The 71,818-nt window shown below is 49.2% G+C and overlaps 2 protein-coding genes and 1 long non-coding RNA gene across 3 annotated transcripts; all 3 read left to right on the forward strand.

The window, feature by feature from the left end:
• The first annotated feature begins 21,326 nt into the window (after positions 1-21,326).
• Positions 21,327-45,345, forward strand: LOC140420580 (uncharacterized). The gene is made up of 2 exons (XR_011946456.1): positions 21,327-21,458; positions 44,464-45,345. It is a non-coding gene; the product is annotated as an uncharacterized lncRNA (long non-coding RNA).
• Positions 21,453-25,580, forward strand: LOC140420579 (uncharacterized). Its single transcript, XM_072504576.1, has 2 exons — positions 21,453-21,880; positions 22,755-25,580. Exon 2 carries the CDS (start codon positions 23,109-23,111, stop codon positions 24,261-24,263), a length of 1,155 nt encoding a protein of 384 aa, XP_072360677.1. The 5' UTR covers positions 21,453-21,880; positions 22,755-23,108; the 3' UTR covers positions 24,264-25,580.
• Positions 45,346-63,256: 17,911 nt separating the features above from the next.
• On the forward strand, positions 63,257-68,897 carry LOC140420581 (uncharacterized). Its single transcript, XM_072504577.1, has 2 exons — positions 63,257-63,566; positions 67,275-68,897. The coding sequence occupies exon 2, from the start codon at positions 67,625-67,627 to the stop codon at positions 68,657-68,659; it is 1,035 nt and encodes a 344-aa protein (XP_072360678.1). The 5' UTR covers positions 63,257-63,566; positions 67,275-67,624; the 3' UTR covers positions 68,660-68,897.
• Positions 68,898-71,818: the final 2,921 nt, after the last annotated feature.

Consider the following 71,818-nt stretch of genomic DNA (forward strand, 5'->3'; position numbering starts at 1 on the left):
TATAAGGCATTTGATAAGGTTCCCCATGGGAGGCTTATGCAGAAAGTAAGGAGGCATGGGATAGTGGGAAATTTGGCCAGTTGGATAACAAACTGGTTAACTGATAGAAGTCAGAGAGTGGTGGTGGATGGCAAATATTCAGCCTGGAGCCCAGTTACCAGTGGCGTACCGCAGGGATCAGTTTTGGGTCCTCTGCTGTTTGTGATTTTCATTAATGACTTGGATGAGGGAGTTGAAGGGTGGGTCAGTAAATTTGCAGACGATACGAAGATTGGTGGAGTTGTGGATAGTGAGGAGGGCTGTTGTCGGCTGCAAAGAGACATAGATAAGATGCAGAGCTGGGCTGAGAAGTGGCAGATGGAGTTTAACCCTGAAAAGTGTGAGGTTGTCCATTTTGGAAGGACAAATATGAATGCGGAATACAGGGTTAATGGTAGGGTTCTTGGCAATGTGGAGGAGCAGAGAGATCTTGGGGTCTATGTTCATAGATCTTTGAAAGTTGCCACTCAAGTGGATAGAGCTGTGAAGAAGGCCTATGGTGTGCTAGTGTTCATTAGCAGAGGGATTGAATTCAAAAGCCGTGAGATGATGATGCAGCTGTACAAAACGTTGGTAAGGCCACATTTGGAGTACTGTGTGCAGTTCTGGTCGCCTCATTTTAGGAAGGATGTGGAAGCTTTGGAAAAGGTGCAAAGGAGATTTACCAGGATGTTGCCTGGAATGGAGAGTAGGTGTTATGAGGAAAGGTTGAGGGTGATAGGCCTTTCCGCATTAGAACGGAGAAAGATGAGGGACGACTTGATAGAGGTTTATAAGATGATCAGGGGAATAGACAGAGTCGACAGTCAGAGACTTTTTCCCCAGGTGGAACAAACCATTACAAGGGGACATAAATTTAAGCTGAATGGTGGAAGATATAGGGGGGATGTCAGAGGTAGGTTCTTTACCCAGAGAGTAGTGGGGGCATGGAATGCACTGCCTGTGGAAATAGTTGAGTCGGAAACTTTAGGGACCTTCAAACGGCTACTGGATAGGTACATGGATTACGGTAGAATGAGGGGGTGTAGATTAATTTGTTCTTAATCTAGGACAAAAGTTCGGCACAATATCGTGGGCCGAAGGGCCTGTTCTGTGCTGTATTTTCCTATGTTCTAACCCCAAGGTCCCTCTGCTCCTGCACTCCCCTCAAAGTTGTACCATTGAGCTTATATTGTCTCCCCATGTTTCTTCGACCAAAATGCATTACCTCACATTTTACTGCATTGAAGTTCTACTGCCAGGTGTCTGCCCATTTGGCCAACTTATCAATGTCCCTCTGAAGTCGCTCAGCGTCATCCTCACAATTCACTCTTCTCCTTAGCTTAGTGTGGTAGTATGTATTGGGGGTCATGTGGGACTGGAAGCCCTAATGTCATTGGCTGACAGATCCCGGGTCCTGGTTGGCCGTTGACCTCAAGCTCCGCCCTGAAGGCGGAGTATAAGAAGCCGGTGTCTTCCCCCGCAGGCCAGTTTACTATCGAGCTGCTGGGGAACAGACACGCTTAATAAAGCCTCATCGACTTCACTATATTCGTCTCATGGAGTCTTTGTGCGCTACAATTTATTAAGCGTGTCTGTTCCCCAGCAGCGCGATAGTGAACTGGCCTGCGGGGGAAGACACCGGCTTCTTAGCGGAGCTTGAGGTCAACGGCCAACCAGGACCCGGGATCTGTCAGCCAATGACATTAGGGCTTCCAGTCCCACATGACTTGTGCGCTACACTTAGTATCATCTGCCCAATATAGGCCCAATATACACTCAGACTCGCATCACAAGGACCAATTTACTGACACTTTGCTGGTGAACTAAGTATAATGAGAAAATCCATAAGATTCACACCACCCTCAGTGAATCCAAGTAAAATTCACTTAGACAGCACAGGGTTCACAGTTTTACAAGATCCAAGTATAATGAGAACATCTTTTCCTCCGCAGAGAGTAGGTCTAAAATGCATTGTCTGAGAATGTGGTGATGCAGGTTCAAACGATGCAATCAAAAGGATTGTTATTTGAAAAGCAGCAATTTGCCAAGTTATGGGGAGAAGGCAGGAGAAGGGCATTAATTGAAATGTCCATTCTGAGAGATAGTACTGACATGATGGGTCAAATAGCCGTCTTCTGTGTTGTATCAATGATGTGATTGGATGATTATGGTCTCCAATGCAAATACACACTTTCTTAAATGTGCAATCTAATACTGCACCCAGTACTCCAGATGTGATCTATAAAAGTCCTGCACATCTTTATTCCTTAACTCCAATTCCCTTGCAACAAAGGCCAACATGCCATTTACCTTTCGAATTGTTTGCTGTATTTTCACGCTAACTTTCTGTGTTCCTTGTCCCAGCATTCCCCAGTCCTAATGAACATCAAAACATACAAATTTCTCATCTCTTCACAAATACATTACTGTTCTTTTCTGACAACCAAAATAAATAACTTCACACTTTCCTAAATGATACTCCATCTGCTATCTTGTTGCCCACTCCATTTACCTGTCCATGTCTCTTTGCAGTTTCCATACCCACCCATAGCTTACCTTTCCACTGAGCTTTGTATCATCAGAAAACTTGCTCATTGTAATAATTCCAGGATGAGCGGAGTGAAAGGCCAAACTGGTTTATTTTAAACTGAAAATAAAACCGCTATCGCAGCACAAAACAAACATCCCAGCCCTGGACTATCGGCAACTGTCGGTCTGGTTCTGGGGGCTACATTTAAAGATCTGAACAAACCCCAGTGGGGCCGCCTCCGCCCACTCACCACGGGAACTTGTATTCTACAAATCCCATGGGGAGATCAATCAGCGATCCCCCGTGGTCCTCGTGAGGTTTATCACACATACGTTACTCTGTCTCTTTTTCTAAGTAATAATATAAATGTAAATAGCTGAGACCTTAGCACTGATTCTTGTGGTACGGAACGTTTACTGTCTGCCAACTTGGAAATGCTCTCCATATGCCCAGTTTCTGATTACTATTCTAACCAATCCTCGAACCATTTTGCCCCCAACTCCGTGAGCCCTTATTTTGCCTTTTTACCATTTCTGTGCCACTTTATCAAATGCAGTTTGGAAATCCAGTAGATTACATCTACTGTTCTTTACCTCACCTGTTATTTACATCCTCTAAAGAACTCGAATAACGTTGACTTACAGGGTTTCCTTTGGTAAAACCGTGTTGACTTGTTTTAATCATACAATACAAATTGCACTGTTAAGACTTCCTTAATAATTGATTCCAGAATTGTAACAACAACTGATGACATTTAGCAAGGACAGGAGGTAGGAAACATTGGCTGGGTGGCTCTGTTAATTAATGGTGGTATTAGCACGGTAGAGAGGGAAGACAACGTACAGGAAAAGGGTTTTGTGTAGCGATCAGAAATGATGAATGCCAGAAGTCATTGTGGGAGTGGTGGCCAGGCCGCCTAACAGGACCCAAACCATACACGGAGTATAAAGGAAGAAATACCGGGAGCTTGACAAGAAGGTTACAGACATTGGCGGTATTAAGAGACCGAAGACAGTTACTGGGATGGAGAGGGGTTTATGGCTATTGGGGATTTCAGACAAAGGGGAGCATTTGAAAGCAATTGAGGAGATACAACAATAGTGAATATTTTTAGAGGCTGGGGAAGATTACAGCACTGTGTGCATTGTGGGGAATTAGAGGATTTTACGGGAGGTAGGGAAGGTTGGAGGCGCTGGAGAAGATTACAGAGGTAGGTAGGGTTGTCGGGACTGTAGGGTTATAGGATCTGAAGGAGATTGCTGAGATAGGATGTGCTATCTCAGAGGAGAGCTACAAGAGAATACACAAAGCAGGCAGGAAGAGCTTAAAACAACTGGGGGTGTTCTTACAGTATTGCAGATGTTGTACCGGTTGTAGGAGGTGCAGAATATTACAAAGATAGAGAGCGTTATAGTCTCTGAATGAGATTACAGAAATAGGGACAGTTATAGGGATTGACGGATTTTACAGAGCTAGGAAGGGTTGTAGGAGTTGGAGGATATAGGTTGTAGCCTCTGAATGACAAATGCAGATCAGAAGGGCCGTAGGTTTGGAGAATCTTAAAGAGAAATGGAGGGATCAAGGGGTGAAAATGTTAATTGATTGGGAGGGTTGCAGTGGTTGGAGTTGGGAACAGAGATCGATGGTCTGGAGGTGGTAATAGAGATAGGGGGCGGAGTTCTCTATTCCTGAGGCTAAGTGCCGGTGCCAACGGAGGATCTGCGGATTTTTGACGATGGGAAAATTGGCACGAACCCCTCAACGATTCCGGTCCCGGGGAGAGGCTAGCACCAGCGTCACGTGGAACACCCATGGATCGTGCAGAAACCGGCCGGAGAATGGCCGGGTCCCGGGCCGCGAATGCGCAGGGCCGACAAGCTGCACCGGGCGTGCTGGAAAACATGCCGCCGGCCGTGCTGGACTGCATACCCACCCACCTCAACCTCACAGCCCACCCCCTGGCCACCCCCCACCACTCCCTCCAGCCCTAGCAGACGCCCCCAGCCAGCGGCACGGATCCTGGGCCAATGTTCGCGGCCGGCACACCAGGTTCGCGACCGTTGGGACCACACGTGGCCCGTGCCGTTTGGAACTGGGCCCATCGGAGACGGATCATCGCAGGTGGGCCAGCTGATAATGTGGCAACGGCCTTGCGACTGTGCGTGCCACGCATCCCAATGATGCCAATTTGGAGGGGGCGGAGCATCGTGAACCAGCGTCAAACCGGCGCCTGCCCCGACTCTGGCGTCGCAAGCCATTCTCCACCCTATAGCGAATCCCAATTTTGGTGTCAGCTATGGAGAATTCCGCCCAGGGAGTGTAATAACGGCTGAAGAAGCTGACGCAGTTGTTGAGGATCGTTGGCTCTGTATCAAGTTACAGTTATGGGGAGGGTTGCAAGAGCTGAGGATAGAATCAGGGGTTGGAGAATGTTAGAGAGACATTAAAAAACATCCACTAAAGAGGCAATTGAGCGCGGCCGATCCACCTGCCCTGCACAGCTTTTAGTTGTGGGGATGAGACCCACACTGACACGGGGAGAATGTGCAAACCCCATACAGGTAGTGACCCGGGGCCGGGATCGAACCCGGGTCCTTGGCTCTGTGAGGCAGCAGCAGTGTGTTAGAGAGACTTGGTCATTAGGACAGGAGGCAGCTTGTCCAGATCTGACAGAGGGAGGGGCACAAGTGTTCAGAAGTGGGAGCCACACTGAGAACAGTCACACTGCCACAGGCCATTACTCCATTTTCATCAGCGGACCCGGTTGCACTTCCTCGCAAGTCAAGACTGGGATGTGATTGGATATATTTCAGTGCGGTGTTGAACCATAAAGGTGAGGCTTTGCTCAATCCACTGCAAAGTGGTAATCTAATTGTGAAGGTCATTGGTCTTGATACACTCGGGGTTGGGGGGTGAGGGGGTACCACCCTGGATGGGCCGGTACCGTCAGATGAGGAGCCTGCAGGAGAATGGACATATGTGGTCAGTGGGAGGGATGGGTCAGGCTGTATGGCATTAACAACTCACGTGTGACAGGTCATCTGGGTGAGGGCTGGTGGAACGGCGACCTCTACGTCGATGACAGATCTGTCCACAGCAGCCCCCGCGACCTCCAGGGCCTGTTCCTCGTAGGAGGTGAGGACTCTGATATCCGGCACCCCACCGCCTGTCTGGGAATTCTCCCATCTGTTGTGGGCCAACTTCTCCTGCCTCATACTGTGGGTGACCACCTCCTTCCCACCTCGGAGAACAGCGTGCCCTACCTCTCCTCCATGGCATCCAGTAAAAGCTCGAGCTCTGTATCCGTGAATCTCGGGGCCTGCTTTGGAATTGCACTAGTGCCACGTGGTGTGAGTGCTGCCACATTAGCATGTCCTCAATGGCTCCGGCAGTCACGCCCCCATCAGGACCGGGGAACACCTCCCATTCAGTCCTGGTGTCTACACTTAGCCTCTCGAACAGAGAATTCTGCCCCTTGTTCTTTGCTTCCTGACTTGATTCTCTAAATTGGGGAATTGTGGTCCCTGTGACATCACACTGTCGGGTATGATGCGATTGTGACAGAGTTCTGTGATGTCACGGTACCCACCATGTTTGTTTACGTCATCCCGCATCACCTGTTTCCATAGTTACCCAGTTTAACTCACTGTTGACAGAATCTTTACCATTGAGCCAACTGCTCATACAGAAAACTATTGCTAAGAGTGAACATTTTATCCAAGCACTCAGAACAATGATCGTGACTACGTGGATTATATATTGTTGGGCAAATGGTAAGATACACGGAGCAGTTTGTTCCGTTTCTATCACAAAGATTGATGAAGTGAATACTGTAGAAATTATCCCCGATGGAGATCAGGCATAACATGTAAACAGTCAAAATACCTCAGCTGCTGTTGTGTCTGGACAGGAGATTGAAGTTGGAACCGAACAGCCAGAAGAGGAGCTGAACCTCCAGGCCCTCGTGTCAGAGATCAAAGGTCAGCTGTTGTGGAGGAGGGTGATCCTGGTACCGAGCGGCCAGAATGACCAGCAGGATCTGGGAGTTTCCCTGGAGATCAGCGAAGGTGTGAGAGACTGTAAAATGATCGAGTGGACAAGCAGCGCACCTGAACCAATGGTTGAATCTCTTACTCCAGCTGTTAATCTTGATGACATTGAATGCCACATTGAACTGCAGGAAAATAGCGTCATTGGTAGTAGTGATGTGGAAGACAGATCTGCCGGTGAGGTCTCCTCTGTTGCCATCGATCATCATCCAGAGGACCAAACCTCACTGCTCAGCAACACTGAGGGAGCCACTGTGGAAAATACCCCATCTTCTTCATAGATGATGAAGAAATGGACAGTATCAATCTAGAATCCGCGTCGGACGCTGGGAGCTTCAGGTCCACCGGATTTTTATTTGTGCAATTCCCGAGCAGCGGTGAGAATGACTCACTGCTGAGCAACATTGAGGGAGCCATAATGGACAATACCACAGCGAGAGGAATGGACGACAACATCGACCTGGAATCGCTGTTGGACCCAGAGACCTACAATTTCACCGGACGTTTACGCTTGCAGTTCCCGAGTGACACTGAGAGTGAGCAGTGTACTCGGAGACCATTACTGACACATTCTGTTGAGAGAATGCAGTCTTGGTTGGCTGACAAATCAGCTCAAGTGAAGAAAGGACTGAAAAAAAGTCAAGTCGCTTCAGACACCAGGAACATCGTTGAACGCTCGGCAGTTTGCGTCAGAAGGTGGAAGGTCGAAGTTGAAGAGAGAATCCGAGGGCGGCTGGGAAGAGGACCGAAGAATTAAACTCGTCAGAGGCCCAGACTGGAATGGGGAAATGCCCAACAGGAAAGTGAATTTTAACTTTTAATATTCTTGTTTCAGTGCATTTGTAGAAAAATATTGATCATTGAGAATAGTAATAGGTTGTGTTGTTTTGGCGTTGGCGAGTTTCTCCCCAGTCTTGCTCACATGTCTAATTTGCTGCAGCCGGTGACGATCAGTGCTGGTCCACTCAAATGTGGACCAGGCGGAGTGGCCCCTGAGGGGGGCCACCAGAGAACCCTGGGAGGTCAGGTAAGTACAGATGAATCCCTGGCCCTCCCCTGGAATGTGGGCACATTCGCACTGCCCAGCTGGCACCTTAGCACTGCCACCCTGCAGAAACCGTTCAAGGGTGCCCGAGTGTGAGAGTGGCACTGTCAAGGGTCAGGGGGCGAGGGGCCATGCCCATGAAATGAGGGTGGAGGGCGGGTTGAAGGGTGGAGGCGTGCAGGGCAGGTACATAGGGGCTGATGGGTGGGGGTCACGGAAGGGATGTTGGAAGGGGGCTTGGGGGGACCTGAGCAGGGGAGACCCCCAGCACCCCAGAGTGGGGTGTTTTCACTTGGGGGGGTTTGGGGTACTGTCCATGTGTGTGGGGTTGACATTGCCCATGAGTGGGGGGTGTGAGGAACCCACAGCTCTCTGAGAGATCAGGGCACCCCTTTAAAATGGCAGCCCGATCTCGGAGTTCAGCTCCCCAGTGCTAAAAACATTCTGCACAGGATTCTCCGTTTGCCAGCCAGCCAATGGGGTTTCCCAGTGTGGGCAATCCCACGCCGTCGGGAAATGCCCGGACGCGGGAGCGCTTCCGGCGGAATGGAGAATCCTTGCAACGGAGAATCCCGCCCCCTAAGGGCAGGACTCTCTGGCTATGTCCGGCCAGCGACTGGAGCATCCCGCCTGAGGACAATGGACTTTTCCATTGTACCGGGCCCGCCCGTGGCATTCGTGGCCCTAAGTGTGGGCTAAACCGGTGAGAAACTCCCCGGGGCACGAAAAAGTGGCTAAGTGTCATTGAATAGCAGTGGGGAACTCGCTGGCAGAGCCGGAGGGAAATTCCCTGAAAAACCTGCCACAAATTAATTTAGGGCACGATATTCCGGCCTCGTTATGCTCTCGCTTAAGCGTAACGTGGCCGGTGAATAGCAGGTGAGGCCATAAAGGGGAACCACGCCAGGCACCAAACAGTTTGTGATGCAGGGCCTGCTCCCGTAGGTGGATTTAGAATCTCGCCGGAGTGTGGCAGAAACCAATTATCACCACTTAAGGCCCATTTCCACACAATTAACGAGAGCCACCTGTCATCCAACGGCCTCCTGTCATTCACCGGCAAGTGGTAACGCTGGTCCGATTGGTACTCCTTTTTAAAAATGGGAGCCCGACGGAGGGCTTTTGTTGGGAGCCGAGGAGGGGAGTAGCAATCTTTGCGCCAAGGCAAAGAGACCGGGGGTGATTGCCTTACCACCCCAGTGCTCGGCGGGGGGTGAAGGACCCTCCGCAGGGGTGGGCCACCATGGGAGGGGGGGGGGAGGCACGAGGGGTGCAATCACTCATGGCACCACCATGCCAACCCTTGGATCCCAACCGCATTCCTGGGGCAGCCCCTGTCCCTGTCCGTCTGCCCCACTGATCAGCCATAACCCCCACCGACTGGTGAGGCCTCTGGCTGTGTGGCTGAAGGCTGTCAATAATAGGGAACTGGCAATTGTGGTTAAGTGAGCACTTGACACGTCAAGTGGATTCCCGTGGGTAGGCGGCCATGTAGCATGTGGGAGTCATTGCCCAGAATTCCAATCAAACCTTGATGCCCGGAGACTGTGTGGGGGTCAACACCACACACGCAGCAGCCAACATCCGAACACCCAGGGGCTGGGACACAGCTCCCGGGAGATGATCACGGCCGGAGGGTGGGTTGGTGCCAGGGGGATTGTCTGGAGAGACAGGCAAAGTGTCCGGGGGTCAGCCCGCATTGCGGAGGAAAGTGACAGAGGCATCAAAATGTTTGTGCAAAGAGTTGTTTAATGTGCTGCACAATATTCCATTTCCGAGAGTGCTTTCCGCCCCGAATGCCGGCTCGCCAGTTGATTCGCCGAGGTAGAGCTCGGAGGGCCAGGCACGTTGAGGATCAGAGGGCACTGGGGTAGGGGGGAGGGGCCAGGTAGAGGGTGATGAGGGAGTGGGGTCGGGAGGGTTGGGGGGGGGGGTGCTCTCTCGGAAATGGGATATTGTGCAGCACATTAAACAACTCTTTGCACAAACATTTTGATGCCTCTGTCACTTTCCTCCGCAATGCGGGCTGACCCCCGGACACTTTGCCTGTCTCTCCAGACAATCCCCCCTCTCCCTGGCACCAACCCACCCTCCGGCCGTGATCATCTCCCGGGAGCTGTGTCCCAGCCCCTGGGTGTTCGGATGTTGGCTGCTGTGTTGACCCCCACACAGTCTCCAGGCATCAAGGTTTGATTGGAATACGAGGCAATGACTCCCACATGCTACATGGCCCCACTTGGCATGACACATGGGATTGGGATTCAAGGGTTGGCATGGGATTGGGATTCAAGGGTTGGCATGGTGGTGCCTCAAGGGATTGTCCCCCCCAGTTTCCCCTCTACCCTCCCATCATGGCCCACCCCTGCGGAGGGTCCCCACACCCCGCCGAGCACTGGGGTGGCAAGACCAGCCCCCCCGGTCTCTTTCCTGTGCACAAAGATTGCTGCTCCCCTTCTCGGCTCCCCACGGAAACCCTTCCGCCAGGTTCACGTTTTGAAAAAGGAGTATCGATGGGCGCCAGCGTGACCACTTGCTGGGGAGGCCGGGAAATGACAGGAGGCCGTTGGATGACAGGTGGCTCTCGTTAATTGTATGGAAATGGGCCTTAAATCGGTGATGGTTGGTTTCTGCCACGCTACAGCGGGATTCCGAATTCACCGACGGGAGCAGGCCGGTTGCATCGCAAACTGTTTGGCACCTGGCGGGGTTACCGTTTTTGGCCTTTCCCGCTATCTCTCGGCCTCGTTACGCTTGAGCACAGGTGTAATGAGGCCGGACGATTAGGCCCAGAATTTCTGTTGGCACTGGGGAGCTGAACTCAGAGATCAGGCCGCCATTTTGAAGAGCATCGTCTCCCTTTCAGGACCCCCACCCATCACCCACTCCCAACTTCCCGTAGGCCCCTACTTACCTGCCCTGTACTCCCCCTCCCTTCAAACCCTCCCTCCGCCCTCATATTATGGGCAAGGCCCCCTTGCCCCCTGGCAGTGCCACCCTGGGGTGGACCAGGCAGAATGGCACCCAGGGGGTCTCGCGGGTCATCAGAGACCCCAGGGTGGTCAGGGTAGCTGCAGGGTCGCTCAGCGAGGAGGATAACGGAGCAGTGAGAGCAGCGATCGCTGGATCAGCGAGGAGGATAACGGAGCGGTGAGAGCAGCGATCGCTAGATCAGTGAGGAGGCTAACGGAGCGGTGAGAGCAGCGATCGCTCGATCAGCGAGGAGGATAACGGAGCAGTGAGACAGCGAGCGGGAGACCAGCAGCGTGGATAAACGCTCCACTGAAACAGATTATTTGCTCAAATTCAACTTGTGTTTAATCCAATTTCTTCATACAAATGTAGTTGTATGTAGACAAACTCAAAATGTTTACTGATATAATTTGCCTTTGTTCATAGATATACAATGTGTAAAATAGAAATTTTAATGTTATGTATTTAATTAAGTTTACTTTTTAATTAGGTTTACATTTTTGTTTTTAATTAATTAATTGATCTAGCTTGCATTAGCGTTGTTTATATTAAATTCAATGTTTACAGATTTAACCCTACAAGCCTCCTTGTGTTGTGATGATCGATGTGAATGTTTCTTCCAGCTCCAATCACACACTCACAGAGAGAAAAATGAGAAAGAGAAGGAGAGAGAGTGAGAGTGTGGGAGAAAGACTCAAGGCCTCGGGCCCTGTTGACAGAACTCTGCTCACAGCCTGCTCAGTGTCTGCTCCCTCATGGCCTCTGTTTCAGTGCCCGCTCTGCTCAAAGTCTCACCCACTGTCACCACACTTTGTCCCAGGGTAGAGGGGTCAATTACTAGGGGGCATAGGTTTAAGTTGCGAGGGGCAAGGTTTAGAGGAGATGTACGAGGCAAGTTTTTTTACACAAAGGGTAGTGGATGCCTGGAACTCGCTACCGGAGGAGGTGGTGGAAGCAGGGACGATAGTGACGTTTAAGGGGCATCTTGACAAATACATGAATAGGATGGGAATAGAGGGCTACGGACCCCGGAAGTGCAGAAGATTTTAGTTTAGACGGGCAGCACGGTCGGCACAGGCTTGGAGGGCCGAAGGGCCTGTTCCTGTGCTGTACTTTTCTTTGTTCTTTGTTCACACCGCTCACAGACTCCGACTTTATGAATGCTCTGCTCATTGCATCAGCCTCCGTCACCACTCGGCTCAGGGCCACGGCCTCTGTGGCTCCACTACTCCCATCCCCCCATCCCACCACTGAGCCGCTCACAGCCTCGGCCTCAGTCACCACTCGGCTCAGGGCCACGGCCTCTGTGACTGCACTGCTCCTATCCCCCCATCCCATTACTGAGCCACTCACAGCCTTGGTCTCAGTCACTACTGTTTGGGGCCTGAGCCTCTGTGACCGCACCACCCACTGCCTCGGTCTGAGAACATTCTGCTCACAGCACTGCCTTCTCCGAGGCCAAAATACTGTGGGTGGTGACTGCCAGTTAGCATGCAAATCAACACAAAAAACTTCAACTGGCATCTAAAAAGTGACAGGGTGGAAACATAGAAAATAGAAGCAGGAGGAGGCCATTCAGCCCTTCGAGCCTGCTCCACCATTTATTATGATCATGGCTGATCATCAAGTTCAATACTCTGATCCTGCCTTCCCCATATCCCTTTATCCCTTTAGTCCCAAGAGCGATATCTAATTCCTCTCGAAATTACACAACTACCTTTTGGCCTCAACTACTTTTTGTGTTAGCGAATTCCACACATTCCCCACTCTCTGGGTGAAGAAATTTCTCCTCACCTCAGTCCTAAAAGGTTTACCCCTTATCCTCAAACTAGGACCCCTAGTTCTGGACTCGCCCACCATTGAGAACATTCTTTCTGAATCTACCCTGTCTAATCCTGTTAGAATTTTGTAATTTCTATGGAATCCTCTCTCACTCTTTTAAACACCAATGAATTTAATCCTAACTGATTTAGTCTCTCCTCATATGACAGTCCCGCCATCCCTGGAATCGACCTGGTAAATCTTCGCTGCAATCTCTCCACAGAAAGAACATCTTTCCTCAGACCACCATCATACCGGTACCAAAGAAGAACCAGGCAACGTGCCTCAATGACTACCGACCAGTGGCCCTGACTTCAGTCGTAATGAAGTGCTTCCAGAGGTTGATCATGAAGCGCATCACCTCCATACTCCCAGAACGCCTTGATCCACTGCAATCCGCATACCGCTGCAACCGGTCCACATCAGACATCATTTCCCTGGCCCTACACTCATCCCTGGAGCATCTCGAAAACAAGGACTCCTACATTAGACTCCTATTTATTGACTACAGCTCAGCCTTCAACACCATAATCCCAGCCAAGCTCATATCAAAGCTCCAAAACATAGGACTTGGCTCCCCACTCTGCAACTGGATCCTCGATTTTCTGGCCAACAGACCACAATCAGTAAGAATGAACAACAACACCTCCTCCACAATAGTCCTCAACATCGGCACCCCGCAAGGCTGCGTACTTAGCCCCCTACTCTACTCCCTGTACACACACGACTGCGTGGCAAAACTTGGTGTCAACTCCAGCTACAAGTTTGCTGACGATACAACCATAGTGGGCTGGATCTCGAATAACGATGAGTCCGAATACAGGAAGGAGATAGAGAACCTAGTGGAGTGGTGTAGCGACAACAATCTCTCCCTCAATGCCAGCAAAACTAAAGAGCTGGTAATTGACTTCAGGAAGCAAAGTACTGTACACACCCCTGTCAGCATCAACAGGGCCGAGGTGGAGATGGTTAGCAGTTTCAAATTCCTAGGGGTGCACATCTCCAAAAATCTGTCCTGGTCCACCCACGCCGACGCTACCACCAAGAAAGCACAACAGCGCCTATACTTCCTCAGGAAACTAAGGAAATTTGGCATGTCCACATTGACTCTTACCAACTTTTACAGATGCACCATAGAAAGCATCCTTTCAGGCTGCATCACAGCCTGGTATGGCAACTGCTCGGCCCAGGACCGCAAGAATCTTCAGAGAGTCGTGAATACCGCCCAGTCCATCACACAAACCTGCCTCCCATCCATTGACTCCATCTACATATCCCGCTGCCTGGGGAATGCGGGCAGTATAATCAAAGATCCCTCCCACTCGGCTTACTCACTCTTCCAACTTCTTCCATCGGGCAGGAGATACAGAAGTCTGAGAACACGCACGAACAGACTCAAAAACAGCTTCTTCCCCACTGTCACCAGGCTCCTAAATGACCCTCTTATGGACTGATTTCATTAACACTACACCCTGTATGCTTCATCCGATGCCAGTGCTTATGTCGTTACATTATATATGTTGTGTTGCCCTATTATGTATTTTCTTTTATTCCCTTTTCTTCTCATGTACTTAATGATCTGTTGAGCTGCTCGCAGAAAAATACTTTTCACTGTACCTCGGTACACGTGACAATAAACAAATCCAATCCAATAGGAAACCAAAACTGCACACAATATTCCAGGTGTGGCCTCAGCAATGCCCTGTACAATTGCAGTAAAACATCTCGATTCCAATAATTAAATCCTCTCGCTATGAAGGCCAACATACTATTTGCCTTCTTTACTGCCTTCTGTATCTGTGCGCTTACTTTCAGCGACTGATGCACGAGGACACCAAGTTCTCGCTGAGTACCCACCTCTCACAATTTACACCCATTCAAATAATAATCTGCTTCACTATTTTTGCTCCCAAAGCTGTAAAAGGAGCATGGAGCTGAATATGGAACTGAAAGGGGATTGAGACATGAAGGGAGGGAGACTGGTACCGAACGAGTATCTGCCTTTACCACAGAACTTGGTGTCCAAGGCATTGCTGACTCACGGCACCGAGGACCCTGGTTCGATCCCGGCCCCGGGTCACTGTCCGTGTGGAGTTTGCACATTCTCGCAGTGACTGTGTGGGTCCCATCCCCACAACCCAAAAAAAGATGTGCAGGGTAGTTGGATTGGCCATGCTAAATTGTCCCTTAATTGTAAAAAAATAATTGGCTACTCTAAATTTATTTTAAAAAAGAACTTGGTGTCCAAGCCAGAGTGAAAAAGGAGGTAGTCGAGACACTGATGGGTTAAACGTTGACAGTGAGGTATTTGATAGGCTGAATTTACTGAAAATCGGTAAGTTACCAGAACCGGATGAGACAGATTTAAGGATACGGAGTTTATATTAACTACAAAGGAGAAGAACACAGCAGGAGAACAGCAGAGGTTACAGAGATAGGGAGGGTCACAGGGGCTGAAGGAGGTTGCAGAATTCAGGAGTGTTGTAGGGGTAGACAATGTTACAGAGATAGAGAGGGTCGTCGGGGCTAAAATAATTTTTACACAGAGAGGGAAACCTATATGGATAGCAGGGTGCCGGGGCAGAGGGAGGGCTGTGGGGATGTAGGGTAATGCATGACGGTTAGGTTAAATCACCACAAGTTAGCTCTCCCCCTCAAAAGGGAAAGCAGCCTATGGTCATCTGCAACTATTGCGACTTACTTACTTTACTGTAGGGGAGGGAACGATTATAGAGATAGGGAAGGTTGTTGGGGCTGTATGATGTATGAAAGTTCAGGTGGGGTGTAACATCAATAGGAGGTTTCAAAGATAGGAAGTGGTGTAGGGATGGGAGGAAGCTCCAGAGATAGAGAGAGTTGTTGGGGCTGGAGGATGTTACAGAGACAGGGAGAATTGTACAGTTGAGAGAAGGTAACAGGCATGGGGTGGTATTAAGAGTCTCAACACAGTAACTGGGATGGAGAGAGTTTTATGGTTATTGGGATTGTCTGACAAGGGAGCAATTGAGGGGATACAGCAATAGTGAGTATTTTTAGAGGCTGGGGAAGATTACAGCACTGTGTGCATTGTGGAGGCATCGAAGATTGAACAGAAAAAAGAGGTTGGAGGGGCTTGAAGAGGTGACAGGGATAAGGGAGGGTCACAGGGGCTGTAGGGGTGCAGCATCTGGAGGAGACTGCTGTAATTTGATGTGCTATCTAAGAGTTGAGCTAACGGGTGTTATGGAGGGTGGAGGGGATGTAGGAACGGAAGAATATTACAACGATAAACAGGGTTATACCTCTTAATGAGGTTGGAGAAATAGGGATAGTTTTGGGATTGGAGGAGGTCACAGAGATAGGAAGGGTTGTAGGAGCTGGAGGATATAGGATGTAGCCTCTGAATGACAAACTCAGATCGGAAGGGGCGAAGGTTTAGTGGATCGTAAAGAGAACTGGAGGGTTCTAGTGGGAGGAAAATGTGAGATTGATGGGAGCGTTGCAGAGATTGGAATTGGTAACAGAGATAGGGCGAGTTAGATGGTCTGGATGTACCGAGAGAGATAGGGCGTGGGGTTCTGCGGTTCCCCAGCCGCGTGGTTCTCGGCGGCGCGCCATTCGCCGGCGGCGGGATTCTTTTTGTTTAAATATTTTATTGGAGGCATTTTCAAATATATACTTAACAAAGAAGAAAAACACAAAATAACCATGGCAACAGCGAACAGCCACAACATCCTTACATCCCCCCCCCCCCAGAAATCTCCCCCCCCACCTCAACTTGGTGCCACCCCGGGCCTTCCCCGCCCCCCCCGTTTTTTTTAAAGAAACATTTTATTGAGGTATTTCTTTGGCATTGTAACAGCAACAAAATAACAATGTACATAACAAGGAAAATATTAACCTAGTGCAAATACCACCTCCCTCTCCCACAGGTTTAACAATTACTTACCCCCCTAATCTACGCGAGCCGAACCCCCTCCCCCCCCCCCCCCCCCTTCTGCTGACGATTCATTCTCCGCGAAGTCGACGAATGGTTGCCACCTCCGGGCGAACCCTAACAGAGACTCTCTTGGCAAACTTAATTTTCTCCAGGCAGAGGAAGCCAGCCATGTCCAAAAGCCAGGTCTCCGATTTCGGGGGCTTTGAGTCCCTCCATGCCAGTAATATCCGCCTCCGGGCTACCAGGGAAGCAAAGGCCAGAACATCCGCCTCTTTCTCCTCCTGGATTCCCGGATCCGGCGACAACCCGAAAATCGCCACCTCTGGACTCATTGCCACCCTCGTATTTAATACCTTGGACATGACGTCGGCAAACCCCTGCCAAAATCCCCTCAGCCTTGGACATGCCCAGAACATGTGGACATGGTTCACTGGCCCCCGCACACATTTCACACACCTGTCTTCCACCCCAAAGAATCTGCTCATCCGGGCCACTGTCATGTGGGCCGGTGAACGGCCTTGAATTGGATCCGGCTGAGCCTGGCACATGTTGCGGTCGCGTTGACCCGACTCAGCGCGTCTGCCCAAAGGCCCTCCTCTAACTCTCCCCCCAGCTCCTCCTCCCACTTTCGCTTCAGCTCCTCAGTCTGCGTCTCCTCCGATCCCATAAGCTCTTTATATATGTCCGAGGCGCTTCCCTCTCCTATCCATCCTCTAGAAACCACCCTATCCTGAATCCCCCTCAGCGGCAGGAGTGGGAAGGTTGGTACCTGCTTCCGCAAAAAGTCCCGCACCTGCAGATATCGAAATTCATTTCCCCCCGCCAATGCAAACTTCTCCTCCAGCGCCCTCATACTCGGAAAACTCCCCTCTATAAACACGTCGCCTATCCTCTCGATCCCCGCCAAATTCGGAACCCCCCCGTCCATCCTCCCCGTGGCAAAGCAGTGATTATCGCAGATTGGGGACCATACCGATGCCCCCTCTGCTTCCACATGTCTCCTCCACTCCCCCCAGACTCTCAGGCCGCCACCACCACTGGGACTGGTGGAGTACCGCGCTGGCGGGAATGGTAGAGGCGCTGTTACCAACGCCCCCAGACTTGTGCCCTTGCAAGAAGCCACCTCCATGCTCACCCACGCCGGCTTCCCCCCCACCAGTCACCTCCTCACCATGGCTATGTTAGCCGCCCAGTAATAATTGCTGAAATTCGGCAGCGCCAGCTCACAATCCCCCCCGACGCCACTCAAGCATTGCCCTCTTCACCCGCGAGGACTTGCCCCCCCCACACACAGCCCACAATAACTTTATTGACCCGCTGAAAAAAGGACTGCGGGATGAAGATGGGGAGGCATTGAAAAACGAATAGGAATCTTGGGAGGACCGTCATTTTTACCGTTTAATCTCTGCCCGCCAGAGACAAAGGGAGCGCATCCCATTTCCGGATTCGGTCTTCATCTGATCCTCCAGCCGGGCCAAATTCAATTTAGTCGCAAATCCATCACCACTCGGATACCTAGGTACCTGAAACTGTCCCCTTCCACTCCGAATGGCAGATCCCATAGTCGCCTCTCCTGACCTCTCGCCTGGACCACAAACATCACGCTCTTCCCCATACTGAGCTTATACCCCGAAACCATCCTGGATGACCTGCATCAACTGCTCCCATGGTTGCAGCGCCGCCACCCCAGGCGTCCGGTCCTCGGCCATGCTGTCTCCTGCTGCAGCTTCAACACAGCTCTTGGCTAACTTTTTATTTCTGCCTTTTCGTGCACTTCTGGTTATTTGCTCCATACACTAATACATGGAAACGGTGCCCAATTGCCTCAGCCTTTGAATTCACTGTTTAACACCAGAAAAAATTCCAGGGGAAAGGTCCAAAAGTCCGACCAGAGTAATGTGCGACTTACTCCTTCATAGCCGCCACCGGAAGTCTCCCTCCATAGCCGCCACCGGAAGTCCAGGGTAGGTGAATTGGCCACTCTACATTGCCCTTAATTGGAAAGACTGAATTGGGTACTCTAATTTAAAAAAAAAACAATCCTGTCTCTGCCTGGAATGGACACACATTGATCTTTGCTAATCTTTTCCTTTTTACATTCCTATAGGAGCTTTTCCAGTCGTTTTTTATGTTTATCGCTCTCATATTCTATTTTCTCTTTATCAGTTTCTTGATCCTCCTTTGCTGAATTCTCAAACAAGTTCTCAATCCTCAGGCTTACGACTATTTTGGCCACTTTATGAGTCTCCTCCATTGATCTAATGGAATCTTTAACATTTCTTGTTAGCCACGGTTGCATCTCTTTTCCTGTTGGATTTTTGCTCCTTAAAGGAATCTATGTTTGTTGTATTTGTGTGAAATAAGAGTCGTCAAAGTCCCAGAGGACCAGAGTCTGCTTTGCCCTCTTGAGAGAGAGAGAGAGCTGACTGGTGGTGATTGAATCTGACGGTCACCACACCTCAGGCAAGGGGCAATGTTGAAAAGGTGGGGCCTTCATGGATAACCTCAGCCGGTACGGGAGTTGAACTCCCTGATGTTGGAGTCGCTTTGCATCACAAGCCAGCCATCCAGCCAACTGAGTTAATTCTCCCTGGTGTGAACTCGTTGGTGTTTCCCAGGTTGGATAACGTGGTGATGGCCTTCTCACACGGAGAGCAGGTGAACGGCCTCTCCCCAGTGTGAATTCGCTGATGTCTCCACAGGTGAGAGAAACCGTGGATATGTGGGGACTGCAGGTGGGATAACTGAGTGACTCCCTTCCCACACTGAGAGCAGGTGAACGGCCTCTCCCCAGTGTGAACTTGCTGGTGTATCTGCAGGTTGGATGAGGAAATGAATCCCTTCCCACACTGAGAGCAGGTGAACGGCCACTTGCCGCTATGAACTCGCTCGTGTATCTGCAGGCTGATCAACTGAATGAATCCCTCCCCACACTGAGAGCAGGTGACTGGTCTCTCTCCAGTGTGAACTCGCTGGTGTGTCCGCAGACTGGATAACTGACTGAATCCTTTCTCACACTGAGAGCAGGTGAACGGCCTCTCCCCGGTGTGAACTCGCTGGTGTGTCTGCAGGTCAGAATACTGAGTGAATCCCTTCTCACACTGAGAGCAGGTGAAGGGCCTCTCCCCAGTGTGACTGCGTCGATGAATCTCCAGCGCAGATGGGACTCTGAATCCCTTCCCACAGTCCCCACATTTCCATCGTTTCTCCATATTTTGGGTCTCCTCGTGTCTCTCCAGGGCGGACAATCAGTTGACGCCTTGTTCACACACAGAACACGTGTACGGTCTCTCCCCGCTGTGAATGGTGTGATGTTTTTTTCAGGCTCTGTAACTGGTTAAAGCTATTTCCACAGTCAATGCTCTGGAACACTCTCAGTCGGGTGTGTGTGTCTTGGTGCTTTTCCAGTCATACTGATGTTCAGAATCTTCTCAAGCTGACAAACGAGGCAAACATTTCTCCTTCTAGATTCAAAGTCCGATGACGTTCAGGCCCTGATGAATCGAGTGACCCAGTCTGATCGAGGCGTTTAGTTTGAGATATCTGTCTGTAATTCCTCCTTTTCTAATATCTTGTAAAAACAATTTACAAAAGACATCAGTGTCAGTACAGCAGAAATTAAGAACAGACGGGGACTTTGGTTGCGACATGTCGGGAGCAGCTGCATATGAGGCAGCTTTCATCCGGGGACTTTGTTTTCCATCTTTCTCAGGCCTCTCCCCAGTGTGAACTCACTGGTGTGTCTGCAGGCTGGATAACTCAGAGAATTTATTTCCACACTGAGAGCTGGTGAACAGCCTCTCCCCAGTGTGAACTTGCTGATGTCTCCGCAGGTGAGATAACTGAGTGAATCACTTCCCACACTGAACAGTTGAATGGCTTATGCCCAGTGTGAACTCGCTGGTGTGTCTGTTGATGGGATAACTGAGTGAATCCCTTCTCACCCTGAGCAGTTGAACGGCCTCTCCCCAGTGTGAACTCGCTGGTGTGTCTGTAGGCGGGATAACACAGTGAATCCCTCCCGACACTGAGCACAGGTGAACGGCCTCTCCCCGGTGTGACTGCGTCGATCAATCTCAAGTTGAGATGGTGCATTGAATCCCTTCCCAGTCCCCACATATCCACGGTTTTTCCATGTTTTGTGTCTCCTTGTGTCTCTCCAGGTCAGAAAATTAGTTGGAAGTCTCGTTCACACGTGTCACTCCCCGCTGTGAATGGCACAATGTTGATTCATGCGGGGGGGGGGGGGGGGGGGGGGGTCTCAGTGCTTTTCCAGTCACAATGATGTTTAAAATCCTTTTGAGGCTGTCAGATTAGGCAAACAGTTCTTCTTCCCTTCTAGATTCAAAGGCTGATGATAGTCAGATCCCAGGGAATCTGGTGACTCTGTCAGATCGAGACGTTACGTTTGAGATTTCTGTCTGTAATTCCTCCTCTTCTCATATCCTGTAAAAGGAGTTTACAAAAGACATCACTGTCAGCACAGGATAGAAATTCAGAACAGACAATTCTAGTTCCTGGAGAACATTCTTTCCTCTCTCATTCCCCAATACCGAGTCTCTAACGCCTCTTTCTCCCTGTCTTCAGGGAGCGGACTTGGAGGGGCAGAGTCTCGGAGCAGTCAGTATAAAGACCTTTCCTCGGGGATTCACGGCCTAGTTTCCAGGGAGTGGACTGAGAGGTCCGGATTTTCGGAGCTCAATGAAAAAACCTTTCCTTGGGGATTCACGGCCTACTCGCCAGGCTGTGATTTTGGAGCCGGAATTTGAATACCTTACGTTGGGAATGCGCTGCCCAGTCTCCAGGTAACGGATCGGAGCTGGAGGACTGAGAGCCGCCTGGTCCTCCAGCCAATCAGAGTGAATGAGAGGCGGGTCTGGATGACTGAGAGCCGACTGGTCCTCCAGCCAATCAGAGACAATGAGGGGCGGGCCTGGAGGACTGAGACAGCCGCTTGGCCCTCCAGCCAGTCAGAGTTAATGAGGTGCGGGGCTGGAGGACTCAGAGAGCCGCTCGGTCCTCCAGCCAATCAAGAAAGAATGAGGGGCGGGGCTGGAGGACGGAGACAGCCGCTCGGTCCTTCAGCCAGTCAGAGTGAATGAGGTGCGGGGTCTAACATTATTGTTCTCCCCTCCCCATCAATTAATTTGGGCATTAACTTGAGCCTGGACCTGGGAAAGAATTTCCCGAACCAGAATCAGGGAGCTGACAACTATTCATCAGGGTTTTGTGGCTCCACAGAGTATTTCCAAATCCTCCCACCCACTTCGCTCGGGCTCTCCAAAACGAACAGGCCCATTAATCCGAATGCGCATGCTCCAAACACCGACAATGCCGCATGCGTCAACCAGTAATGCGCATGTGCAGAGAAGAGCCCACCCACTGACTTCCCGCTGAAATGCTGACCAATGGAAAGAGTGGGCCACCGGAAGGACTTTGGCTCTCCTGCCATTCTGAGCGCGGGCTTTGTGTGAATGAATATTGAGCTTTACCCAGACTGATACTTCCTCCTGTCTCCAACATCTGTGAGTAAAATACTTTATTTTCTCCCCCTTTCCATTTATTTTCTCATTCTGATTTTAATTGGTCACTTGCAGCAACTGAAGGGAAATGAAGTGAATCCAGGGAGGGTGCAGACTCTGCAAAGCTTGGCCCAGGTCTCTCTCTCTCTTAAAAACATTGACATTCTTTGCTCCCTCAGCTTGACATTTATTTGTCTGGTTAAAAAGATGGTACCTTTTATGATTCGCCGGACCCGAGAACACCAAGCTCACCTGTCTGTCATCCCCGAGAACATAACCACACAACCTAGTCCTAGTCAGATGTGCCCTGTGCACCACCTTGAACTGAGTCAAGCTCCACCTAACACACAAGGAGGTTGTGTTGACCCTGTACAGTCTCACTCCACACTTCATCGAAAGAGCTGCCCCGTGCCCTGCAACCCTTTACCGTTTCGTCCATTTTTGCCAATATCAATCGAATAGGAGCTGGGGGCTCCTCGATTGATATAGGGAGATCCTCGGTGATAGTCGGCTGTTGCCAAGATGCCCATGAGCATCTCAACTGAAGACACTATAACTTTCGCTTCGGCAGGGGGTGCCGCCATTTTGTTTCCAATGAGCCTGGAAAAGAATCTGAAACAGATTTGATTCTTTGCCCGCTGGCTTCTTCAAACTTGGTTCTTGGACATTGCCACAGTATGGGAGCTTTATCCCATTGACGAATTTGAAATATCCCCAAACCCCCTCAAATACAGAGTGAAAAAGATGGAAAACAAAGTCCCCTGATGAGAGCTGCCTCATATGCGGCCGCTCCCGACATGTCGCAACCAAAGTCCCCGTCCATTCTGAATTTCTGTCCTGTACTGACACTGATGTCTTTTGTAAATTGTTTTTACAGGATATTAGAAAAGTAGGAATTACAGACAGATATCTCAAACTAAACGTCTCGATCAGACTGAGTCACTCGATTCATCAGGGCCTGAACATCATCAGACTTTGAATCTAGAAGGAGAAATGTTTGCCTCGTCTGTCAACTTGAGAAGATTTTAAACATCAATATGACTGGAAAAGCACCAAGACACACACACCCGAGTGAGAGTGTTCCAGAGCACTGACTGTGGAAAGAGCTTTAACCAGATACACAGCCTGAAAAAACATCACACCATTCACAGCGGGGAGAGACCGTACACGTGTTCTGTGTGTGAACAAGGCGTCAACTGATTGTCTGGAGAGACACGAGGAGACCCAAAATATGGAGAAACGATGGAAATGTGGGGACTGTGGGAAGGGATTCAGAGTCCCATCTGCGCTGGAGATTCATCGACGCATTCACACTGGGGAGAGGCCATTCACCTGCTCTCAGTGTGAGAAGGGATTCACTCAGTATTCTGACCTGCAGACACACCAGCGAGTTCACACCGGGGAGAAGCCGTTCACCTGCGCTCAGTGTGATAAAGGATTCAGTCAGTTATCCAGTCTGCGGACACACCAGCGAGTTCACACTGGAGAGAGGCCATTCACCTGCTCTCAGTGTGGGGAGGGATTCATTCAGTTGATCAGCCTGCAGATACACGAGCGAGTTCATACCGGCGAGTGGCCGTTCACCTGCTCTCAGTGTGGGAAGGGATTCATTTCCTCATCCAACCTGCAGATACACCAGCGAGTTCACACTGGGGAGAGGCCGTTTACCTGCTCTCAGTGTGGGAATGGATTCATTTCCTCATCCAACCTGCAGATACACCAGCGAGTTCACACTGGGGAGAAGTCGTTTACCTGCTCTCCGTGTGGGAAGGGATTCACTCAGTTGATCAGCCTGCAGATACACCAGCGAGTTCACACTGGGGAGAGATCATTCACCTGCTCTCAGTGTGGGAAGGGATTCACTCGGTTAGACAACCTGCAGACACACCAGCGAGTTCACACTGGGGAGAGGCCGTTCACCTGCTCCCAGTGTGGGAAGAGATTCACTCGGTTATCCCACCTGCAGACACACCAGCGCGTTCACACTGGGGAGAAGCCATTCACCTGCTCTCAGTGTAGGAAGACATTCACTCATATGTCCAGCCTGCAGACACACCAGCAAGTTCACACTGGGGAGAGACCATTCACCTGTTCTCAGTGTGGGAATAGATTCACTTTGTTATCCAACCTGCGGCACACCGTCGCGTTCACACTGGGGAGAAACCATTCACCTGCTCTCAGTGTGGGAAGGGATTCACTCGGTTATCCAACATACAGAGACACCAGCGAGTTCACACTGGGGAGAGGCCATTCACCTGCTCTCCATGTGGGAAGGGATTCACTCAGTTATCCCATCTGCAGGCACATCAGCGAGTTCACACTGGGGAGAGTTTGTTCACCTGCTCTGAATGTGGGAAGGGATTCAGTGATTCATCGCAGCTGCTGAGACACAAACAAGGTCACAAGTGATTGGACTACATTTTGTTCATTCTGACAGTTGGTCAATGGGGATGGTTGGAGAGTTTCCTCTGCTGGACTGGCCGGTCTCACGACTTTGACTCCAGTGGGCTGTTGCTCTTTGAGCCTTGTTGCGAATACCTGGTTTCGCATTTCACAAGGATCACAGATTGAAAGTTGGTTTGGAAATTGGAGCTGTTTCCTTCCCATTTCTGTTTGGATCCCCCTAAAGCATGCCACCTTGCCATGGAGATGGGCCATGGAGGGTACATGGTTCTTTTGTTTAATTTATCTCTGTGTTTCTCGCAGAAGACAATGATCAAGGTATGGGGGCAGGTTGTCTGACATGGACTGAGAAACAACATTAAATGGTGTGATGGGAGACAGGCAATAACTAATATTTCAGGGGATTGGTTAGCTCAGTTGGCTGGAAGGCTGGTTTGTGATACTGAGCGACACCAACAGCGTGGGTTCTACTCCGTACCGGCTGAGGTCATCCATGAAGGCCCTGCCTCCTCAACATTGCCCCTCGTCTGAGGTGTGGTGACCCTCAGATTAAATCACCACCAGTCAGCTCTCTCTCTCTCACAAAGGGGGATGCTCTTCCGGAATTCTGACAATGGTACCAGCCAGGAACAGGGTTAAGATAAGGGAGTTATGTATACTCAAGACCCAAGGACGGTCGATGAGGTGGTCTGGAAGGCATCATGAGTTCATGAGTAACCCCCTAGCTGTCCATGAGCTGATCACGCAGTTCCCTGCTGCCCAGTAACCACTTTCATTGGATCTACCAGTCAATGTGTGCAGTCTATAATTATTGTGATTGGATCGTGTCCGGCTGAGTTGGGCTGACTAACTATTTGAAATTGTATAAAAAATGATGATTCCCTTTGTTTAGTGGAGAGGTATCTGCCTTTGCCCAGAGACTTACTCCCCGCCGGTGTTACAACAATAAACTGTTTGATGTTTGAAGCAGACCTGAATGTCGAGGGATTCTTTTGGATTCATTCATGCTAACAAAAGCATAACCTACTTTTGTATTCAATTCCCCCACAATAAACAATAACATTCTATTAGCTTTCCGAATTACTTGCTGTACCTGTATACTCACCTTTTATGATTCATGCTCTTAGACACCCAGATCCCTCTGAATCTCAAAGCTCTGCAATCTCTCACCATTTCGATAAAATGCTTTTTTATTCTTTCTGCCAACATTGAAAATTTTACATTTTCCCACGTTGTTCTCCATTTCCCAGATCTTCTCCCACGCACGTAACCTATCTATATCCCTTCGTAATCTCCTTGTGTCCCCTTCACAATTTACTTACCTACCTACCTTTGCAACATTGGAGCAGGACTTGGCCATTCAGCCCGTCGAGCCTGCTCCACCATTCAATACGATCGTGGCCGATCAACCACTTCAATGCCTTTCCCCCCACACTATCCCCATATCCCTTTGTGTTATTGGTATTTAGATATCTGTCAGTCTCTGCTTTAAACACACTCAGTGACTGAGCTCCCACAGCCCTCTGGGATAGAGAATTCCAAAGATTCACAACCCTCTGAGTAAAGAAATGTCTCCTCCAAGACCCGTCCTAAGTGGCTTCCCCCTTATTTTGAAATTGTGTCCCCTCGTTCCAGACTCTCCAACCAGGGGAAACACCTCACCTGTACCCAACCTGTCTATTCCTTTATGGATTTTGTAGGTTTCATTGAGGTCACTTCTCATTATTTGAAACTCTAGAGAACACAGGTCAGATTTCCCCAATCTCTCCTCAAAGGGCAGTCCTGCCATCCCCGGAACAAGTCTGGTGAACCTTTGTTGCCCTTTCCCTCTGGCGACAAGGGCAGTAAAACTGCACACAGTCCTCCAGCTGCGGTCTGACCAAGGTTCTATACAACAGGTACATTCTGGACAGTCTCATGACTTTGCATTTATTTTATCCTGCATTGTATGGGGGAGCCAGTGGCCTAGTGGTATTGCCGCTGGACTAGTAATCCAAAGACCCAGGTATTATTCTGGGGTTCGAATCCCACCAGGACAGATGGTGAAATTTGAATTCAATAAAAATTTGGAATTAAAAGTCTAATGATGACCATGAAATCATTGTTGATTGTTGTAAAAACCCATCTGTTTACTAATGTCCTTTAGTGAAGGAAATCTGCCATCCTTACACGGTCTGGCCCACATGTGACTCCAGAGACACACAGATGTGGTTGACTCTTAACTGTCCCCCACTGTAATGACCGAGCAAGCCACTCAGTTCAAGGGCAATTATGAATGGGTAACAAATGCCTCCATCCCAAGAAAAAAGTTTTATCAGGTGGATCTAAAATAAATACATTTGTCTCTGTTCCATTGAGTCTACAGCACAGGGCCAGGCCAGTCAGCTCAATTGGTCTCTGTCAGTATTTATGCTCCACGTGAGCCTCCACCCAGCCCTCTTCATCTCCCCCCAGCAGCATATCCTTCTATTCCTTTCTCCCTCTCAAGATACAGCTGTTCATGCAGCATTCATGCTGTTCACCTCAACCACTCACTGTGGTAGCGAGATCCACATTCTCACAACTCGCTGGATGAAGAGGTTTCACTTGAAATCCCTATTGGATTATTGAACCCTTGAAAATGCACGCAGCATTTGACAGAGATTGGATGAATTGTCAGCGCAGATGGGGCAGCACGGTGGCGCAGTGGTTAGCAGAGCTGCCTCACGACGCCGAGGTCCCAGGTTTGATCCTGGCTCTGGGTCACTGTCATGTGGAGTTTGCACATTCTCCCCATGTTTGCGTGGGTTGCACCCTCACAACCCAAAGATGTGCAGGGTAGGTGGATTGGCCACGCTAAATTGCCCCTTAATTGGAAAAAATGAATTGGGTACTCTAAATTATAAAAAAAGAATTGTCAGCACGGATAGAGATAAATGTGTGTCCTGATAGACATTACAGAGACTTGTTTGAAAGGTGACCAAGGCTGGAATCTAAATGTTGAAGGGTATTTGACATATTGGAATGCATGAAGCTCGGAAAAGATGATGGGATTGCTCCTGTTCATAAAGGACTACATTAGTTCAGTACTGAGAGATCAACTTCGCCTGACAGTTCAGGGTGTGGAATCAGCTTTGCTCGAGATAAGAAATAATAAGTTACAAGGTCTCATGTGAGTAGTTAATGGGCCTCCTAACAGTAGTTACATTGTAGGTAGAGTGTACAGGAAGTATTAAATAAGGCTTGTAATTAATGTACCACAATAATCATGGGTGACTTTAATCGAATATAGATTGGGAGAGTCAGATAGGCAGAGATAGCCTGGAACATCGGTTAATAAAGATTTTGGGGGAGAATTTCTTGGAGCAGTTCCTTCTGGAGCCAACCAGGGAGCAGTCTATCCGAGACCTCCGTGTGCAGTGAGACAGGCTTAATCAATAAATACGTGGTGATGGAGCATCTATGTAACAGTGATCATAATACTGCACATTTTCCCCGTATCTGCGTGGGTTTCGTCCGGGTGCTCCGGTTTCCTCCCACAAGTCCTGAAAGACCTGCTGTTAGGTAATTTGGACATTCTGAATTCTCCCTCTGTGTACCTGAACAGGCGGTGGAATATGGCGACTAGGGGCTTTTCACAGTAACTTCATTGCAGTGTTAATGCAAGCCTACTTGTGACAATAAAGATTATTATGTCAGTCAATGTTTATTCATTTTAATAGTTCGGTTTTAGTTATGTTCAGTTATCACAGAATCAAAGTGTATGAATCAATTCACTCAATACGGTATCTCACTCTGAGTCTCTGTATTCAGGTGCACTCGTCCTTGACAAGTGACTTGTGCCATATTGTCTTCGGCCAAAGTAGGTTTAATTTTATGGTTTTACCACAAGACTAATGATGAATGAGAATCTCTGTTATTGCAGGATTTGACTAAACAGCTTGCTTGTAATGCAGAACAAGACCAGCAGCGCGGGTTCAATTCCCGTACCGGCTCCCCGAACAGGCGCCGGAATGTGGCGACTAGGGGCTTTTCACAGTAACTTCATTGAAGCCTACTTGTGACAATAAGCGATTATTATTATTACTACGTGTCGATGCTAGAGAAATGCTGTCTTAAATTGTATTTGCTTTTTAACTTATTGCAAAATAGTCACTTTCCTTCAAATTGTACAACAGATTTTCTCCATTATTGTTGTTTTATCAGTTTTTGTAATGGTGTTGTAGTTATGTCGTTTCTGGGACTTTTATTTCTTGTGAACATGTAATTTATGAACAGAAAATGATATTTTGTAACGTGTATCTTGCTACTCGAACTTTAGCACACCGATCACCGTTACAAATTTATTTTCTGTGTTCAGTAGGAATTGCTGTATTAGTTTAAATTTGTGTATCTTGTGCACTTTCAGTTATTTGTATTTAAGTAACTTGCTTCAGTCATTGGCAATCACTAAGTTACACATGACACCTGAAGATGTATCATCTCAGCACGGTGGCAAATGGCGAGCACAACCTCGTCACAGCGCCAGGGACCTGGGTTCAATTCTGGCCTTGCGTCAATGTCTGTGTGGAGTTTGCACGTTGTCCCTGTATCTGCGTGGGTTTCTTCTGGGTGCTCCGGTGTCCTCCAACAGTCCAACGGTGTGCAGGTTAGGTGGGGTTATGGGGATAGGGTGGGGGAGTGGGCCGAGATAAGGTGCTCTTTCAGAGGGCCGGTGCAGACTTGAGGGGCTAAATGGCCTCTTTCTGCACTGTAGGGATTCAGTGGTGCTATGGTATCAGTTAGGACGATGAGCCTGACGAATATTAATCATGAGGAAGTGACACCACAATGAGAAAGTGACATCACACATCAGCAAGGTGACCAATATCCTTCAGAGACCAATCAGACATTGATCGTATCCCATTTAACCAATCAGGGACTGATCATGGGCTACTTGGGCCAATCAGAATCACAGGATATTACCAGCCATGCGTAGAGGTAGGTACTAGAAAGGGTTAATGAGCTACAATTCTCTGGAGCTCCATGCCCAACACAACATGAAGCAAGAGGATAGACTTCAGCCAATAGAACAAGAGACAGCTCCACAGTCACCTGGAAGCTGAGAGCTGGTGATCCAGAGTGAACGGACTGATCCACTGCCTTTGTTAATTATTGTGATTTTGTACTTATTACAATTAATTAACTTAATAAATTCTGTGACAATATTCTTGTACCTGGAATCGTCTGTAACTAGTCAGGAACTGCAGGTAAGTTTCACAACACAGTCTGACGTGTAATTTGAGTGTTACAATTGAGATTGGAGCCAAACCCAGATCTTACAATAGGATCGAATTTCACATTTCATTTGGGTATCCTGCACTAACAGTGATGGCTTTTGTAAACTTTTACAGGATATTAGAAGGGGAGGAGTTACAGACAGAAATTTCACACCAAACATCACATCAAGATGTGACAGAGTCACTCGATTCATGGCAGCTGAATATCATCGACCTTTGAATTTAGAATGAGAAATGTTTGTTCTTCTGCTGAAATAGATCCTTCAACATCACTCAGTGTACAGACACTGAGCCAGGCTCATCCGAGTGAGGCATCACTAAAGAAATCCATTTTATATTTTGCGGCTCACCCAAAGATGGAAATTTCAATGCACATTTCTCCATCTTGTATTTTTTAATGTTTTGTTCGCCCGTTAAATATCCTCGACCTGTGGACGTTTCATTACAGAACTCAGCTCGAAAACTTGTATCCGGCCTTGCCTGTGGGCCCCATTCGTCAATTCAACTTTGCAGCAGCTCAGTCCCAGCTTTGGAAACATCTTCATCTTTCTGTGAGGCCCCGGCCCCATTGACTGTGACAGGGTTCATACTGTCTCCGTGAGATTGTTGATGTAAAATCACGTCAGACCCACACTGCCCGATTTCCAATCCAATTTATTTAAAGGTCCCAGAAGCCTGACTCCAACCTTAAATGTTGTTCTGATCCTGTCCGTGACATTGGTTTGGAACTCACTAGTACCACCACATAGGCAGTCATCAACATGCATCATAAAGATGCCCAAGAGTTTCCTGCCATGGTACCAATAAAGCACGGCAGCTTCTGCCTTCAGGTAGAGACAACCCGACTTGAACAAAACTGATCTAACTGAGAAGTGCCATACACTCTAAAATATTGTTCAAAACATCGTTCAAAACATAGACAAACTTATTGAACTTCCAAAGTCTTCCGTACATCTGGCACCTTAGGAGGTTGCAGAAACACTGACCCTCTGGAGGTGATCCCCCAGCGCAAATGCAGCTTTTATGTTTCTTGACTGAAAGTTCCGGGAAAATGTAACGAAAAGGGCCAAAGAAATTTCAAAATGACCTTTCCCGCTGTGGGCAAGTCCACTCTGACCTCTTTATCTCGCAAAGCTTGTTCAAATCCCTGCGCCACTAACCTCACCTTGGGCCTTATAAGTGCCATCCGGTTGGACCTTGTCTGTGCAGATCCATCGATGTGATGATGCTGGCTGACCCCTATCTGGGACCTCTGAACACACGCCTTACTCTGTCCAACTGCCGAACTCTTTCTGTTTCACCTCCAGTACGGCTTTATCCCCTCATATTTTGGCAGCTACAAAACCCTCTCGGTCACGGGGACTTCAGTATCGCCCCCAAACATATCCTTGGTATAAAACCGACAATTCCCTGCCTGAAATGTTCCAGTTATTGAAATTACATTGAATGAATGTCAAAGAAACAGACCAGAAACAGCTCCCTGAGGTTTTGAGGAGTCCCCAGTGGTCAGTCAGACTGAACTAAACACGGGTGGTATAAAACAAACAATACTCACCCCGGTATCTGCTGTCCACAGGGACTTTCCTTTAATCAGAGCCGTCAGTGGATCCTGTTCCTGACACCAGGTTGTTGTGGGACAAATGTCACTCGGAGCCCAGAGTTGGTTAAAGTTTGGGAATCTTTATTACAAACATGCAGGGAATGCTTCAGCGAACCGAATCATCTCTAGGAGTAGTTACAATAACACACGTATACACAGTACAGTTGCAGCTGTTTTGTCTGTAAGTTAGTGGGAAAGTACAGGACGTAAAGGAAACAACTCGAAAATATCTCACTTATTGGCTATAGTGACTTCATCTCTCACAAAACACATCTCGGAAAACAATAGCCAGACAAGTAATCCAGAGACCCAGGGTAATGCAATAGGGATCCAGGTTCGGCAGATGGTGAAATTTAAATTAATTAAAAATCTGGAATTAAAAGTCATCGATGACCATGAAAGCATTGTCGATAGTTGTAAAAACCCATCTGGTTTCTTTTAGATCCACCTGTAGTGGGGGGAATAACACTCTTTACTATCCAGGATAAAATAAATGTACTCCAGCCTTTGTGGATCATTTCAGTGGAAATGTGCTCTCCCAGGCTCAAAGGGCATCAGCCCACTGGAAGCAAAGTTGTGAGATCAGCCAGTCCAGCAGAAAGAAACCCTCCGACTCTCCCACTTCACCAAGTGTCAGAATGAACAAAGTTTGATCTGATTAAATTTATTCACGTGCACCGAGGTACAGTGAAACGTATTGTTCTGCGTACAATACAGACAGATCATTTTATACATAACAAAACATGGGACATATGATAAATACACAATTTAAATACGTAGACATCGGGTGAAGTATACGGGTCATTCAGGAGTCTGGTAACAGCGGAATGAAGCTGTTTTGAATCTATTACGTGTTCTCAGACTTTTGTATCACCTGCCCAATGGAAGAGATTGGAAAAGAGAATAACCTCGGTGAAAGGGTCTTTAATTTTGCTGCCCGCTTTCCCAAAGCAGCGGGAGGTGTAGACAGAGTCAATGGATGGGAGGCGGGTTTGTGTGAGGGACTGGGCTGTGTTCACAACTCTCTGTAGTTTCTTACAGTCTTGGGCTGAGCAGTTGCCATACCAAGTGTCATGGGAGTGTCCCTTTCAGAAATGTTTTTGTCTTATCACATGGCTTCAGTGATGTCATTGGGTGGAGCTGGGCTGTGGCACTGGGAGTTGGTTTTACTTCTGCTTTGGTTTGGGGCTGTTTTGTGGCTCTGAGTTTTTTGCTTTCGCTTTCACATTTTTGGCTGCTGTACTCAGAAAGAGGAGTATTTTGGCCTGTCTCTCTATCTTCATTTTAAAAGCTGTTTCTAGTCTGCTTGATAACTTGAAAATAAACAATTGCTTTCTGGAAGGAATTCAAACCTGTTGTTTTGGAAAGGAAACAAGAGCATCCAAACCAGGTCTTGAGTGCTGTGTGCTGGGCCACACCTTTGAAAAGGAGGTACTGGTTTATGGGATCTTGTTATTAAATTGGAACAGTTAAAGGGGGGAATTTATTAAGGGTTATACATAGATTACTGTAGCTGTGTGGGGTATTTATGCTTGTAATTGATAAAAATGCTTACTGTGTGTGTTTATAAAATGGTAACTAAATTTGTAGAATAAAGCTTGTTTTGATTAAAAGTGGTGAAGGCCTCTGTTGAATAACCCCTGAAAGGCAGCCCTTGTGCTCATCAGAACCAAAATCAATAAACAATTGTAGGTCAGGTGAACTCCATGATATACTTTGGAGTTTTCTAAACCCTGGCCCATAACACAAGCTGTGATGCAGCCAGATAAGATGTTTTCTATGGTGCTCCTGTAAAAATTGGTAAAAGTCAATGATAATAATCTTCATAATTACCACAAGTAGGCTTACATTAACGCTGTAATGAAGTTACTGTGAAAATCCCCTAGTCGCCACACTCTGGCGCTTGTTCGGGTTCACGGAGGGAGAATTCAGAATGTCCAATTCACCTGACAAGCATGTCTTTCGGGACTTGTGGGAGGAAACCGGAGCACCCGGAGGAAACCCACACAGACACGGGGAGAACGTGCAGACTCTGCACAGACAATGACCCAAGCGGGAATCAAACCTGGGACGCTGGCGCTGTGAAGCAACAATGCTAACCACTGTGCTAACCATGCCACCCATGTGGCAATCGGTGTGGACATGCTGAATTTCCTTTGTTTCCTGTGGAAGTATATGTTTCTTGGTCGTAGCGTCGATGTGGGTGGACCAGGACAGAATGCTGGTGATGTGCACACCTCGGAATTTGAAGCTGCTAACCATCTCCACCTCAGCCCCATTAATGCAGACAGGGGTGTGTACAATATTTTGCTTCCGGAAGTCAATGATCAGCTCCTTAGTTTTGCTGACATTGAGGGAGATATTGTTGTCATTACACCATGCCACTAGGTTCTCTATCTCCCTCCTGGACTCTGTCTCATCGTTGTTTGATATCCGAACCATTACGTTGTGTCATCAGCAAACTTGTAGATGGAGCGGGAGCCAAATTTTGCCACACAGTCGTGTGTGTATCATGAGTGTAGTAGGGGGCTAAGTACGCAGCCTTGTGGGGCCTCGGTATTGAAGACTATCATGAAGGAGTTGTTGTTGTTTATCCTTACTGATTGTGGTCTATGTACTAGGAAGTCGAGGATCCAGTTGCAGAGGGAGGAGCAAAGCCCAGGATTTTGGAGTTTCAATATGACCTTGGCTGGGATTATGGTGTTGAAGGTGGAGCTGTTCCCCCGGGTGTGGAGACCTGGATAAATGACATGGCAGGGTTTATAAAGCTGGAACGGATTAAGTTCGTCCTAAGGGGGTCGGCTCAAGGGTTCACCAGGCGGTGGCAACCGTTCGTCGAATACCTCACAGAAAGATAGAGGGAATGGAAAAGAAGAAGACAGCAGCAGCAACCCGGGGGGGGGGGGGGGGGGGGCAGGAACCAGAGAGATTCTCAGGGATGTTAATATATAAGTATAATATGTATAGGTTGTTGTTATAGATAATTGTATATTGGACGGTGAAAACATATTTTTGGAGACTATTTATTTGGGACAAGGCAGTTGCCATTTAGTTTTGTTTTTGTTTTGTTTTTTTGTTTATATATTATTTATTTCTTGTTTATAAAACTGGCCATTGTTATTTATATTGTGATATTACTGTGTAAAGGATACACAATGTACTGTGATGGTTGGCCAAAAATTTTCAATAAAGTATTTAAAAAAAAAAAGAAGGTGGAGCTGTAGTCAATGAATAGGAGTCTGACGTAGGAGACCTTGTGGTCAAGATGATCCAGGGGCGAGTATAGGGCCAGGGAGATGGTGTCTGCTGCGGACCGGTTATGGTGGTATGCGAATTGCAGTGGATCAAGGAATGCTGGGAGTATGGAGTTGATGTATTCAGCATCTCGAAGCACTTAACAATGATCAATGTCAAGGCCACCGGATGGTAGTCTTGAAACAGGTGGGAACCTCGGAACGGAGTAGGGACAGGATGAGGATGTCCGCGAACACACCTGCCAGTTGGTCCGTGCAGGATCTGGGTGTACGACCAGGGATCTCGTCAAGACCCATCACTTTCGAGACTTCCGGTTGCGGCGATGCCCAGCTAAGCCGCACGTTTCGGCGGCTCCAGCTCAAACGGACCTTCGGGCTCTTTTAAGAGCCCCAGCGGGGAATTTTTTCAAGACGGAACCCGGTGTGGGGTGAGATAACAGGGAGTCCCCCCCAACGAAAGAGAAAAATGTCGGCGGCGGCTACATCGCGAAGAATCCTCGAGGATAGGGACAGGAGGAAAAAAGGAGCAAGATGGCGGCGGAGAAAGCCTAGGCGACATGGGGCCCGACCAAGACGAATTTTTAAGACGGTGTGTGGAGCTACTTAAGAAGGAGGTGCTGACCCCAATGCTACAGGCAATTGAGGGGCTTAAGGAGGCACAAAAGACCCAGGAGACGGAGCTCCGCGTGGTGGAGCAGAAGGTGACGGATAACAAAGACGAGATCCTGGGCCTGGCGGTCAAAATGCAGACGCACGAGGCGCTCCACAAAAAGTGCATTGAAAGAATTGAAGCCCTAGAAAATAGAGCACGGAGAAAGAACCTTCGGATCCTGGGTATCCCCGAGGGAGTGGAAGGAGCGGACTGCGGGGCTTACGTGAGCACGATGCTAAGCTCGCTGATGGGAGCTGAGGCCCCCTCGGGCCCCTTGGAAGTGGAGGGGGCTCATCGGGTCCCTGCGAGGAGACCAAAGGCGGGAGAACCACCTAGGGTGACAATCGTGCGATTTCATTGCTTCAATGGTAGAGAAGTGGTTCTGAGATGGGCCAAAAAGGTACAAAGTAGTAGATGGGAGAATGCGGTGGTACGGGTGTACCAGGATTGGAGTGCGGAGGTGGCGAGAAGGAGGGCGAGTTTTAATCGAGCCAAGGAGGTGCTACACAAGAAGGTGAAGTTCGGGATGCTGCAGCCAGCGCGACTATGGGTCACGTACCAGGAGAGACATCACTACTTCGAAACGGCGGAAGAAGCATGGACCTTTATTAAAAACGAGAAACTGGATCGGAACTGAGGGACTGATGTTAGAGGGGAAATGACACTGTCAATGTATATAGGGATGTGAATTGGGAAGGGGGGGACACTAAGAAATGTGGGCGCCGGTGGGGGGAAAGAAGAGACATAGGCGGGGGATGGGGAATGGGAGAGGGGCGGTAGAGGGCGCTGCGCCACAAGGGGCGGGACAACTATAGAGAATACGGGGCTTACTGTCCTTGTTCCCGCGCCAGAAAGGTGATGGCAGGAAGATAGGCGCATTGTTGATGGGAGTTCCCCACACGGGGGGGTCAAGGAGTGAGCGGGAGAAGCCGGGGTCAGTTGAAGTCAGCTGACTTTCGGAAGTAATATGGGGGGAGCAATCACGCTAGATGGGGATCTAGCGGGGTGGGGGGGGGGTAGGATAACTGGGTTGCTGCTGCAGAAATCAAAGAGGAACTGGTTAAAGAAAGGGTGGTCGGGGCTGGAATGCGCCACCTGGGGAACAGGTGGGAGCGCGGAACCGGGACGTGGGACTGGCCTAGAGAGGGTGATGGCTAGTCGACACGGGAAGGGGGCAGGTAGCCCCCCAGTGCGGCTGATCACGTGGAACGTGAGAGGCCTAAATGGACCGATTAAAAGGGCACGAGCGTTCGCGCACTTGAAAGGACTGAGGGCAGACGTGGCTATGCTTCAGGAGACGCACCTGAAGGTGGCGGACCAAGTTAGGTTAAGGAAAGGATGGGTGGGACAGGTGTTCCACTCAGGGCTGGATGCAAAGAATAGAGGGGTGGCTATACTGGTGGGGAAACGGGTATCATTCAAAGCTAGGAGCATTGTAGCAGATAGCGGAGGCAGATATGTGATGGTGAGTGGCAGACTGGAGGGAACGGAGGTCGTGTTGGTTAACGTATATGCCCCGAATTGGGATGATGCGGGATTCATGAAGCGGATGCTGGGACGTATCCCAGACCTGGAGGTAGGAAACCTGATAATGGGGGGAAGACTTCAACACCGTGTTGGACCCAGGGTTAGATAGATCTAGATCTAGGACCGGAAGAAGGCCGGCAGCGGCCAAGGTGCTTCAGGGGTTTATGGACCAAATGGGGGGAGTGGATCCATGGCGATTTGTTAGGCCGAAGGCCAAGGAGTTCTCCTTCTTCTCCCATGTTCACAAGGTGTATTCCCGGATAGATTTCTTTGTTTTGGGAAGGTCGCTGATCTCGAGGGTGGAAGAAACTGAGTATTCAGCCATAGCTGTCTCAGATCATGCCCCACATTCGGTGGACCTGGAACTAGGAGAGGAGAGGGAGTAGTGTGCACTCTGGCGATTAGATGTGGGATTGCTGGCGGATGAGGGAGTCTGTGGAAGGGTGCGGGGATGTATCGAGAGATACCTGGAGGCCAATGACGACGGGGAGGTCCGAGTGGGAGTAGTATGGGAAGCACTAAAGGCGGTGGTCAGAGGAGAGCTGATCTCCATCAGGGCCCACAAAGGGAAAATAGAGGCCAAGTAAAGGGAAAGATTACTGGGGGAGATTTTAAGGGTGGATATAGAATACGCGGAGGCCCCGGAGGAAGGACTATACAGGGAGAGACGACTCCTCCAGACGGAGTTCGACCTTCTGACCACTAGGAGGGCGGAGGCGCAGTGGAGGAAGGCACAGGGGATGAGATATGAATATGGGGAAAAGGCTAGTCGCCTGTTGGCCCATCAGCTGCGAAAGAGGACATCGGCGAGGGAGATAGGGGGAATTAGAGATGAAAAGGGAGCTACGGTGCGGAAAGCAGGGAAGATAAACGAGGTGTTTAAGACCTTTTACGAAAGACTTTATAGGTCCCAACGCCCGGAGGGAAAAGAGGAGATGCGGCAGTTTTTGGACCAATTAAGGTTCCCGAGGGTGGAGGAGCAGGAGGTGGAAGGCCTGGGGGCACCAATTGGGGTGGACGAGGTTACCAAGGGGCTGGGGAACATGCAGGCAGGGAAGGCCCCGGGACCAGATGGGTTCCCGGTGGAATTTTATCGAAAATATGCGGACTTGCTGGCCCCGCTGTTGGTAAGGACTTTTAACGAGGCCAGAGAAGGGGGGGACTCTACCCCCGACAATGTCGGAGGCGACGATATCGCTAATTTTGAAGCGGGATAAAGATCCGCTGCAGTGCGGGTCCTATAGGCCTATCTCACTGCTAAATGTGGACGCCAAATTGCTAGTAAAAGGTGCTGGCAACGAGGATAGAGGATTGTGTCCCGGGGGTGGTGCACGAAGACCAGACAGGATTCGTAAAGGGGAGACAACTAAATGTCAACGTGCGACGGCTATTAGGGGTGATAATGATACCCCCAGTAGAGGGGGAGGCAGAAATAGTGGCGGCAATGGATGCAGAGAAGGCATTTGATAGGGTGGAGTGGGAGTATCTATGGGAGGTGCTGAGGAGGTTCGGGTTCGGGGACGGGTTTTATTAGCTGAGTCAAACTCCTCTATGGGGCCCCAACGGCAAGTGTGGTCACGGGTGGGCAAAGATCGGAGTATTTTCGACTATACAGGGGAACAAGACAGGGATGCCCGCTATCTCCATTACTGTTCGCGTTGGCAATTGAACCACTGGCCATGGCGCTGAGAGACTCCAGAAAATGGAGAGGGGTGATTAGAGGGGGAGAGGAACACCGAGTGTCACTCTACGCGGATGACCTACTGCTATATGTAGCGGACCCAGTGGGGGGGATGACAGAGGTCATGCAGATATTGAGGGAGTTCAGAGATTTCTCGGGATATAGGCTTAACATGGGAAAGAGTGAACTTTTTGTGATACACCCTGGGGACCAGAGTAGAGGGATAGATGGCCTACCGTTAAGGAGAGTGGAAAGAAACTTTTGATACCTGAGGATTCAGATAGCCAGGAGCTGGGGAACCTTACACAGACTTAATCTGACACGACTGGTGGAACAAATGGAAGAGGACTTCAAGAGGTGGGACATGCAGCCGCTGTCACTGGCGGGCAGAGTGCAGGCAATTAAGATGATGGTCCTCCCGAGGTTCCTATTTGTGTTCCAATGTCTCCCTATACTGATCACTAAGGCCTTTTTTTAAAAAATAGACAGGAGCATCACGAGCTTCGTGTGGGCAGGGAAGGTTCTGAGGGTAAGGAGGGGGTTCTTACAACGTAGTAGAGACAGAGGGGGACTGGCGCTGCTGAATTTGGGCGACAACTACTGGGCCGCCAATGTGGCGATGATTCGTAAATGGATGATAGAGGGAGAGGGAGCGGCGTGGAAAAGACTAGAAATGAAGTCCTGTAAAGGGACGAGTCTAGAAGCGCTGGTGACGGCGCCACTACCGCTCTCACCAAAAAAATTTACCACAAACCCAGTGGTGGCGGCAACATTAAGTATCTGGGGGCAATGGAGGCGACAGAGAGGTGTGCTGGGTGCCTTGGTGGGGTTCCCAATTAGGAACAACCATAGGTTTGCCCCAGGGAGGCTGGATGGAGGATTCCAGAGCTGGCACCAGTTGGGAATTAGGAGATTGGGAGATTTATTTATAGATGGGATGTTTGCGAGCTTGGGAGCGCTGGAGGAAAAGTATAATCTGCCCCGGGGAAATTTCTTTAGGTATATGCAGGTGAGGGCGTTCACAAGACAACAGGTGAGGGAATTTCCGTTGCTCCCGACACAGGGGATCCAGGATAGAGTGCTTTCGGGGGTGTGGGTCGGAGAGGGCAAGGTGTCAGAGATATACCGGGAGATGGTGGGCGAACTGAAAGGAAAATGGGAAGAAGAGCTCGGGGAGGAGATTGAGGAGGGTTTGTGGGCTGATGCCCTAAGCAGGGTAAATTCCTCTTCCTCGTGTGCCAGGCTTAGCCTGATCCAATTTAAGGTGCTGCATAGAGCACACATAACGGGAGCAAGGTTGGGCAGGTTCTTCGGAGTGGAGGACAAGTGTGGGAGGTGCAGCGGAAGCCCGGCAAACCACACACATATGTTTTGGTTGTGCCCGGCACTGGAGGGGTATTGGAGAGGAGTGACGGGAGTGATCTCGAAGGTGGTGAAGGTCCGGGTCAAACCAGGCTGGGGGTTAGCTTTATTTGGAGTTGCGGATGAGCCGGGAGTGCAGGAGGCGAAAGAGGCCGATGTTGTGGCCTTTGCGTCCCTAGTAGCCCGACGTAGGATATTACTCATGTGGAAGGAAGCGAAACCCCCCGGACTGGAGGCCTGGATGAACGATATGGCGGGGTTCATAAAACTGGGGCAGATTAAGTTTGCGCTGAGAGGATCGGCTGAAGGGTTCACCAGACGGTGGCAACCGTTCCTCGACTACCTAGCGGAACGTTAGAGGGAAGATAGATGACCAGCAACAGCAACCCGGGGGAGGGAGGGGGGGGGAGGGGGGAGGGAGGGGGAGGGGGGGGAGGGAGGGAGGAGGGGGAGGGAGGGGAGGGGAGGGGGGAGGGAGGGGGGAGGGAGGGGAGGGGGGAGGGGGGAGGGAGGGGAGGGGGGAGGGAGGGGAGGGGGGAGGGAGGGAGGGGGGAGGGGGGGAGGGAGGGGGGGAGGGGTAAGATGTTTGGGTTCTGGGAGGGGGGGGAGTTTCATTTTATGTTATTTGGTTAGTTTACCATGTTAGTTAGTTACTCATTGTTAGATTGTAGTTATCATGTTACTTGTACTTTTAATTTTTCTTTTGTTTGATGTGTAAGGGGAAAAAATTGTGATTGAAAAACTTTAATAAAATATATATTTTTTTAAAAAGACCCATCACTTTCCCAGGGTTCACTTTCAAGAAGGCCACTCTGACTTCAGAGACTGTGACGGTGGGTATGGGTGTGTCCAAGGCTGCTGGGGCAGTTGACAACAGTTTGTTGGTTTTCTGTTCGAAACAAGCATCGAATGCATTGAGTTTGTCGGGAAGGGGTGCACTGTTGCTGAAGATTCTACTCGGCTTTGCTTTGTAGCCCATTATGTTGTTTAAGCCCTGCCACAACCGACGACAGTCCCGGTCGTTAGTCTGTGACTCTAGCTTAGTTTGGTATCGTCACTTGGAGTCCCTGATGGCTTTGCGGAGGTCATATATAGATTTCTTGTATAGGTCAAGGTTACCTACCTTGAACACCTCAGACGTGGCCTTCAGTCGGGAGTGAATCTCCCGATTAAACCACGGTTTCTGGTTGGGTAATGTACGTACTACCTTCTTTGACACACAATCTTCTACACACTTGCTGATGAAGTCTGTGACGGTGCTGGCATACTCGTTTAGGTTGGCTGCTCAGTTCTTGAATATGGGCCAGTCCACTGACTCCAAGCAGTCACGTAGGAGCTCTTCTGTTGCCTCAGACCAGCACTGCACGACCTTCTTAACCGGATTCTCCGCTTAAGTTTCTGCTTGTATGCCGGGAGAAGGAGCACCGTCTTGTGGTCCGATTTTCCGAAGTGCGGTCGGGGATGGATCATCAGGCGCCCTTGATGTTTGTGTAGCAGTGGTCAGGGATGTGGGGCCGCTGTCCAGTTTCTCCTCAGTGTGAATGCGCTGGTGGATCATCAGTACCCGAGAGCTTTTAAACCCACTCCCACAGTCGGAGCATTTAAAGGGTCTCTCATTGGTGTGAGTGACATTGTGGCTCAGCAAGTGATGACTGAGTGAATCTTTTCCCAGTCGGAGAGGTGAACGGGCTCTCCCCGGTGTGACCTCGCGCGTGTTTCATCAGGTTGGATGAGGTTCTAAAGCTCTTTGTGCAGTGAGAGCAGCTGAACGGTCTCTCCTCAGTGTGAACGCGCTGGTGGGACATCAGTAGCGGTGAGCTTTTGAAGAGGAGATGCGTTGGTGGAATTTTTGCAGTACACTCTTGAGGTTGGCCTGGTTAAAGTCCCGGCCACGATGAACAAGGCCGCCAGGTATTCTGTTTCATTGTTATTTATAGCGGTGTACAATTCATCAAGTGCCTTCTTCACCTCCACCTGGGGTGGGATGTAGACCACCGTAATGATGGCAGAAGTGAACTCCGTGGAAGGTAGTATGGACGGTACTTCACAGTCGGGTATTCCAGGTCAGGCGAGCGATAATTCGCCAGAGTCGCCACATCCGAGCACCAGGAGGTGTTGACGAGGAGGCAAACCCCTCCATCCACTCCAGGTTCAGTCCTGGATGTGATTAACAGCAGGAATAACAGCAAAATCTAACCCGTCATCACTTGTGAAGCCTTTGGTGTCTCAGCATGTTGGATGACTGAGTGAATCCCTCCCCACAGTGAGAGCAGGTGAATGGCTTCTTTCCAGTCTGGACTCACTGGTGTGTCAACAGGGCAGATGAACCACGGAATCTCTCCCCACAATCAGAGCAGGCGTATCAACTCTCCCCAGTGTGGACTCGCTGGTGTCTCCGCAATGTGGTTATGTTCTAAACGTCTTTGTGCAGTGAGAGCAGTTGAACAGTTTCTCCTCAGTGTGAATGCGCTGATGGGACATCAGTAACTGTGAGCTTTTAAACCCACTCCCACAGTCGGAGCATTTAAAGGGTCTCTCATTGGTGTGAGTGACAATGTGGCTCAGCAAGTGATGACTGAGTGAATCTTTTCCCAGTCGGAGAGGTGAACGGGCTCTCCCCGGTGTGACCGCGCTCGTGTTTCATCAGGTTGGATGAGGATCTAAACCTCTTTGTGCAGTGAGAGCAGCTGAACGGTCTCTCCTCCGTGTGAATGCACTGGTGGGACATCAGTAGCTGTGAGGAGTTGAAACCCCTCCTGCAGTCAGAGCATTTAAAGGGCCTGCTCTTGGTGTGAGTGACATTGTGTTTCAGCAGGCTGGATAATTGAGCAAATCCCCACACACAGTGCAGATGAATGGCCTCTCACCAGTGTGAAGTCGCTGGTGTGTCTGCAGGTTGGTTAACTGAGTGAATCCCTTATCACACACAGTGCAGATGAATGGCCTCTCCCCGGTGTGAGCGCTCTGGTGTCGCTTCAGGGTGGACAACTGAGTGAATCCCTTATCACACACAGTGCAGCTGAATGGGAAAGCAGCCCTTTAATTATGAACATGAGGAAAGAGACGATCCTTTTAGCCAGACAAATAAATGTGTCAAGCTGAGGGAGCAAAGGATGTCAATGTCTTTAAGAGAGAGAGAGAGAGACCTGGGCCAACCTTTCCAGAGTCTGCACCCTCCCTGGATTCACTTCCTTTCCCTTCAGTTGCTGCAAGTCACCAATTGAAGGTGAGAATGAGAAAAGAAATGGAAAGGGGGAGAAAAGAAAGTGTTTTACTCACAGATTTTGGAGACAGGAGTCTGTGTGCATATCAAGCTCATTCAGGGTTGGGGGAACAACAGTTTTGCTGGGCAGAAACCTCCATGTCCAGCTTCCGCATTGAGACAATGGAGGAGCTTTGATTGGCGGAGAAACAGAGTCCTTCCTGTCCTCCAATCTTCCCATTGGTCACAACTCAGCGGTGTCAGCGGAGGTGAGCACCCTCTGCACATGCGCAAAGTCCCCTCTTCCTGAGACATGCGCAGTCCCGGGTCGGGGGAGAGGGAATCATCGATAGTTGGAACTGTCAGCCGGTTGCCTGGAAACCTTGTGTCGAGGGTGCGTCGGGGAGGGGGAAAAATGGACGGGGGAGGGGCTCCGTATCCGCGCACCGGGCGGTTGCGCTCAAATGCAGTGACGTCTCAGCGGAGCGGATTTATTTCCTATTGGCTGATTTAGAGGACGAGCATCTTTGTGATGTCACAATATGGAGGTTGGACAATGAGTCAGACGAAAACTTCTTCCTCTGGGCAACATCTGGGAGCAAATCAATGTCTCCCCCTTTCATCAGTAGGAGCAGAATTAGGCCATTTGGCCCATCGAGTCTGCTCCGCCATTTGATCATCACTGATCTCATCCTGGCCTTAACTCCACTGTCCTGACAGTTCTCCATAACCCTTCAACCCGATTAAAAGTCAAACTCCTCCCTAAATTTGTTCACTGTCCCAGCTCCACCACACTCTGGGGTAGTGAATTCCACAGATTCACAGCCCTTTGAAGAAGCAGCTTCTCCTCAACTCTGTTTTGAATTTGCTGCCTCTTATCGTAAGATGGCCGCACAAAGAGGCAGCAGCCGCTCCAAGTCTACTTTATCTTTCCATTTATTTTCTCATTCTGGGGGGACATTGGTGACTTGCAACAACTGAAGAGAAAGGAAGTGAATCCAGTCTGTGTGTTGCACACATTTTGAGTTCAGTAATATAGACATATTTCTGTCTGGCAGTCTGCATGGAGATTTTCAGGCCTCTCCAAGACGGGGAGCAGGGATCTGTCAGTCAGCCTGAATCAGCACCTTTAGAGAATTAGGAGGATGAATATTACAGCAGAGTGAGAATGGAGGGAGAGTGTGTTGGATGGCGATTTACAGCTTTTGAGGAATGAGAGAGGAAAGAATATTTCATAGGAACTAGAATTGTCTGTTCTTAATTTCCATTTGTTTTACAGGATATTAGATGATGATTTACTTCAGGATTTGGAAGAGTCACTTGGTTATGCGAGGCTGGGCGGCATGGTGGCACGGTGGTTAGCACTGTTGCTTCACAGCTCCAGGGTGCCAGGTTCGAATCCCAGCTTGGGTCACAGTGCAGAGTCTGCATGTTCTCCTCGTGTCTGCGTGGGGTTCCTCCGGGTGCTCCGGTTTCCTCCCACAAGTCCCGAAATGTGTGCTGTTAGGTAATTTGGACATTCTGAATTCTCCCTCAGTGTACCCGAACAGGCGCCAGGATGTGGCGACTAGGGGCTTTTCACGGTAATGTCATTGCTGTGTTAATGTAAGCCTACTTGTGACAATAAAGATTATTATTATTTATCAGGACCTGAATATCATCAGGAGAACCATCACTGCAAAAGATACTTCTGGGGTTAAGGATTGCCAGTCAGGCGAAGGAACAGAATGGAAGTAAACACAGGAACGAAGAATCACATTGGACTAGTTCCAGGAGAATTGAGTGACAACTTCAGCGATGTAACTATGGAGTGTGATTTTTGATTGTGTTAAAAGTAAGAGGGCAACATTCTATTTATAGTTTAAGGGATACGTTCCCTATAAAAATAGTGTTTAGGCATTGTTGCTTCTAGTTTGTATGTTGCAGTAAAAGTCATAAACTTGAAGTTTTTGTCTTATGATTCTTTGGTTTGTTCACTTGTTTAGAATTTATCTTTAGAAGTTACTGATCTTTTCAGAGATCTTACACAGTTGGTCTTGAGTCACAAGTTTCAACTTCCCATTTAAGCCTCAGGCAACTTCTGTCTCTCTATTGCTCATGTCAATGACAGCCCAGTAACAGAGCTGAGGGCTGGAGATGCTGTGACCCCTTGTAGGAGCTGGAATCAGCAGAAAGAAGAACCATAGTTTCTGGTTGAGTTTTGAGTGAGCTGTCCGACCATGATATATACAATAGCTAACCAGGTAATATGTTGTGATGAGGGTTTATAAACAGACCCTGGGTAGACAAGTTAACTGAAGCTGTGGGTTTGTCAGCTGTACAGTGAAACCAGGCATCCAACAGCCACAGAGACCTGTAATATTGGACACTGGGTTTAACCCTGTTCTGTATTAAACAGACCTATCTGATACGGGTTATTGTGATAGTTAATCTGACCCTTAATTCATTCAATTCCAAAAGTGAATAACATTGATTCAAGTACAGTGATTACTCTGTTAATCTGTGAATAAAGTGGTGTCAGTTCATGCAGATGTGTCTGAATTCAATTTCATTCCTTATTTTTGTTACTGACTAGGGTCTCTCCCACTCTCTCTCTCCTCTCCCTCCTGCCTCTCTCAGTCTCTGGCACTCCTCTCTCTGGTGCCCCTCTCTCCCTCTGCTGCCTCTCTTGCCCTCTGTCTCTCTGTTCTCTCCCTCCTGTCTCAGTCTTTGGTGCTCCTCTCTTCTCTTTGGTACCTCTCTCTCCCTCTGCTGCCTCTCTCTCCCTGTCTCTCTCAGCTGCCTCTCTCTCTCTTCAATGCTTAGGAAGGCAGGTGGGGGCAGCACGGTGGCACAGTGGTTAGCATTTCTGCCTCACGGCACCGATGTTCCAGGTTTGATCCCGGCTCTGGGCCACTGTCCGTGTGGAGTTTGCGCATGAAATGAAATGAAAATGAAAAATGAAATGAAATTAATAGAAATTCACTCTTGTTTGCGTGGGTTTTGCCCCACAACCCAAAGATGCGCTGGGTTCTGGATTGGCCACAATAAATTGCCCCTTAATTGAAAAAAATGATTGGTTACTCGACATTTGTATTTAAAAGAAGGAAGGCAGGTGGGAGAGTTTCCTTTGGAAGCAGAGGGCCGAGAATATAAGAGCAGGGAGATTGTGCTGGAACTGGATCAAACACCAGTTAGACCACAGCCGGAGCACTGTGGACATTTCTGATCACCACATTACAGGAAGGATGTGATCACACGAGAGAGGCTGATGTTACCCAGGATGGAGAATTTTAATGATGAGGAAAGATTGGAGAGGCTGGGGTTGTTCTCATTGGAACAGAGGAGGCTGAGGGGAGATTGAATTGAGTTGTGTGTAATTCTGAGGGGCTCAGATAGAGTGAATATTTCCCTCAGCAGAGTCCAACCCCTGCAGTCAAATATGAAGTCGCTGGTGTGTCAGGAAGTGGGATGAGTGAGTGACTCTCTATCTGCACAAAGAACATGGAAACAGCAGCTCCCCAGTTTGAACTCACTGGTGTGTCAACAGGCTGGAGGATTGGCTGAATTCCATCCCACTCCTGGAACATTTTCCAATGTCCTCTCCCCAGTGCCAGCAGGCTGCCTGACTGAGAGAAGCTCTGTCCACAGACAGAGCAGATGAATGGCCTGTCATTAATATGGAGATGCTGGTATCATATTGATATTGTTCATTCCGGGGACTTCCGGTGACAACACGTTGGTGGATGTCGCACATTAGGTGGCTCCTGCGAGAGTCTCTGATTTTTGGATGTTTATGCCCAGTTTTGGGTCAGTTTTTAGATGAGTTGTTGAGGGAAGTCATAAGGATGCCGACGAATGTCGAAGTCCCAGAGGAAAGGTGCTGGAAAGAAGGGGGCGAGTGAAGGTCCACCAGCGAGTGCTGCTGTGAGTCCTGCAGGAAGGAAGCTGGCAGGACTGGGTCATCGGGTGGGGCCGCTCCCCTCACCGTGGAAACTCTGACCAAGGTGATGTCAGAGCTTCAGACATAAGTAGATATTACCCCTTTGAACTGAATTGGCCACATTCCTCTTGGAGGTCTGTTCTATTCTCTGAGCCATTACCCATTTGTCCCGACCAATCCTCGGTCGTCGCTGAAACGGAATCTTCGATGCTTGGTCCTTATACTCCTTCTGACCCGTGTCCCAGACAGGTCAAATTTACTCTACTTCGAACTGTTGAATGACATCTTTCTTCTAACCATAGATCCATTCTTCAGACATTGTAGTTAAAGGTGTCAACTCAGGTTCTGCTCGGCATTTCACCATCTTTTCCATCAGTGCATTGCAGACTCTAAATAGGTCACCAGTCAAAAGGTACCAGGCCTCATTTCAAATTGACCAAAAGCTTCCCATCGTGGCTGCAATCAGTCATTTTAGCACAAACAGGGTCTTATCGCTACAGTGGAGTTGGAAAGGCTGTTTGCCAAGTATTTAAAGGTGCTTCGGAGGGGGATGACAGCTTCACTTTAGAGTGGGTGAAGGAGGCGATTGCCCTGGTAAAGACGGCAGAGATGAAGACCACTGTCGAAGTGCGGGAGCGAGGACAGAAGTTGAAGAGGGTGGAGGGGACACTGTCGCAACACAGTGACCAGGTCACCTCGATGGGTGAGGAGCGGTGACGGAGGGTGACGGAGGTCAACAAAAGGCTCAGAGCTAAGGTAGGGGACCTGCAGAACTGGTCAAGGAGGCAATCTTTGGGAATGGTGGGCCTGCTTGAGGGGCGGAGGGCCTGAGGCCAACCGAGTACTTTGCAAAGATTTTTGCTGTGTTGATGGGGGAGGGGGGAGAACCCTCCGCTCTGAGTGGGACAGGTCACATTGGCCACTCAGGCTAAAGTCTGGAGTGAATGAGTCACCAAGGGTGGTTATAGTCTGCTTCCACAGCTACCACGTGAAGGAGAAGGTTTTGAGCTACGCACCCTAGCAATGCCATGTAGGCACCCTGGCAATGCCACCCAGGTTCCACCCTGGCACCCTGGAGTTCCCAGGTAGCACTGTCAGGTTGGCAGGGGTATTGCCAGGGTACCACATGGGCAGTGCCAAGGTGTCAGGCTGGCATTTTGCTCGCACCGGGGATCAAGCCTGGGTGTGCACTGCCCATGTGCGGTGGTGTGGGGAGGCCCGAGGAACCCTTATAGGTGAGTTGGGACATTGGGGGTTCCAGGAGTCGAGTCAGGTGGTCAAGAGCTCGGGACACCATTTAAAAATGGCATCCCAATATCATCCTGCACTGAGGAGATCCTCAGTGCAGGAATAATGCGAAGTGCAGCCTCGGGTGGCATTCCCCACCAGAGCAGTAAAAGAGCAGAATGCCATTAGTTAGCGGATATGAAGTGGGAAGGTGTTGGTAGATGCAGATACCAAGATCTGACGGAGTAGTTGACGAGAAGGGGGTGGCCTTTGGACGGGTGAAGGGGACATTGTACGGCAGAAGAGTGAGATTTGGAGTGGTCTACCCAGCAAAGCTGAGAGTCACTCATAACTCGAAGGACTTTTATTTTGAGATGGCGGAGGCGTTCGTTAAGGCTGAAGGACTGAGACTGAGATGAGAGTTGGGATTTGGGCTTGGTTGGTGGGACGGGGATTGTGTTCTCTTATTGAGGGTTTTCTATTTGATTGGGGTTTTGTTTCTGACTCTTGAATGGGGTAGGGGGTTGTGGTTTTTTCCTTATGGGTGTGGTTCTGTATTGTTTCTTGGTTTCAGGGAGGTGGGTTTTGAGCACGTGGGGCTGGGTTACTGAGGAGGGGGTGGCGAGGAGGGGGCTCTGGCAGGGATTACCACAATAGGAAATGTAGGGTGATTAGTGAACGGGAGTGTGATGGGAGCCTGGTCAAACAGGTTTCAATGGACCTGGGAGTTGTGAATGGTGGGGGGAGGGGATCGATACTGGGTGAGGTGTTTGCAAGAGGAAATGGATGGGGGGGATTCTGGGAAGGGGTGAGGGGACTACCCACATGGTACTCCGCTCGCCCCCGTTCCATCCCAGTACCAGGCGTTTGGAGACTGGGCTCTGGATGAGTAATGGCGCCCGGCGTTCCCATAATCTGCCGCGCCCTGGAAACCGCTCTATCGGCTGCGCGGGCCTGTGGCCCGGTACTGCGCATGTTCAAAGGAGGGAAACTGCGCATGTGCAGAAAGAACCCGCCTTCTGACTTCCGACTGAAATCTTGACCTTCACACAAACTGAAATCTCCTCCTGTATCAAACATCTGTGAGTAAAACACTTTATTTTCTCCCTCTTTCCATTTCTTTTCTCATTCTCACCTTCAATTGGTCACTTGCAGCAACTGAAGGGAAAGGAAGTGAATCCAGGGAGGGTGCAGACTCTGCAAAGCTTGGCCCAGGTCCCTCTCTCTCTCTCAAAGACATTGACATCCTTTGCTCCCTCAGCTTGACACATTTATTTGTCTGGCTAAAAGGATGGTTTCTTTCCCAATGTTCACAATTAAAGGGCTGCTTTCCCCAAGAGATAGTTGACATTTAAGGGGCAGTAAATTAATGTCGGACAGAGATATGTCTCGTGTTGTTATGGTACAGATTCTTTTTGGATTCTGGAATAAAGTATATTTATTAATATTTCTAGTATTGTAATATAGTACTGTAGCTATGTTATATATTTCCAGACATAGAATCTGAATTCTCTGTTCCGCTACACCCGTTTTCTGCTGTGGTGCACCCCCGCTGGCAGCGGGATGCTCTGTCCGGGCAGACGGCCAATGGGGTTTCCCATTGTGAGCACCCCCATGCCATTGGGTAACCCGCGGGCGTGAGTGCGCTGCCAGCGAAATGGAGGATCCCGCCCAGAGTCATTATGGCACAGAACAGGTCCATTCAGTAACTTGTCCATTCCGACTCAGTAGACTGATACAATCAGGACCATTTCCCCTTGATATTCCTGTTCCCCTGAAAGTTTATTTACTTCATGTACATATCTAATTTCCTTTTGAAATTGTTAATCATCTCTGCTACCGTCAGGGCGGCATAGTGGTTAGCACTGCTGCTTCACGGCGCCAAGGACCCGGGTCATTGACCGCATGAAGTTTGCACATTCCCCCCCATGTTGTGTGTGTCTCACCCCCACACCCAAAAAGATGTGCAGTGTAGGTAAATTGGCCATGCTAATTTGCCCCTTAATTGGAAAAAACTGGATACTCTGAATGTTTTTCATTTTTAAGATGTGGAGATGCCGGCGTTGGACTGGGGTGAGCACAGTAAGAAGTCTTACAACACCAGGTTAAAGTCCAACAGGTTTGTTTCGATGTCACTAGCTTTCGGAGCGCTGCTCCTTCCTCAGGTGAATGAAGAGGTATGTTCCAGAAACATATTTTTAAATCACTGCTACCATCAACTTCAGAGGCAGGCAGTTCTATGTTTCGTGCAGAAGTTCTCCCAAGTCGCTTTGTGTTGCAGCTTTCTGCAGTTTTTCATCATTTAAGTAATACTGTTCTTTTGTTCTCCCTTCCAAAATGAACTTCACATTTTCCCACATTATGCTCCATGTGGCAACTTTTTGTCCACTTGCTCAACCTCTCAATATCTCTTTGCAAACTGTTTATATCCCCCTTGCAACTTGCCTTTCCACCTATTTTTGTCTTCAAATTTGGGCACAGTACATTCACTTCCTTCCTCCAAGTCATTAATATAAATTGTACACAGTTGCGATCCCAGGACTGATCCCTGTGGAACCCCACTGGTTACAGGTCACCAACCTGAAAAAGAACCCCTTATCCCCACTCTCTGTTTCCTGCTCATTAGCCAATTCTCTATCCATGCCAACACCATGGGTTCTTATCTCATGCCTTAACGTTTTGAGATACCTTGTCAAAGGCCTTCTGGACGTTTAAATACAACACACCTACTGGTCCCCCTCTATCCACTCTGGTTGAGACTTCCTTGAAACACTCTGATAAATTAATCAGACACGGTTTCCCTTTCACAAAGCCATGCTGACTCTGCTTGATTAGATTATGATTTTCTCAATGTGCTGCTGTTACTTCCTAATAATTGATTCCAACATTTTTTCAATAATAAATGTTAGGCTATTCGTCCTAGAATGTCTCGTTGTTTTCCTCCCTCCCATTTTGAATTGGGGGGCTGTCACATTGGCAGTTTTCCAATCCTCTGGGACTTCTACAGAATCCAAGGATTTTGGGAAAATTACAATCAATGCACCCACTATCTCTGTAGCCATTTTTTTTAGGATCCTAGGATGCAGCCATCCAGGGGACTAATCTTATTCGATGAGTTTGTCCAATACAACTTCTCCAACGATGGTATTTAATTGCTTCCGCCATATTCTTTAGTATTAATGGGATATTCGAAGTATCTTCCACCGTAAAGACTGATGCAAAATATCTGTTTAACTCCTCTGCCATTTCCTTGTTCCCCATAACTGACACAGTGACATGGAGGCACAGTGGTTAGTACTGTTGCTTCACAGCTCCAGGGACCCGGGTTCAATTCCCTGCTGGGGTCACTGTCTGTGCGGAGTCTGCACGTTCTCCCCAAAACTGAGTGGGTTTCCTCCGGGTGCTCCGGTTTCCTCCCACATGTCCCAAAAGACGTGCTTGTCAGTTGAATTGGACATTCTGAATTCTCCCTCCGTTACCTGAACAGGTGCCGGAGTGTGGCGACTAGCGGATTTTCACAGTAACTTCATTGCCGTGTTAATGTAAGCCTACTTGTGACAATAATAAAGATGATTATAATAAAGAATATTATTACGATCTCCCAAGATTTATTTTATAAGGAGCCTCTGTGGAGTTGAGGTTTCAATCAGATCAGCCGGGAACTTATTGAATGGTGGAGCAGGTTTGAGGGGCCGAGTGGCCTACTCCTGCTCCTAATTTGTATGTTATTACATCCTTTATAATAGATTGTAGCATTTTCCCTCCTACTGATGTCAGGCTAATGGGTCTGTGGTTCCCCGTTTTCTCTCTCTCCTTAAATAGTGGGGTTACATTTACCACCTTCCAATCTGCAGGAACCATTCCAGAATCTATAGAATTTTGAAAGATGACAACCAATGTATCCACTACAGCCGCCTCTGTCAACACTCTGGGATGGAGAGAAGCTTTTGGGGATTTATTAACTTTCAATCCCATTATGGGCAGCAGGGTAGCATTGTGGATAGCACAATTGCTTCACAGCTCCAGGGTCCCAGGTTCGATTCCGGCTTGGGTCACTGTCTGTGCGGAGTCTGCACATCCTCCCCGTGTGTGCGTGGGTTTCCTCTGGGTGCTCCGGTTTCCTCCCACAGTCCAAACATGTGCGGGTGAGGTGGATTGGCCATGATAAATTGCCCTTGGTGTCCAAAATTGCCCTTAGTGTTGGGTGGGGTTACTGGGTTATGGGGATAGGATGGAGGTGTTGACCTTGGGTAGTGTGCTCTTTCCAAGAGCCGGTGCAGACTCGATGGGCCGAATGGCCTCCTTCTGCACTGTAAATTCTAAGATAATCTATGATTTTCTCCAGTCCTGCTTTTTCACTAATACTAATCTCTTTCAGTTCCTCGTGTTCACTAGTCCCTTGGTTCTCTCGTGTTTTTGGGACAATTTCTGTATCTTCCTCTGTGAAGACAGACACACTGTTGTTTATTTTCTCTGCCATTTCCTTATTACCCATTATAAACTCTCCGGTCTCTGCCTGGAATGGACCCTTTTGTCTTTGCTAATCTTTTCCAATAGGAACTTTTCCAGTTCTCCCCAATTTGCTCTCATATTCTATTTTCTCTTTATCAGATTCTTGGTCCTCCTTTGCTGAATTCTAAAACAAGTTCCCAATCCTCAGGCTCCCTACTATATTGTCCCCTCCATTGATCTAATGGAATCTTTAACTTTTCTTGTTCGCCACGATAGCTTCACTTTTGCTTCTGAAAGGAATCTATATTTTATGTAAATAAAATGCGAGTGGTTGCCTATCTATTGTCTATCGTCATACAAAGAACAACAAAGAACAAAGGACAGTACAGCACAGGAACAGGCCCTTCGGCCCACCAAGCCTGCTCGGATCATGATGTCTGTTTAAACTAAAACCTTCTGTGCTTCCAGGGTCTGTATCCGTCTATTCCCATCCTATTCATGGATTCGTCAAGATGCCTCTTAAAACGTCACTGTCGTACCTGCTTCCACCACCACCTCCGGCAGCGAGTTCCAGGCACTCACCACCCTCTGTGTAAAAAATGTCCCTCGCACATCTCCTCTAAACTTTGCCCCTCGCACCTTAAATCTATGTCACCTGGTAATTGACTTTTCCAACCTGGGAAAAAGCTTCTGACTATCCACTCTGTCCGTGCCACTCATAATTTTGTAAACTTTTATCAGGTCGTCCCTCAACTCCGTCGCTCTAGTGAAAACAATCCGAGTTTATCCAACCTCTCCTCATAGCTAATACCCTCCAGGCCAGGCAAAATCCTGGTAAACCTCCTCTGTACTCTCTCCAAAGCCTCCACATCCTTTAGGTAATGTGGTGAGCAGAATTGTAGGCAATATTCCACGTGTGGCCTAACTAAGGTTCTGTACAGCTGCAGCATGACTTGCCAATTTTTATGCCCCAACCATTATCCACCTGCGTTGCCACTTACAGTGATATGTTTCTTGTAATTTCCCAATCTATCACAGACAACTTGCCCCTCATACCATGACAGTTTCCTTCTGCGAGAAACACCCAGATAAATTAGACAAAAGAACCCTGTAACCACCAGAGCCCATCTTCATGGCAACGTGGCTGCTTTGGGAACTAAATATCTTCCAACGTGCAAACACCTTTTCATTCTGTGCTCCTCGTCAAACTTGGAACCAGGTAATCGCAACGAGGCTCAAAAATGGTCAGCCCACCGGAGGCAGAGGTGTTAGACCGGCCAGTCCAGCAGAAAGAAACCCTCCAATCATCACCATTCACCAGATGTCAGAATGAACAAAATGCAGTCCTGCATGTCAGTGAGAGCAGAAACAATAACAACAGAGCCAACATCTGTAATTTATTGTGAACTTGTTGGAGTCACAACAGGTGTGATGAATCACAAAACCCTTCCCCACATTGAGAGCAGATGAATGGTCTCTCCCCAGAATTAACTCGCTAGTGTCTCCGGAGTTGGGACGGTTCATTGAATGTCTCCCCTGCTCAGAGCAGGTGAATGGCTTCTTCCAGGTGTGAACTCGCTAGTGTTCCTGCAGTGTGTATGGATATCTGAATACCTTCTCTCACTAAGAGCAGGTTAACGCCTTCTCCCCTGTGTGAACTCGCTGGTGTCTCTGCAGGTGACATAACTGAGTGAATCCTTTTTCACACTGAGAGCAGGTGAACGGCCTCTCCTCAGTGTGAACTCGCTGATGTCTCCGCAGGTCCGATGATTGAGTGAATCCCTTCTCACACTGAGAGCAGGTGAACGGCCTCTCCTCAGTGTGAACTTGCTGATGTCTCCGCAGGTCGGATGATTGAGTGAATCCCTTCTCACACTGAGAGCAGGTGAATGGCCTCTCCCCAGTGTGAACTCGCTTGTGTGCCAGCAGGCTCGATGAACTAGTGAATCCCTTATCACACTGAGAGCAGGTGAACGGCCTCTCCCCAGTGTGAACCCGCTGGTGTGTCAGCAGGCTGGATAACCGAGTAAATCCCTTTTCACATTGAGAGCAGGTGAATGGCCTCTCCTCAGTGTGAACTCGCTGATGTCTCCGCAGGTCCGATGATTGAGTGAATCCCTTCTCACACTGAGAGCAGATGAACGGCCTCTCCCCAGTGTGAACTCGCTGGTGGATCTGCAGGCTCGATGAAGTAGTGAATCCCTTCTCACACTGAGAGCAGGTGAATGGCCTCACCCCAGTGTGAACTCGCTGATGTATCCGCAGGGTGGATGAATCACCGAATCCCTTCTCACATTGAGAGCAGGTGAACGGCCTCTCCCCAGTGTGAACCCGCTGGTGTTTCTGCAGGGCGAATAACCGAATGAATCCCTTCCCACACACAGAGCAGGTGAATGGCCTCTCCCCAGTGTGACTGCGCCGATGAGCTTCCAGCTGAGATGGGGCCCTGAATCCCTTCCCACAATCGACACATTTCCACCGTTTCTCCAGGGTGGGGGTCTCCTCGTGTCTCTCCAGGTTTGTCGATCAGTTGAAGCCTCGTCCACACACAGAACACGTGTAACGTCTCTCCCGCTGTGAATGGTATGATGTTTTTTGAGGCTGCGTAACTGGTTAAAGTCTTTCCACAGTCAACGCTCTGGAACACCCTCACTCGGGCATGTGTCTCGGTGCTTTTCTAGTCACACTGATGTTTTGAAGCCGACAGAAAAGACAAACATTTCTCCTTCTCGATTCAAAGTCCAGTGATATTCAGTGCCAAGGAATTGAGAGATTCAGTCAGATTGAGACGTGATGTTTGAGATTTCTGTCTGTAATTCCTCCTCTTCTAATATCCTGTAAAAACAATTTATAAAAAGTTACTTTACTTCTCCTCATTTTGGAGAAGGTATCCTGAGGGTAACGACAGTCTGGCCGTGGGGTTAATCCTCCGGGTCCTCAATCTTATTGAGGAATGTCCCCTTGGATCTATTGTGGTGGTGATTCTTTTGTATTTTTGTTCTTTTGGGACGGTTTATGTGCTGTTGACTTTATCCTACTCTGGTACAGACGGAGCTTTTATCTGTGAAAGGAGCAGTTTGGGGAGACTTTGGTGCCTCTGGTGTAAAGTGAGTTGGAGGAGGGGTAATGGCGCACGCCCGATTGTGGCGTGAAAATCTGTTCCTGTTCTCTCTGTCGCCTAACTAATGGCGGCAGTTAATCTGCAAATTTTCTCAGGGAATGTACGGGGCATCCATCACCCTATCAGAAGGAAAAAGAGCCTCTCCTTTCTGAAGGAGAAAGTCAATATAGTTTTATTACTGGAAACACATCTGGATGATGAGGAACACTTTAAATTGAGGCGGGATTGGATGGGGCAGATTTTATCACCTCTTTTTCATTGAGTCGCAGACTTGTGGCAAACCTTATTATACACTATCCAAGCAGTCAGGGTAACTCTGCCGATTACAATGTGCATGTCAATTTCCTTTGTGCCGGTCCCCCCCATCTCCCGTCCCTCCCCTCTGCCCCCTTCACTCGTCGTTTCTGGGTTCTTTCCTGGGCCCTTCACTGTACAATGGGAGTTATCTGCTATTTACAAGTGGACGGTGCCCTCCCTTCCCCCCCATTGATGGGCCTCCCCCCTTCCACCCCGCGCACTCCCTGTCCTGTTTTAAACCTTCCCTTGGGGGTTCCTCTTCTTGTGTTTTTGTTCTCGGCTCTCTGGTCTCTGTGTCAGTTGGTTTCTGGCCTCTCCCTCCTTTTCCCAGTAGCCTCACCCCCCCACATCCCTTTTCCTGCCTGCTCCCTGTGATCCCGTTGGCTCCCGTACACCCACCTCCCTCCCCAGTGTTCCATTGGCCGCTGGCTTCAAACAGGTCCTGGAACAAGTTGGTGAATGGCCTCCACACTTTGTGGGAACCATCCTCTGACCCTCGGACGGTGAACTTGATCTTCTCCAGGTGGAGAAATTCCGATAGGTCTGCCAGCCAGTCTGAGCTGTGGGTGGTGCTGCTGATCGCCAGCCGAGCAGGATTCTCCAGCGGCCGATTAGAGAAGCAAAGGCAAGGGCGTCCAGCCTCTTCCCCATGAATAGTTCTGGCTGATCCGATACCCTGAAGACTGCCATTTGTGGGCCCGGCTCCACCCTCATAACCATGGACATTGCCTCTAAATAGGCTGTGCAGAATTCGACTAGCCTGGGGCATACCCAGATACCCAGAACATGTGGGCATGGTTTGCCGGGCCCCGCTGGCACCATTCACATTTGTCCTCCATCTCCGGGAAGAACCTGCTCATTCGGGTTCTTGTCAGGTGCGCTCTGTGCACAACATTCAGCTGCATGAAGCTTAGCCTTGCGTAGGAGAAGGTGTTGTTGGTCCCGTTCAGTGCTTCGCTCCAGAGTCCCCACCCTATTTCCGTCCCTCGCTCTTCCTCCCATTTTTCCTGGCTTTGGTCAAGTAAGGAGCGTATCCTTATTAAGAGTTGTCCGTACAGGTCCCCACAGTTTCCCTTCCCCAGACTGTCTGCGTCCAGTAACTCCTCTTGCATTGTACTTCTCAGGGTTCCTGGGTGTGCTGGTGTCTCCTTGCAGAGAAAGTTTTTGACCTGGAGCTCATCCCGGTTTGGTAGGTCCAGTCTCTCCATCAGCACCTCTAAGGTCGCTAGTCTATTTCCCGTGTAAAAGTCCCTAACCATCAGTGTTCCCCCATCCTGTCTCCACCTCTTGAAGGTGGTGTTGAGAATGGCTGGTGCAAACCTATGGTTGCTGCAGATGGGGGCCATGATGGACACATCGGTCAGACTGAAATGCTGCCACATCTGGTTCCAGGTTCTCAGGGTAGCTACCACCACTGGACTGGTGCTGGCGGGGATGGGAGTGTTGCCGTGGCGAGGGCCCGGAGGATCATTCCTGAACATGAGGACTCGTCCATCATCAACCATTCTATGACTGGGTCCTTTACCCATCTCCTCACTCTTTCGGCCGTGGCTGCCCAGTGATAGTATTGCAAGTTCGGGAGGGCCAGGCCTCCCATGTTTCTTCTCCATTGTAGTACTGTTTTAAGGATTTTTGAATTCTTGCCCCTCCGCACAAACGCCATAATCACCTTATCTATTGAATGGAAAAAGGCCTTGAGGATGTAGATCGGTCAGGATCGAAACAGGAAGAGGAACCTGGGCAGTACGTTCATCTTGATCATCTGCATCCTCCCCACCAGGGAAAGCAGGAGTCCATCCCATCTCTGTGGGTCGTTCTGGTCAGCTTCCACTTGTGGATCCGTGTCCACTCGTGGGAAACCTGGATCTCCAGGTAGCGGGATTTGTTTTGGGCTATTTTAACTGGGAGGCCCTCCAGCTCTGCCCCTCCCCCTCACCGGGAAATCTTTGTTTTTGCCCAGGTTGAGTTTGTAGCCCAAGATGATTCCGAACTCTCTCCGGGGAGGAGGGGGGTCTCGGAGGTGTACAGTCCCCTGTCGAAGGCCTCAAATGCTTGGTTGACCTTTTTTGGTTGGGCTACGGGACGGCTATGGTTGGGCGGCACGGTAGCACAATGGTCAGCATTTTTGCTTCACAGCGCCAGGGTCCCAGGTTGGATTCCCGGTTTGGGTCACTGTCTGTGTGGAGTCTGCACGTTCTCCCCTTGTCTGCGCGGGTTTCCTCCCACAAGTCCCGAAAGGCATACTGTTAGTTAATTTGGACATTCTGAATTCTCCCTCAGTGTACCCGAAGTGTGGCGACTAGGGGATTTTCACAGTAACTTCATTGCAGTGTTAATGTAAGTCTACATGTGACAATAATAAAGATTATTATACCAGTCTGCCTCTGTTATCCTTTACCTGGGATATTTCCCTCGTGGCTGCCTTCTTTCTCAGCTGGTGAACCAGCAGGCGGCGAGCCCTCTCTGTGCTCATAAAAGGTCCCTCGTGCCTGGCGGAGTTGGTGCACTGCCTTCCTGGTGGGGAGCAGGTCAAAGTTCTTTTGCAGCTTCTTCCTCTCCAGCAGAAGCTCTATGGTCAGGGCCTCGGAGTATCGTCTGTCAACCTCCAGACTGGAGTTGATCAGTTGCTGCCTAACCGCTCTCTCTTCCCTGTCTCTACGAGCCTTTTGGTGATTATTTCTCCCCGAATCACAGCCTTCAGTGCCTCCCAGAATGTGGAAGGTGAGACTTCCCCGTTCTGGCTGTTAGTGATGTACTTACCGATGGCCGGTGATGTTTTCTGGCAGGAGACCTTGTCGGCCAAGAGGGTCGTGTCCAACCTCCATGTGGGGCATTGGGCTTGGCCCATCTCCAACCTCACATCCATGAAATGTGGAGTGTGGTCTGAGATTACAATCATGGATTATTTCGCTCTGACTATTTCTGGAAGCACCGATTTCCCCACAACAAAGAAGCCGATGCGAGTGTAGACCTTGTGTACTGGTGAGAAGAACGGGAATTCCTTCTCATCCGGGTGTAAGAATCACCAGGGATCCACTGCCCCATCTGCTCCATGAACCGCCAGGGATCCACTGCCCCATGAACGTTCCCAGTTCCCTCGCCATGTCTGTCATTTTCCCTGTTCTGGGATTGATCTGTCAGTCAATGGATCCTGTGAACAGTTGTGAAGTTCCCCCTCTCATGATCAGACCGTATCCCCTCTCTTCCATCTCCCCCCCCCCCCCACCCCACCGTATCCCCCCTCTTCTATTCTCCCACCCACCCCACCGTATTCCTCCCTATCTGCCCCCCCCCCCCACCCCACTGTATCCCCCCTCTATCTGCTCCCCCCCCCCCTCCCAGATGCTCTCTTCCCAGTGGGAGATGTGCCGCAGTCCCGCTCTCTCCCGTACTTCCTGGCACTAGCTTTCCCGCTGGTGTGTGGCCCCCCCCCAGGATCGATCTGACCCCCTCCTACGCCCGCTCTGCTTGTGCCCCTGCTGTCTCCTCCTCACCATCTCCTGCGCTCTGCTGCCCTCGCCCCCTCCCTCCTATGAGCTGGCTCCCCTGTTCATTGCGAGGTGACGCAGTCGGAGTGACCTGTGAGCCCTGTCGATCTCTGGCGGTTTGGGGAAGCTGTCCCTCCCAATCAGGTTGCCCAGCGTTTGGGCCACGTATTCGATTGGGTCCCTGCCCTCAATCCCCTCTGGCAGACCCACTATCTGAATGTTCTATCTCCTTGACCGATTCTACTGGTCCTCGATCTTTTCCAGCTCTCGAACAGTGCTCCCCGGGCTTCCAGTTTCCTCAACATGCCATTGAGCATCTTCTGCATCGCGGCTAGCACCTCCGCCAGCTTGACCGTCACCCTTAACTCAGCCTTAATGTCATCCTTCATTGCGTTAAATTCCTTGGTTAGGAACATCCTCCATCCATCGCCTGGTCGGGGGGAGGGGGGGGGCTTGTTTTCTGGGTCGCCGGTCTCCCTCTGTCGGGAAGACTGGAGACCCCTCGCCTCGTGGGGCCGCCGACCCGCTTGCTCGCCGCTCCTGTCCCTTGCCGCAGTTTCTGTGACCCTGCAGCCTTTCGAGCTGTTGCTTTCTGGCATTTTGTTGTCCGCACTATTGTTGAGGGTGAGGGGATGTTTAAGTCTGATTTTGCGGCTAAATTCGGCCGACAGTGCCTATTTTTCTGTTGTATGGAGGAGAGCCACCTGATGTGTGACTACTCAGCACATCCCCGTCACAAGTTCCCTTTCTTTTGAATGTTGACTTGAAACTGCGATCTTATGTTTTGGCGATAAGGCTGGAGGACATCCTTCCGACAATCATGCGGGAGGACCAGACTGGGTTTATACGGAGAAGATTTTCCAGTGACAATGTTGGAAGGTTGCTGAATGTGATTCAGACTTTTCAGAAATATGCATTGGATGGGCTGGTGATCTCCTTCGATGCAGAGAAAGCTTTTGCTCGAGTTGAGTGGAATTATCTGGTGTATCCGCTGCGAGGCTTCGGGTTGGGTGAGGATTATATTGAGTGGATTCAATTGTTATATCACAGACTGGTAGCAGCGGTGTTCACCAATGGTTTAAGGGTGTCGAAGTTTCAGCTTCAGAGAGGAACTAGACAGGGCTGCCCTCTGTCCCCCTTGCTGTTTGCGTTGGTCACTGAGCCCTTGCCAGAGGCTATTAGATCGGATCCTCTGATATCGGGCCTGGAGGGTGGGGTGAGGCAGCACAAATCACTGTGTGTGCAGAGGACGGGCTGCAGTTTGTGTTGAACCCCAGTGTTTCAGTCCTGGAGTAGTGGATAGATTTTTAAAAAGTATTTTCATTCAGATTTTAACATTTACAACACATAACATTACAAAGTAAAACCAACACAAAACCCCTAAACCCACCCCAACTCCCGAACCAACCTCTCCACCTCACTCCCTTCCCTCCCCGCTAGCAGTTGACGATAACCAGCTCCTTGAAATGATAGAACATAGAATCCCTACAGTGCAGAAGGAGGCCATTCGGCCCATCGAGTCTGCACCAGCTCTTTGAAAGAGCACCCCATGTCTCCACCCTCTCCCTGTAACCTATTAACCCCACCTACCCTTTAATGTAAGCCGACAAAGGCTCCATCTCCCTGCCCCTACCCCACGCCTACTCTGCGATCGCCGCCCAATAATAGTATAACAGGTTCAGCAGGGCCAAGCCCCTGACTGTTGCCCTCTCTGAATCACCGTCTTCCTAATCCTTGCCAACTTATCTGCCCATACAAACGATTAAACCAACCAATCCACCCCCATAAAGAACAATTTCAGCAAAAAGACCATTAGGCACGGAGATAAAAATAAAAACCACAGCAAAATGTTCATCTTAAACAGCTGTACCCGATTGTGGATAGATGTAGTGACTTCTCTGGTGAGAAGATGAATTTTACTGAGTCAGAGGCCATGCTGGTGGGAGGAGGGGGGTGTTGAAGGGTAAGCCTCCTCCTCTTGCTAAGTTCCCTTTCAGATGCCCCCGCCTTGGGATTTAAATGTCTGGGAATGTCGATGTCCCCCTCTTTCAGACAGCTATAAGGGACTAATTTTCCACAGCTGATAGTGACTATTAGGTGGGACCTTGCCCAGTGGTCGGCTCTTCCGATTTCATGGTGAGGGAAGATCGCCTTCATTAAAATGAATGTGTTGTCCAGACTGTTTTACCCTCTGCAGAAGTGGCCTATACTGCTGTCGACCAGAGTCATTAAGGAAATTAATGAAATGATTAGTACATTTATCTGGAACAAAAATAAACTTCACCTCAAGTTTGTTAAGCTCCAATCACCAGGAGCTAAGGGAGGTTTGTGTCTCCCAAATATCAGGCTTTATCAATTGGCCTCTCATCTTAGGTTCATCCGGAATTTGGTTAGGATAGACCCAATATCCATCAGGCTCGATATGGAAGCAGACCAGCCAGTTATCCCTCTATCCAAAACTGGCATAGACTGATTACGGAATGTATCCCATTGCAATTTTTAATGTCTGTACTTCATTCTAAGTCTGATGCATCTGTTAAATTATGAGACCCCTAGCTCAAATACATGTGCTCCAATTTGACTGGCTTGCTCCTCCAGGGCTTTCAATTCAACTGAGCCCAGAGTAGGGCACAGTGAGGCACAGTGGTTAGCACTAGGTTTGACTCCTTGAGTAGCTGTCAGCGTGGAGATGCACATTCTTCCTATATCTGCATGGGTGCTCTGGTTTCCTCTCACAGTCCAAAGATGTGCAGTTAAGTGGCTTGGTCATGCTAAATTGCCCCTTCGTGTCTAAAGGTGTTAGGTTAGGTGGGTTGACGATGATCAATGCACTAGATTATGGGAATATTGTGGGGTGTATGCCTCAGGGAGTGCTTTTTCTGAGGGTCAGTGCAGACTTGAAGAAGAACCTTCTGCACTATCGAGATTCTGTGTCATCTATGTTATTTTAATTTGACTATGCTGTTAGTCTGTTTTGTAATATTTTGGGGTATGCGCCCTGCATTGTTATTCTTCTGTTTTTATATAATCTTACCCTCTTTCCCCACTCACGATGTTAACCTGTTAACTGGTTGTTCAATGAATCGGGCATTTCATATAGCAGCTCCAGTCCCTAAAATATCCTGCACAAATTAATTTTGCAATGTGTTGCTTGTATTTATGCGGCAGTATCAGTTGTGCTACACTATCCCCATTTTCCATCAATATTTCTGTTCGTCTGTTGCATTCATTATTTAAAAAATGGTTTAAAAAATATATATATATTAAAAATCTGTCCAACTCATCCTTGAATATATTCAGTGACTCCGACTCCACTGGTCCCTGTGAGAGAGAAGTCCAGAGACTAACAACCCTCTGAGGGAAGAGATGACTGGAAATATATAAATAGCGACAGTACAATATAACACAACCAGAAATAACAATAAATGTATTTTATTACAGAACCATAAATAATATATCTAATCTGTACCATTTAAAAATACCAGACATATCTCTGTCTGATATTAATTTACTGTCTCTTAAATGTCAGCCATCTCCAGGGGAAATCAGCCCTTTAATTGTGAACATTGGGAAAGAAATCACCCTTTTAGCCAGACAAATAAATGTGTCAAGCTGAGGGAGCAAAGGGTGTCAATGTGTTTAAGAGAGAAAGAGAGAGAGACCTGGGCCAAGCTTTCCAGAGTCTGCACCCTCCCGGGATTCACTTCCTTTCCCTTCAGTTGCTGCAAGTGACGCATTGAAGGTCAGAATGAGAAAAGAAAGTGTTTTACTCACAGATGTTGGCGACAGGAAAGGTTTTTCCTTCACTTCCGCTGTGACATCACAATGGCGCCCTGCCTGAATCAACCAATAGGAATTACTCTATTCCACGTTATCGTCATCGGGTTCCAGTGCGCAGGCCCGGCGCTCCCCGCCCCCACCCGTTGCTTCGCCCGCCCCCTGAACAAGGGAGAAAAAAACCGACAACAGAACCTCCTCGAAACAAGGTTTCCAGGCAACCGGCTGACGGCCAGAGCAAGATGCCAATCGGTGATCGCCTCCTGCCCACGACTGCGCATGTCCAAGGGAGGGGGAACTGCGCATGTGCGAAGGATAGCCCGCCTCCTGACCTTTTTCCTGAGCTATTGACCAATGGAAAGAAAGAGTTGGAGGACCGGAAGGACTCTTGTCCTCCAGCTGATCAGCGCGGGCTTTGTATAACTGCTGGATTGAACTTCACAAGTTCTTCCTGTCTCCAACATCTGTGAGTAAAACACTTTCTTTTCTCGTTCTCACCTTCAATTGGTCACTTGCAGCAACTGAAGGGAAAGGAAGAGAATCCAGGGAGGGTGCAGACTCTGCAAAGCTTGGCCCAGGTCTCTCTCTCTCTCTCTCAAAGACATTGACATCTTTTGCTCCCTCAGCTTCACACATTTATTTGTCTGGCTAAAAGGATGGTCACAAGGAACAGAAATAATGCTCCACACCCGCCAACACATCACCAGACTGCTCAGACTTGTATAATCCTGCATAGAATTCCCGAAATTCTTGTTTATTTCCTCCGTCTTCATGGCCCTTTTCCTTCCACCAAGCCACACAGAGAAAATCGCTCCAAAGTTGGCCTTTGTATTTGCTCAAGAACTTCACACGTCTGGAGGGGGAAATACCAGGGGCCAAGTTAAAGAAAAGGAAGAACTCAAACTCTTCCTTAAAATGTGTAGTAAATGAAGTACCTCTTGTCAGGAAGGCACCAAACCTCCACTTTCTCGAGTAAAAGTTCCAGTGGGGGTGGGGGGTGGAGGGCGGTGTGGGGGTAGTGAGGGGTGGGGGTGGGGGGGGGGGGGGGGGGATGTGAAAATGAAAATATTCCCTGTGGTGCAGGAGAATACCGTAGAATCGTCCTCGGCACAAAAAAGTCATTGATTCTAGTACGGCATTGCTGTGGGACTGGAAAGAAGGTTAAATCTCCACCACTCGGGTGCAAAGTCCTCCAAACATCCACATAACACCTCCTCACAAGCTGAGGCCAACACCCTAGCTTGAAGTGAGGGGAGGGGTGGGGGGGTTGGTTACTGGGAGCTTATCTACCAGAGGATTTAAGTGGCAGTTGAAGTCGCCAAATGTGAGTTGAAGCCACCTCTGCAAAATTCACAAAAGCCTTCGTAATTAATTCCGGGAGCAATTTGGGGTCCATAAACATTCATTATTGAAACAACATCTCCATGCATCGAACCTCTAATGGTCACATATCTACGTTCTTTATCCTCCGTGCAGGTTTCAACTTTGAAAAGGATATTTTTATTAATAAAGATTGCCACATCCCTGCTACTTGATGAAAAAAGAGGCCCAAAAAAACCTGCCTCACCCAATTCCGCCTCAATTTAAAGTACTCCTCATCACAGAATCCCTACAGTGCAGAAGGAGGCCATTCGGCCCATCAATTCTGAACCTGCCTTTGAAAGAGCACTCTACTTAAGCCCATGCCTCCAGTCTATCCAAATCACCTAGTATTCCTACCCAATCTTTTTCAACACAAAGGGGCAATTTAGCATGGCCAATCCACCTAATCTGCACATCTTTTGGACTGTGGGAGGAAACCGGAGATCCCAGAGGAAACCCACAATGACACTGGGAGAATGTGCAAACTCCACACAGCCAGTCACCTGAGTCCGGAATTGAACCTGGGTCCTTGGAGCTGTGAGGCAGCAGTGCTAGCCACCGTGTCGACCCCAATTGAGTTTAATCTAGATGCGTTTCGTGGAATAAAGCTATGTCGACTTTCTCCTTAAGAAAGGAGGCAATCATTTTCCTTCTGATAGGGTGATGGATGCCCCGTACATTCCCTGAGAAAATTTGCAGATTAACTGCCGCCATTAGTTTGGCAACAGAGAGAACAGGAACAGACTTTCACGCCACAATCGGGCGTGCTCCATTACCCCCCTCTCCAACCCACTTTACACCACAGGCACCAAAGTCTCCCCAAACTGCTCCTTTCACAGCCCCGTCTGTACCAGAGTAGGATAAAGTCAACAACACATAAACCCTCCAATAATAACAAAATACAAAAATACAAAAGAATCACCACCACAGTAGATCCAAGGGGATATTCCTCAATAAGACTGAGGACCCTGAGGATTAACCCCACAGCCAAACTGTTGTTACCCTCAGGATACCTTCTCCAAATTGAGGAGAAGAAAATAAGGCCCAACAAGGAAATGGGGATCGAATGTCCTTCCCGCATTTTAGACCCACCCATGAAAACCTGCATCCACCACCACCCACCCTTTGGCAATGGCGCCACTCGGTTCTGCCATAATTAACGCTCGGATAATAGAAGAAAGATGATGGATAATAAGCACACGGCACATCTACCATAACTGAGATAAGATAATACGAGTCCCTGGAACACTCGAGGAGAAGAAGACATTCAATCGGCGCTCACAGAATAACAACTCCCTTCAACAGGATAAAAGATAACAAATTCAGACAACAACACCATGATAGGGAAAGAGTTTAGATTAGAGCCTGAGTTAGCCTGAGCTGCAAATCATCGCTCCAAATCCTTGCCATTCTGGATTTAATGAAGGCCAAGGCAGTAGTCGGATTATTGAAAGACTTGACGGAGTTGTCGGATACAATTTTCAGTGTCACAGGATAAAGCGACATAATTCACTCCCGCAGCCTTGAGTTCCCTTCAAACTTCATCGAAGCCTCGATTCTTCGTTTGTGTGGCTGCCGAAAAGTCCTGGAAGAAGGAAATCCTCACTCCCTCATGGAGCCAGGTCCCACCTCGCCTTACCCGTCTCCAGGACCTTCTGGTTATCTTTCAAGTTGTGGAAGTGAATGATTACAGGCCTGGGATGAAAACTATCCCTCAGCCTCAAAGACAGGATCCGATGCCCATTCTCATTGGAATCGCCCAGGCTTCACATCCAGCTTGGGAAACGTGGCAGCCGGTCCTCGAAGAACCTAACGTGAGCCTCACCCTCCACACCTTCTGGCAGGCCGACGACTTGGGTGTTATTTCGCTGACCCTGGGTTCTCCACGTTCCGGGACTACTGCCACTGGCCAGTTTTCCAAGGATTGAATTCTTGCCTCCGTCGAGGAGGCACCTTGCTCAACTTTCAGGATTCTTTCCTCGGGATCATCGAGCCTCTTCATGGTGTTTTGAAGCTCGGCCTCATGAGCTCACAGATATTGAGTCAGCACACTCAGCCTCTGGTCAGTAACACGGCTGATAGTAATAATAATAATCTTTATTGTCACAAGTAGGCTTACATTAACACTGTAATGACATTACTGTGAAAATCCCCTAGTCGCCACACTCCGGCACCTGTTCGGGTACACAGAGGGCAGAATTCAGAATGTCCAAATTACCAAACAGCACGTCTTTCGTGATTTGCGGGAGTAAACCGGAGCACCCAGAGGAAACCCACACTGACACAGGGAGAACATGCAGACTCCGCACAGACAGTGACCCAAGCCGGGAATCGAACCCGGATCCTTGGCACTGTGAAGCAACAGTGCTAACCACTGTGCTACATTGCCTCAGTCATCAAGTATTTTCAGGAACAACATTGATACGTTTTTAGATATTGAAGATATCGAGGGATATGGGGATTAGTGTGGGAAAATGGTGCTGATTAGATCGGCCAATGAGCTCATTGAATGGTTGCGCAGGTTTGATGGGCCGAATAGCCGACTGCAGCTTGTATTTGTTATGGCCTCTGTGTCCAGGACAGGAAGCAGTGAGCATGGATCTGTCAATCAGCCTGAATCAGCACCTTCAGGAGAATTGGGAGGGTGAATATTAGATACAGCAGAGTGAGAATGGAGGGAGAGTGTGTGGGATGGAGATTTACAGCTTTTGAGGAATGAGAGAGGAAAGAATGTTCTCTAGGAACAAGAATTGTCTGTTCTGAATTTCTATCCTGTACTGACAGTGATGTCTTTTGTAAATTGCTTTTACAGGATATTAGAAGAGGAGGAATTACAGACAGAAATCACAAATATCACGTCTCAATCTGACTGAGTCTCTCAATTCCTTGGAACTGAATATCACCAGACTTAGAATCTAGAAGGAGAAATGTTTGTCTTTTCTGTTGGCTTCAAAAGATTTTAACCATCAGTGTGACTGGAAAAGCACCGAGACACACACACCCGAGTGAGAGTGTTCCAGAGCACCGACTGTGGAAAGAGCTTTAACCAGTTACACAGCCTGAAAAAACATCACACCATTCACAGCGGGGAGAGACCGTACACTGTGTGGACGAGGCTTCAACTGAGAGTCAAACGTGGAGAAACACGAGGACACCCAAAACATGGAGAAACCGTGGAAATGTGGGGACTGTGGGAAGGGATTCAGGACTCCATCTGCACTGGAATCTCATCGACGCGTTCACACTGGGGAGAAGCCATTCACCTGCTCTCAGTGTGAGAAGGGATTCACTCAATTATCCCACCTGCGAAGACATCGACGCATTCACAGTGGGGAGAGGCCGTTCACCTGCTCTCAGTGTGGGAAGGGATTCACTCGGTTATCCTGCCTGCGGCCACACCAGCGAGTTCACACTGGGGAGAGGCCGTTCACCTGCTCTCAGTGTGAGAAGGGATTCACTACTTTATCGAGCCTTTGGAGACACCAACGAGTTCACACTGGGGAGAGGCTGTTCACCTGCTCTCAGTGTGAGAAGGGATTCACTGAGTTATCAAAACTGTGGATACATCAGCGAGTTCACACTGGGGAGAGGCCGTTCACCTGCTCTCAGTGTGGGAGGAGATTCACTGAGTTATCCAGCCTGCGGACACACCAGCGAGTTCACACTGGGGAGAGGCCATTCACCTGCTCTCAGTGTGAGAAGGGATTCACTACTTCATCGAGCCTGCGGATACATCAGCGAGTTCACACTGGGGAGAGGCCATTCACCTGCTCTCAGTGTGAGAAGGGATTCACTACTTCATCGAGCCTGCTGATACATCAGCGAATTCACACTGGGGCGAGGCCATTCACCTGCTCTCAGTGTGAGAAGGGATTCACTACTTCATCGAGGCTGCTGACACACCAGCGAGTTCACACCGGGGAGAGGCCGTTCACCTGCTCTCAGTGTGAGAAAGGATTCACTACTTCACCGAGCCTGCGGAAACACCAGCGAGTTCACACTGGGGAGAGACCGTTCACCTGCTCTCAGTGTGAGAAGGGATTCACTACTTCATCGAGGCTGCTGACCCACCAGCGAGTTCACACCGGGGAGAGGCCGTTCACCTGCTCTCAGTGTGAGAAGGGATTCACTACTTCATCGAGCCTGCAGAGACACCAGCGAGTTCACACAGTGCAGAAGGCATTAACCTGCTCTTAGTGAGAGAAGGGATTCAGATATCCATACACCCTGCGGGAACCCTCGCGAGTTCACACCTGGAAACTGCTCCGAGCAGGGGAGACATTCGATGATCCCTCCCAACTCCGGAGACACTAGCGAGTTAATGCTGGGGAGAGACCATTCATCTGCTCTCAATGTGGGGAGGAGGGGATTGTGATTCATTACACCTGTTGTGCCTCGGACAAGTTCACAATAAATTACAGATGTTGGCTCCGTTGTTATTGTTTCTGCTCTCACTGACATCCAGGACTGCATTTTGTTCATTCTGACATCTGGTGAATGGTGATGATTGGAGGGTTTCTTTCTGCTGGACTGGCCGGTCTAACACCTCTGCCTCCGGTGGGCTGACCATTTTTGAGCCTCGTTGCGATTACCTGGTTCCAGGTTGGCGAGGAGCACAGAATGAAAAGGTGTTTGCACATTGTAAGATATTTAGTTCCCAAAGCTGCCACGTTGCCATTAAGATGAGCTATGGTGGTTACATGGGGCGGGATTCTCCGACCCCCCCGCCGGGTCGGAGAATCGCGGTACCGGAGATTCGGCGGGGGTGGGAATTGTGCTGCGCCGGTTGGCGGGCCCCTCCCGGCGATTCTCCGGCCCGCGATGGGCTGATGTCCCGCTGCTGTAATGCTGGTCCCGCCGGCGTGAATTAAACCACCTCCCTTACCGGCGGCGCGAGCGGGCTCCGGGGTCCTGGGGGGAGGCATGGGGGGATCTGGCCCGGGGGTTGCCCCCACGGTGGCCGCCCCCATGGTGGCCTGGCCCGAGATCGGGGCCCACCGATCTGTGGGCGGGCCTGTGCCGTGGGGGCACTCTTTCCCCTCCGCGTCGGCCATAGCCTCCGCAATGGCCGACACGGAGGTGAACCCCCTCCCCCCCCCCCCACGCATGCGCGGGGATGACGTCAGCTGCCGCTCCCGCGCATACGCAGACTTCCGCTGGCCGGCGGAGTCCCTTCGGCCCCAGCTGGCGTGACGCCAAAGGCCTTCCACGCCAGCCGGCGGGACGGCAACTCCTCTGGCGCGGGCCTGGCCCCTAAAGGTGCGGAGGAAGCACCTTTGGGGCGGCCCGACGCCGGAGTGGTTCACGCCACTCCATCCCGCTGGGACCCCCCGCCCCGCCGGGTAGGGAAGAGTCCCGCCCATGGTTCTTTTGTTTAATTTATCTGAGTGTTTCTCGCAGAAGGAAACTGTCAGGGTATGAGGGGCAAGTTGTCTTTGGTAGATTGGGAAATTACAATAAACATATCACTGAAAGTGGCAAAGCAGGTGGATAAGGAGCTAAGAAGGCAGACGGCATGCTTGTCTTCATTGGTCGGGGCATTGAGTATGAAAATTGGCAAGTCATGCTGCAGCTGTACAGAACCTTAGTTAGGCCACACGTGGAATATTGCCGACAATTCTGGTCACCACATTACCAAAAGGATACGGAGGCTTTGGAGAGAGTACAGAGGAGGTTTACCAGGATGTTGCCTGGCCTGGAGGGTATTAGCTGTCAGGAGAGGTTGGATAAACTCGGATTGTTTTCAGTAGAGTAGTTTTCAGAGGTTGAGGAACGACCTGATAAAGGTTTACAAAGTTATGAGTGGCATGGACAGAGTGGATAGTCAGAAGCTTTTTCCCAGGTTGGAAAAGTCAATTACCAGGTGCCAGAGGTTTAGGTGTGAGGGGCAAAGTTTTGAGGAGATGTGTGAGGGAAGTTTTTTTACACAGAGGGTGGTGAGTGCCTGGAACTCGCTGCTGGAGGAGGTGGTGGAAGCAGGTACGATAGTGACGTTTAAGAGACATCTTGACGAATACATGAATAGGATGGGAATAGACGGATACAGACCCTGGAAGCACAGAAGGTTTTATTTTAGACAGACATTATGATCTGAGCAGGCTTGGTGGGCCGAAGGGCCTGTTCCTGTGCTGTACTGTCCTTTGTTGTTCTTTGTATGATGATAGACAATAGACAGGCAACCACTCGCATTTTATTTACATAGTGAAGCTGTCGTGGCTAACAAGAAATGTTAAAGATTCTAGTAGATCAATGGACGAGACTCATAAAGAGGCCCAAATAGAAGTGAGCCTGAGGATTGGGAACTTGTTTTAGAATTCAGCAAAGAGGACCAAGAACATTACATTAACACTGATAAAGAGAAAATAGAATATGAGAGCAAACTGGGGAGAACTGGAAAAGCTCCTATAGGAATGTGAAAAGGAAAAGATTAGCAAAGACCAATGTGGGTCCATTCCAGGCAGAGACAGGAGAGTTTATAATGGTGGATAAGGAAATGGCAGAGAAACTAAACAATGTGTGTCTGTCTTCACGGAGGAAGATACAGAAATTGTCCCAAAAACACGAGAGAACCAAGGGGACTACTGAGCACGAGGAACTGAAAGAGATTAGTATTAGTAAAAAAGCAGTACTGGAGAGAATAATGGGATTGAAAGTTAATAAATCCCCAAAAGCTGATGCTCCACATCCCAGAGTGTTGAAAGAGGCGGCTGGAGAGATAGTGGATACATTGGTGATCATCTTTCAAAATTCTATAGGTTCTGGAATGGTTCCTGCAGATTGGAAGGTGGTAAATGTAACCCCACTATTTAAGGAGGGAGAGAGAAAACGGGGAACCACAGACCCATTAGCCTGACATCAGTAGGAGGGAAAATGCTACAATCTATTATAAAGGATGTGATAACATACGAATTAGGAGCAGGAGTAGGCCACTCGGCCCCTCGAGCCTGCTCCACCATTCAATAAGTTCACGGCTGATCTGATTGTAACCTCAACTCCACAGAGGCCCCTTAGAAAATCAATCTTGGGAGAGCCTCATAATACTTTTTATTCATAGAATTTACAGTACAGAAGGAGGCCATTCGGCCCATCGAGTCTGCACTGCTCTTTGAAAGAGCACCCTAACCAAGCCCACATCTCCACCCTATCCCCATAAGGGCAATTTTGAACACTAAGGGCAATTTAGCATGGCCAATCCCCTTACAAAGAGCACCCTACTCAAGCCTACGTACCTATCCTGTCCCCGTAACCCAGTAACCCCCACTTAACCTTTTTGAACAGTAAGGGCAATTTAGCATGGCCAATCCACCTAACCCGCACATCTTTGGACTGTGGGAGGAAACCGGAGCACCCGGAGGA

This window comes from Scyliorhinus torazame, chromosome 5 (assembly GCF_047496885.1).
Source record: "Scyliorhinus torazame isolate Kashiwa2021f chromosome 5, sScyTor2.1, whole genome shotgun sequence".
NCBI classification, from domain to species: Eukaryota; Metazoa; Chordata; class Chondrichthyes; order Carcharhiniformes; family Scyliorhinidae; genus Scyliorhinus; species Scyliorhinus torazame.

Bases quoted from the DNA above. Each gene is read 5' to 3' on its own strand.
- LOC140420579 (XM_072504576.1), top strand. From the start codon at position 23,109: ATGGAGAAACGATGGAAATGTGGGGACTGTGGGAAGGGATTCAGAGTC.
- LOC140420581 (XM_072504577.1), top strand. From the start codon at position 67,625: ATGGAGAAACCGTGGAAATGTGGGGACTGTGGGAAGGGATTCAGGACT.